Genomic DNA, 71492 nt, shown 5'->3' on the forward strand with positions numbered 1-71492 from the left:
TTTTGCTACATACAAGTAGAGTCGTGAACTAATCTGTATATCAATATTGATTTCTTCATACTTAAATTTTAAATTAATACTGTTTTCAATAAAATCTATTTTTTATCCAATCACAATAGATTAATACACATATTAATGTAATTGTACTTACAATTAAATTTTTTCCAATTTCTAACAATATTTTATTGTCGGCCAACTGATTTTTCATTAGTTTTGGCAGGTTCTGATTGGTAACGGCCTGTTCCCTACTATACATATACTAAAATATTATATTATAAGTACGGTAATACTCTAATATCGTATAACCATAAATAACAACACACTTTAGTATGTAAGGCTTGTCTCATGCCCTTCTCTCCAAAAGGGTTATTTACATTGAATGCAGTGATCGTTGTTTGAGTTTTACATTTTGGCTTCCCTCATAATAAAGAAAAAAATAATTTATATAAGTCTTGTACTTTCAAAAAAAAAAATTCATATAAAGAAATAATTTTTTTAAAAGGTGGACCACTTCATTCATGAATCATGACGATTGAGAGGACAGAAATGGGCCGATTGCATGTCTGAGGTTTGGTTGCCTCAGGCCCTCAACCCAGCTTGAAGAATTAATGGCCCTTGGGGAATCGGTGAGTTAGGTTTGGGGCCGCATTTATCTTCGGCCCTTTTTGTGGCATTTACAAACATTGAGAAATAATAAGCCGATGGGAACTTGCTCACGTTGTGGGATTTGGATAGACATAGAATTCACGTTCTAGAAGTAGTTAGTACTTTTCGTAGGAGACCCGCAGTGAATCAGTGATCCTGCCGCGCGGTTTTTTCAATTGAGAAGGCGAGCTCAAATCTTCGTTGTTGTCGGTATGGTCTTCTATTTTAAAATCTAATTTGGTTCTGGATATTTGAGTGTTCGTCACAAATTCAATTGTTGTTTGATGAAATGCCTCTTGCGATTCTTGTATCTGTCTCTTTTCTATCCTCATGCTTATCTGAGCGTTACCGGGTTTTCCTCAGAATATCTGTAGTTCGTGGTAAGTCTTGTAGGAGGACCTAATCCTTCTCTTCTCTTTTACCTGTTTATTCCAAAGAACCAAATTCTGATACCTTTTGGAATGTTAACTTTAATGTTGGATACTGGAGGTACATGAAGATTTCTATGAAATAATCCTAATAGTGCCATTTATGCTTCCTATGTAGGTTTCAATTTTGCCTAAACATCTACGGATGTTTGTTTGCTTTTACTATTGTTTTTTAAATATATTATGTTGAAATATAAAAGATAATTATTGAGACATTTCAATGTCTATTTTTTATTTATTTATTTATCAGTAAAGATATTTCAATGACTATTCATAAGCATCTGTGCTCATTGATCGTGTTGTAGTCAGAGAACTTTTATTATAAACGACTTGAAATTGCTTGCTTAAGATACAAGTTATTTAGGCAGTTGATGCGATGCTAGCAGTGAGGAGTTTGGATAAGTTTTCGCAGAGGAGCACGTTCTTTTTCCATAAACTCGTTCCGGTAATGGCAAATTTGGAGGAACCACAAGGTGTTACCAAACCCTCAAGCATTGGAGCTGATGCACTCGAGAGGTATTCCTCTAGTGATTGCATATCCACAGCTAGAACAAGGTTATATGAACTAGTTTTTTTTTTAGGCGCGAGGACACAGGAGAAGCATCCTTATGGAGAAAACAAAAAAGGTTCACATCTCAAGGAGATACCGTAAATGGGGCACTTGCAAGCCGGAGTTGGAATTATCAGTCACTTGGTAATGCTCGCAATGCTTGGTGTTTGGTAAATCGTCATTATAGCTCCCATTGCAATGATAGGTGCACAGGGGAGCTTTCTAATAAGGTGCATCAAATTTTATATTAACTGTTTCTGTTACCTCTACTTATGGTAGCTGAAAATTTTATCAGGGGAAAGATGTGAGTTCAAAAGTTCTCTACTTGTAGAGTTATTTTCTTCTAGTTCCTCCAAGACGAATAAGATACTTGGGCAAGTTTATCTCAAATGTATACTTGTTCTTGCCATAAACTCTGGTGTGATTTGATGTTTTCCAAGAATCAAGTCATTTACAATTTTCGTTGTGGTTATTTTTTTCTTCTTATAGAGGATTGGAGGTTTTATTCTCTAATACTATTTATGATACTGCAGTTTCTTAGAAGTATTCCAGAATATATAAAGATAGTGGAGGTTGGTCCTAGGGATGGACTGCAAAATGAAAAGCAAATCGTGCCTACTTCTGTAAAGGTCGAGTTGATAAAAATGCTAGTTTCCTCAGGGTTGCCCATTATTGAGGCTACGAGTTTTGTTTCACCGAAATGGGTACCACAGGTAAACATGATTTCACTTTCTTATAAGAGATAATCTGCCTTGTAGTGAACTTCTTTGTGCTAGGTGTATATTACTCGTTAGTCTATCTCTTAACTTTTATAAATATTGATTGGCTTCTTTATTCTGGTACAATCTATTAAGAGTTGCTTTTCCTTTTCCCCTTGGTATTCCTTTTGAATTTGAATTTTCTCCTTTAGAAGAAAAGAAAAGAGCTTCCGTCTTTCCGCACTTGTTGATATGTTGGAATCTTCTGCATTTGGATCTGCTTGAGGTTTATTTAAAATCTAAAGTGCAATCATTGGATGTGTATGCCTCTAGAAGTATATTTAGATAAAGTGGCATTGAAGGTGTCGAAATTGTTCTCTAGGGTAATGCCATAATTGCCATAATTGATGGCTGAGTCATCACATTTCTTGACTGGCTAGGAGACTTCTAGTGAGGGAGGGAGGAGGCTGTGCAGGTAACTCTGATTGAATTATGTAATCCAAATGGACCTTCTGGCTTCTGCCCAGTCCTTCGATGCGGATATTTATTCAAAATTGGGGTATATTATGATATGCTAATTTTGAAAGGGGTTATACTTATCCTCCAGTAGAAACTAAAATGCTGCCCTTTTGTAATATTTTATGTTTGGCTTAGCTAGCAGATGCCAAGGATGTAATGGAAGCAATTCAGAATGTTGAAGGGGCTAGATTTCCTGTCTTAACTCCTAATGTTAAAGTAAGCACTCTTTAGAACAGAACCATGCAGTTATACATATAAGAAGTTTATGTGGAGGGAATTGTTCATTGTATTGCTTCTTTCTAGGGTTTTGAAGCAGCTGTTGCAGCAGGAGCCAAGGAAGTGGCCATCTTTGCTGCAGCATCTGAATCTTTTTCAAAATCCAATATCAACTGTAGCATTGAAGAGAGTCTTACTCGTTACCGCGATGTTGCCCTCGCTGCTGGCAAGCTCTCATTTCCTGTTCGTGGGTAAATTTTCCGACCCTCTCTCTGACTTGTTTCTCATATATTGTATTTTTCTGGACCATAGGCCCACTAGATTTCCTAGATTTTCCTGTCTTCGAGGTGGATAGTCTCAAAACCCACCAAGGTTTGATACTCCACTTTTTTCAGTTATTTGAGTTATTTCCAGGGTTGACTTAAGACGTGAGCATGTCAAACTTTCTGTGGTTCTCTTTACCAATTTCAAACAAACTTTCTGTTAGCTAAGTCCTTTGTTTTCTTTAAAGTTTCTTACTTCGGCAATTTAATGGTAGAAATGTTTGATGCCTTGATTTCCTCTCAATGCCTTTGTTTTTCTAAATAAAGATATTCAAGTAATATCAAAACAAATCTTTGATTAATAATGTGACAAATGGCATACCTTCTTATGTTTTTAGATATATATCATGTGTTGTGGGGTGTCCAATGGAAGGAATGGTAGCTCCATCTAAAGTAGCATATGTGGCTAGAGAACTTTATGATATGGGTTGCTCTGAAATATCACTTGGCGATACAATCGGTGTTGGTACCCCAGGTAATCTCTAAAACTGCCTTCCATTTTATAGTTTTTTTGTGTTTGTGTTCATATTCCATATTAGATTTGGGTGTTACGACTTGTATGCACAATGCACTTGTTTTGTTTTATTAAAGGTTCATACATGAGAGTTGGGTGCAAATCAATAAATCTGACCTCAATGTCTTGGTGGATGAATGGAGCTGAAGATCCAAGGAAGAAGACGTAGGGTGGAGGTTTGGAGTGCGAGGGGAGAAATTGGCTGAAGCAGCTCTGAAAATTATTAGGTTGGAGGGAAAGGAGGGAAGGTGGGAGGAGAGGTAAGAATATTAGGGAAAACAGCTAGAGAACCTGATCAGGAAAATCTAGCTATTTTAACACCTACCTTGCTTGAAAGGATTTAGTAGAGACCAAAGACCATTGAAATTTGAGTGGTTTATCAAGGAATTGGAGAACATTGAAATTTAATATACGAGGGAAGGAGGCGGAGCAAAGAATGGAAACATTAAAATGTTGAGAATGTGAGCATCAATATGAATTGTGAGACCTTGTGCACCTCTCATGCTTGAAGCAATTGGTTGGTGATTGAAATTGGCAACCATTAGGCTGGAGGAAAGTCATCAAATTAAACCTTTCCTTACAAGAATGTTGATGATGTACCTAGCTTGCAGATAAAATTCATGAGCCATCATGTTGAATCCTTACAATTTTGATATGCTCTTACAATGTAACAATGGTATCAAAGCTGTGGAATTCACTAATTCAAGCAGACTCATTCCATAGTGCTTATCAGTCAAATGCAGTTATCATGAAGTAAATTTAGTCCTGTCTGAAGCAAGCAACTGACATGTCAGGTGTCTTGATATGAATTTGAAAATAGTGGACGTTTTGAATTGAGCATATATTGCTACGCCTTATTCATTTTGGAGTTATGTTAACTTGCATTTTATGAGTTCTTTCGTATTTTTATTAAAAGGGACTTTATGTGGTTTTGCCTTGTGTGTTTTATCTTTCCAGGTACTGTCATTCCAATGCTTGAAGCTGTTATGAGTTTTGTCCCAGTTGATAAGCTTGCTGTCCACTTTCATGACACTTATGGCCAAGCTCTGTCAAATATACTCGTATCCCTCCAGGTAAGCAATTTTTTCATCTTGATTTCTTCATTAAAGCAAAACCATGTGTGCGGATGCTCATCATATTCTGGTGTTTTGACTGACACTTGAAACAACTGGATTAAGCTCATGAAATCCCTATGAAGTTGATTGTGGTACTTTTTTTTTAAAATTTTTTTGTCTTTACTGCTAGTTTGTGCTAGTTTGCTACGAAGACCTTAGAAAAATGCCTGTCCATTAAGGTGGTATCATTTACAATGCTGTGCTCATAAGAGTAGGATGCAATATGTAGACAGTCCCATTTATTAACATAACAGTTAGATACGTGGGAAACTGTGTGAGTTTTCATGTGGAATGTCTAAAGGCGGCCTTATGGGCCTAGAAAGTGGGTGATATATGGCCAAGAGCATCATGCTGGAATAATCTCCATAAATTCAAGGAACCGTTTTTTATCTATTCATATTCTTGGTTATCTGGCCGACTGCGTTTTATTTATTACTGAATAAAGTTATATGATAATCAAAAGCTATGTTAGAAAATATTTTGAACTTAAATCTCAGGTTGTTGATCTCCTTCACAGATGGGGATCAGCACAGTCGATTCATCAGTTTCTGGTCTTGGGGGCTGCCCATATGCCAAGGGTGCATCTGGAAATGTTGCAACTGAGGATGTTGTGTACATGCTAGATGGGCTCGGTGTGAAGACAAATGTGAATCTCGGTAAGCTCATGTTGGCTGGGGAATTTATCTCTAAGCATCTGGGACGCCCATCTGGCTCAAAGACCGCAATTGCCTTGAGTAAAGTCACAGCTCGCGCCTCCAAGCTATGAGGTACTAGCTCTAGACCAATTTACACTTGCATCTTCCCATTCCTTAGACAAGTCTCTGAGCAAGCATCCTACCATGGGGATTCCAATAAATAAATTGTATTGCCACGTCACCATGTTTGGCACTACGGTTTCCTAGTACACGTGCTGTTACATGTCTAGCAGACAACCCAAAGAAAGAAAGAAAAATGATGTATAATGTCATATAATGATATAATATTCTTTCGTAATCTTTTTGAAAAATATGAATAAATATTAGATCAATAAAAAAAATTAATTTTTTAATAATAAACTTTACTGTTTTTAAATGGAGTGTGCAGTACCTTAACAGCTTACACAGTCCATGGTGCGCATTACTGAAAAGGAAATACACCTAGAAGAAAAGAAAGGTGGACGGTGCGCATTCCTGAAAAGCAAAAACACCTAGAAGAGAAGAAAAAGAAAAAGAAAAGTAAATCAGTGCATATGAAGCAAGAATGGAGAAGTGCATATTGAAGCGTGAAAAGCTTGTAATAATCACGTCAATCCAAAGGTGTTCAAAATTTCAAGCACGAAATAAGGGTACTAACTGCCAAATGCCATGGAAAAGAGTGCATTTTGGCATTCGGTACCCTCGGACCATTTGCAATAACACAATGACCTCAAACATGTGCCCCACGCATGGCTAGCTTGATCTGATGATTCCCACGAGGAAAGATAGACAAGCCTTTTGAATAAGAAAAATGCTAGTATATTTCATAAATTTGTCCTTTTTGTTTTGATCGTTTATATATTTAATTTTTAAAGATTTTTTTTTATCTAATTGTTAAAAAAATGATTTTTAACGTATTAGTATATTTTTATATTTTTTAAAAATATTTAAAAAATGTAAAAAAATAAAAATAAAAATAAAGTAAAATAAAACTTATATTAGTGGACACGTTGATAAAAACTGGGTGGCACATTAGTAATATCCTTTGAATAATTTAAGGCACCGCTTGGACATTTCAAATGCCAGAATAGGGTTTGCGTAGACGAGAGGTTATTTAAGGTCTTGTCAAGTTTGGTCTTTACGGAGTCATGCTAGAAATACTATCAAAATTTTAATTTTTAAATTTTCGAAAAATACATTCCCACGAATCCCACCACACACAGCAGGGGCAAAGTTTGAGCTAAGCAAGCATTAAAATCAGAAGAAATATTGTGTAAGAAGCTTTAAACGTCTCCAAAGATGGTCACACGCTTTGAAACAGTCGGTCACTTTCTAGTTGAAAGAAGGGTCGGTGGTGGGATAAAATAAAGTGTAGCGGAGGTGGTCATGCCTTCCCATGGACTTCTAACAAATTGTGTGCATTTAAAAGCCACCTTAAATGCACCGAGTGGCTGGTCGGCCCTCAGGGTTTTTCCTCAGGCTTTTTGAGGAAAAATAATTTGGCCAGGGATAATAAAACCCAATTGGGAAGGACCAACTCAGCAAAGAAGAAAAGAAAAACCACAAAAATCATTGATTGGGTGATATGTTTGATTACAGTTGGAGTACCCTGTCCCTATTAGACCAGACGGTCTATTTTTTTTTTCTAAATAAGTGATATTATATATATATAATTATGTGGTTACAAGATATAAGATTTTATAAGAATGAGAGTTCTCAACAATCATTCTAAAATAAATAAAAGTAATTCTAAATAAAATAAAATAAAATAGGTTTTAGAATAAAAAATTTGGTTCCCACTCAATCTTATTAAGGGGATGCCGTCTAAAATGATTTTAAAATAATATGATAAATAGACTATTAAACTATTATTTAAAATCGTAGTTGAGAAATGTGTGCTGATACGATCCAACTAAAAGAAATCTTGATCTTTGATTACTTCTCTGAGCTTTTTCCTCTGGGTTTATTGCATGGGTTGGAAATTGGTTTTTGAGCTGTACAGCAGTTAGGCAATTGTGGCTCTTTATTGGTGAAGGACGGTGCCCCGTTGGTTTTGCTCAACTGTTGAAGAAAGAAGATAATAAATAATTCTATTCAGGATCTCATACATCACATTTCAAAAAAAAAAAAATCCCCGAGCTGAATATGGAACGGCATGTGATTCCGTACGTTGTGTTTTGTCCCACGTTCGATGGATAGATCATAGATCGAGAAGAGGGGCACGCGCCTATACAACCTAGAAAAATGATTTATTGAATAATCATACACATATCATATTTCATAACATATTTTACAACATTATTTTAAAATAAAAATATTTTTTTTAATATTGATATTATTTTTATAAATTATTTTATAAAAATATTATTTATTTAAAATATAATAATGCCAAATGTAATGACAAAATATTATTGTAAATCATTTTTCTTATTTTAAATTGTTAGCATGTCAACACATCATTTATTATTATAAAACTTATTTTAATTGTGAAAAAAAATCTGATTTTTTTTCACTAGTTGTCTGTGAGAAGTGTTATCAATTAAATGGGTTTACAAACACTTTTTAAGAAGTGTGTCCACAAAATGATGCCAGTTTTATTTTCTAAAAATAAATGATCACAAAATAATCGTATAAAAATAGATTTATAAATTTACGTTATTTATTTATATTATATTTATTAATTTACGAGGAATCAAATAAAGTTAAATAAATATTTATTATGTATAATTTAGCTATCTAAGTGGATCACTTCTAGCTTCTCGATTATTTATTAAAAAAAGAAAAAGAAAAAGAAAAATGCGAACTGTTTCCTAACCTTTTTTCTATTTAGGTCGAGAAACCATCTAGTTTCCACGTAAGCATTTACAAATAGTAAGAATGGTGGGGATACTTAAAATTGAAAATGCAATATTCGATCTACTTAAAACACAAATCCATGACACCCTGAAAGTCAATTCTTAAATCTAACTTCTTATGTTTTCTTGATGCATTGGTATCAGGGAAACGGACAAAAAGTCTTTGCGTTGCAAACAATGTTGTAAGCGAATGCTAATGCCATGCCGTGTAGACAAAGCATCCTTTCCTTTTATAACGTGTATGGATAATGGATATGGACCCGGCCAGCTACCCTTAATTAAGTTACCCGTCATGTATGTCTCTCTCTCTCTCTCTCTCTCTCTCTCTCTCTCTCTCTCTCTCTCTCTCTCTCTGCTTAGTGCTGTCCCTCTGAATGCAAAAATCTGCTTTCCTTCTAGCTAGACATGCATAAGATTAACGCAGGAGATTACTCGTAAAACCATGCATGTATACTTACTAAAAGCAAGTGATCATAGATACAAGTTTGATATCAAAGCAGTTGAAGTTAGTGCGTTCTTATGAATTATGTATAATTTCCAAAGCAAACAATTAATGTTTTCATCAGTGTACATGCTGAGTATGACTTTTGTCATGCATGGGAAAATGACGTTGTTTTTTTCCCTCGGGGGGTGGGAGGGGTTTCGCTATATTACAAATGAGAGACATAAAAAACGTGTTATTTGCAAAGTCTTGCTTCTTCTTCTTCTTCTTCTTCTTCTTCATTTTTTTTTTCTTTTTAAATTCATAGGTAAATTGGAAAGCAAACCTTCTTTTATCTTTAAATCCTATTTTTCTGTGTTATGTAACATTCGATTTTGAAGTTACTTAGCTAAAACCCAAAGAGAGTTTTCTTCGATATTATTGATGTTTTATTTTTATTTTTTAATTATTTACACGGCCACATAGTGACTGATTGAAGATATTAATAACTAAATTAGTAACAGTACTAATCTGCTGGCCAGATCATGATCATATTAAAGCAAGAAGTCAAGTTTGAGAAACCTATACTGTAGCTGGGTATAAAAGAAAGAGAGATGATATTTATAGTCATAAAATGTACAATCATCGTATACTTCTTTTGAAAATAGTAAATAGATATATATGAGATCCACAAAAAAATAAATAAATAATAATAGACCTCACTTTTTTTTTTTCAATTTGTATAATTACTTTGTGGATATAGCAGTACTTGAAGAAATATGTGATGCTTACATAATCCATTACTATATCTAACATTATTTAACTAAAGAAATTAAGACATGGGTTGAGTCACAGAAATTTGAGGAAACATATATATATATATATAAAAGAAGGAATCACATGAATAAATGGTTGAAAGTTTTTATTTTCACATTAAAATCATGTACTTTCAAAACATCATGCAATCAATAAATCGAAGAAGATAGACAAAAGTTCTAAAATGTTGGGAAAATCCTTAAGATTAAGCTATCTTTTTGTTACTCAAACGTGTTCGAAAGGAAAACTGGGAAAAAAAAGAACAAGAAAAAGAGCCAGTTCCATAAACATAGTTTTTTTTTTTTGGGTAGAAAACCCATTATGCAATAGTAGTGGACATGTGGGGCTGGCAAAGTATCAATCAAACTTACAGTGGGACCGCTTCATAATCATTCAAGACAGAAAAATTAAAATTGCTGTCTATTGACAGTTCAAATGTTACTCAAGCTTACTTCATGGCTGTTATTTTTTAAAAAATAAAAAATAAACTGTCGAAAAATATGCAATCTATGGCCGAAAGTCATCCTATCTTGATGTAGAAGTGATGAGATCTCATGTGTATCCAAAAATGGCCGTCTGGTGCATAGATCAGCAAATGCATGTTTGATGGGCATTTAAATCTGTGATAGCAGCTTAGCCAAAGAAAAGGAAATGAAATCCGCCTTCTTATATGAGGCTGCAGACATAAAGCATCTTATACATACATGCATCCGTGCATGCTTGCTTACATACATACATAAATACAAAATGTATATAGATGCATGATCATAATGAACATGCTTATAGGCCATATAGAAATTCTTCTCTAAGCATTGCTAGATTTGGAAAACCTAACGATCTGAGATTACAAGAACAAGAAAAGAGTTTACTGAGAAAGATCCCTTTGTTTATACAAGAGTGGGAGAGCAGCAGCAGAGAACAAGTCACCAACCAGCTAGAGCAAAACCATAACAATATTCATTCACACCAACAACCCTATTAATGGCATTAATGTTCACGAAATATTATATAAGAAATAGTACTTCTTCCCTTATACTATTAACAAATAGGTATATTTCCTCACCAAAAATCTCAAACCTAAACTTTCATATACATCTGTAAGACTGCTTGAAATATTCAAAGGTCTCAAGCATGAAAATGCTCTTAAAAATCAAAAGAGAAATGAAGAAAGAAAGAAAGAAAGATAAGGAAGGAGAAGAATATGGAGAGTAATCGCGAAAAAGTTTTCATAGCTTGAAAATATGAAGATGGCAGGTAATTTCTCTACTAAATTACTCATCTATTGTGCAGAGGATTCGGGCCTGTGTAGACTTTTCTCTTATCAGCACCAAAAATCTCATCAGCATCTTTGTCTGCATTTCCTCTAAAGCCAGTGCCATGGGGTTTAACAGAATTGTGCTCAGAACCAGACCCACCTTTGAATGATCTGTAGAATCTTCCGGCCCCATCGGCAAAACATGGAGCCTCAAACTGTAATAGCATCAGCAGAAGCAGAGACAAGCATGCTAACTTCGTTCTCAGACCCATCCGTTTCTTGCACAGAACCCAAATCATGGCATGGAGTAGTGCGCTCTTTGTCTTGCTCTTCCTTCTCTTAGAAGACTGGCCGAAGATGGCTGATTTTTTGAGGTGGGGCTGTACTTTCAGATGGCCGAGGATTATATACTGAAAGAACCTTTTTGGTTTTTTGTTTTGTTTAGGGACCTTGGAGTTTGAAGAGAAGAGCCAAGTCAAAATGAGAGGGTGAGAGTCAAAATGCATAGGGCTTGCTGCCTTGTTTCTATAAACAAAAATATGGTGCAGAGGGTGTTATTGGAAACAACTTTTGCTACTGATTTCAGAGCCTAATTTCTGTTGGGAAAGCCCTTCCACCTGAGTCGGACAGAAAGAGAGGTGGAGAGAAAAAGGGAGTGGTTTCTCAGTTTCCCTAAGAAAAGCTCTGCTTGATCACTAGCTAAGCTAATTAAGTTATCACGATTTTGGGTCATCCGAGATATATAGAATCATTTTAGTTGTTTTTACTTGGGTTTTGCCATGTGCATATCTTGCCTATTCCTAATGACAATATTGTCTTCTCTGTTCTATACACAAAGGCAGGCACTTACCTTTCCCTCAAAAGTTGTCTAGGGGCATATAAAAGGACTTTTGAATCCTGAAAAAAGTGGTGTTTGGCTGTGCATCTATGTGGGAATTAATGCTTTATTCGTGTGGACTTTTAGGCTGTGTTTGATAAGTATAGATTATTTCACTATTATTTATAAATTGTTTATTATTTTTTTACTATTATTCACAAGTTATTTGAAATCAGTACTTTAGCATCCAAATATAACCTTAAGCGAGGAATTTACGGAAATAGTTCTATTTCAAAATCATGGGAATAGGGTAGTTAATTTCAAGTTATGAGACTATATTAGATCATGTAAGTGGGATATAGCAGTACGTTGAATCAAAAGATTTTGGAATTCTGATTAAAAGAAAAAAGAAAAGTTTAGTTGCAATCACACATTTGTATTAATATGTATACTAATTTGTTATGATTGGTCAAAAAGTAGATTTTATTAAAAATAATGCTAATTTAACTTTTAAGTATGAAAGAATCAGTATTGGTACGCAGATTAGTACGCGACTTTTCTTGTATGTAGCAAAACTAAAAAAAAAATTGGAATTCAAAAATGGAAATTATTTGTCAAAAGCAAACTCGTCCTAAATCTGAACAAAAAAAAAAAAAAAAAGCTATAATCTATCAGGAAAAATCCTCAATCACAATGTACATTGATTACAAGCTTTCATCACTGATCGATCCTCAATAACATTTACTGAACAATAGGAAAAGGAAATGGTATCAATACTGTATATGGGATCATTCAAAAACTGGATCACAAAAAGCCAAAGCCTTACAAATTAAGAAACAAAAAAGTCTTACGAAAGAAAGAATATTCCATGCTCGAGAAATATTTACAAGTTAATTGGAAGGAATTATGATTTTATTGAGTAATTAATAATATAATGTCATGAATTTCAGAAGTAAACATGGGGAATTGATACAATATTTCATAGATCTACGGACGTACTACTTTGTAATAAGAGGGAAATATAATGTCATTTGTTTAGAGATAAGCGTGCATGCGGGATGGAGCTAGCTAGGGTTGAAAAACTTGTGAAGAATATATATATATATATATATAGTCTTTATATCAAAAGTATCATGATTAGACCATTGGCGGCCATCGATCTAATTAATTCTTATTTCTGGTGTCCAAGAACAGATGATATCGACGTAGACTCATTGTAAAGTGAGAAAGCAGGTTGGAGATGATGATCAATATATATATATATATATAGATTTTCACACCATGCATGCAACTTCTCATCAAACAAACGGAATAAAAGAAAGCTATCGACAAAATGTTTAATCGATGGAAAATAATTGAGAGAGCTAGCTTTGTAATGGAAATTAGAAAACTGGAGGCAGAAGAGGGTGGGCCGTAAAGAGGTTGGGGGGTGGTGAATATCAGTACGTATGTATGTAGTGGTCTCTTTCTTTCTTAGAAGAAATGATGATGTTTTTTGTCGCTTTTAATTTTTTTTCCCTTTATTTATTAATTATATTAGAAGAAAGATGAGCATGATCAGGTCATGAAAGTCATGGTCACTTGATGAATTTAGTACCCAAAAAATAAGAAAAACATAAAGCAACCCAAAATCCTCATACCTAGCTAGTTAGCTAGCTTAATTTATATATAATTTCATCATACATATATATATATATATATATTGTATGATCACATTAATTAATATTATATAGGTGAGGTTTAAATAGTGAGATGAGATAAGATAATTTTAGATGAAAGTTAAAAGTTGAATAAAATATTATTAGAATATTATTTTTTAATATTATTATTATTTTAAAATTTTAAAAAGTTCAATTGGAATTATTTATTATATTTTGTATAAAAATTTTAAAAAGTTATAATGATAAGATGAGATGATATGAAATATTTTTACTATTCAAACAGGATCCTAAACTTTAGCCTTCCCACCCTGCGCCTGTTTAATGCTTGGTTTCTATATTTCCCCTTAGAGACATATATGACCAATTGGATCTAGTGATTAGATATCTTCTAATCCTAGATTTGTATGCAATCAGTCTTATAACAGCACTAAACCATCCTATATTTAGGCATTAGATTGGCATATGTGTGTGTGTGAGATAATACGTAACGGAGATTTCCCATAAAAAAGATTAAAAAATAAAAATAAAAATGGGAAATAACACGATAAGGAAGGGAGAGGGACTTACATGAGGGGATACAAAATACTTAAGTATGGTAAGACTAGATCTTGCCTTTTAGTTTTCACTATCATTTTATATATAGAATGTCAATATGTGACACGACCCATGAATCTAATACAAACATAATTTACAATTAATTAATTTAGATTTGATGTTAATGAGTTCGGGTCACAACGGGTTGACTCGTTAAAACAGGTCTATAAATGAGTCAACCTGCTTAACATGAAACTAACATATTATGACCCGTTTAGATTTTTACTCACAATTATAATTTTATTATTGTTGAATTATAATATTAGTACTTTTCAATCTACTTATATTTTTATTATTAGGATTGTAATTGTGAACCTATACTTATATTTGTCAATATTAGGATTCTAATATTGATTCTCTTATAAGTTAAAATATGAAAAATATTGATGTTTTTTGTTAGTACATAGTCTAATTATTATTTTTATATTGTGTTACTAATAAATATAGATTTTAACTTTTATGTGAAATATGTTAATTATGTCAAATGAATTAAACATATTATAGTTCAACTCATTTATATAAAGCTGATTGAAATGAGTTATGTCGTATTAATCACTTTTTAATTAATTATTAAATGGGTCAAAATGGGTAATACGACAAGACTCGTTATTTAAATAGGTTATACGTGTTAGAATTTAAAGATTTGAACTTAACAGATTGAGTTCTGATTGGATCATATAGTCAAATATTTATAACTTAACACGACACAAATTTGATCCGAGAACACGAATTACCACCCTTGCCTATATATACACCCGTGCACACACACATATGAATTGTACTCAATGAAAAACTCGAGATCATGAGTATTCCATTTGGGTTTGATTTGATTTAATTTTTGTTTCCAGTAAGTAATGTCTTCATATACAAGTTGCTAGATCTTATGGTTTTCCTTTAAAAAACCTAGACAAAGCTTGCATGCAGGGTTCCGTATGATCCGCACTACTTGGAGAAAGAGAAAAGGTAAATGTGTGAAATTCTCAAGTATACTTGCCAATTAGTCCTCAAACAACGCTTAGCTGTAGCTCCAAAGATGAAACCCTCCTAGATGTGCAATAATGCGGCTTTATTAGTACAGGCGGCATGATTATGGCAAAGAATTCTTTGGTCTTCAAGCAATTAGGGTTTTACTTTTTATTACATGTTCCCCTTTCTCTCACTTGCTTTTTCTATTTTCTCAGTCAAAGTCCCTGGTCCTATCATCATTTGGACATAACGACTCCACGAAACCTTTCATTATTGTGGGCTTCAAATTTGTTAGGACTTAATCATCTTGTGAGTACCCATCTGTCGTCTTTCTTCACCCCTCTGCTTGTTTCAAACCCTAATTTCTCATCTGTTATCATTATTATTTTTTTGTTTGGTCTTTAGCTCCTGACAATTCGTGTGTTTGTACGTGTTTGTGTTTTGAGAGATAGAGATCAGCAGGAAAAATTTTAATGGCTAATAGCTTATGAAAAATAATATTTATAGTCATAATTATATAAATACTATACAATTTTTTTAAAAAAAATAAATTAATACGAGACTTATATGAAAAAAAAATTAATTTTTTAATTATAGATCTTACTTTTTTTAAAGCGATTGTACGACATTTACACGCTTCACGACTATATATAACATTACTTTAATTTACTTATAACCTATATATCATCTTCAGCACAAAAACCTGCTTGAACCGATCGTAAGAATTGTAAATTTAGAGGTCATTTGAATTGATCTCATCTTATCTTATTATTATAATTTTTAAAAAATTTTAAATAAAATATAATAAATAATTTAATTTTTTTAAATATTTAAATAATAATATTATTTTAATAATATTTTATTCAACTTTCAACTAAAATCATTCAACTTATCTCATTATCCAAACAATCTCTTGATCGTTCGCAATATTGGTAGTTAATTTGGCGTAATTAACAACTTAATTGGTTCCGGCTAGCTTGATTATTTTGACATCGAACAGCTAGCTAGGCACATTTGTTCCCACGTGACGGATATGCATTAATTAAATACAATATTAGTCTTATCTCAAGATGTAAGGAAAATGATACCATATAATTATTTTTATAATCTTTTATATAACTATATTTTAAATAAGTGACATTTTTATTAACCAATTGATAAAAATAACATATCTTTATATATAAATATCCTCGTTTGAAAACATATATAACTGCATGAAAGTTTGTAAAAATAGTTGCACATATATCATAACTCATTCCTTAATATCATTAATACTAACATTAATACTATCTATTAACAGTTTTATTTATATTTTTATGAACACCCAACAACTGCTACTAGCAGTTTATTTGTATGTAATGAAAATAGATAGTTATATAGTAAGAGGTCACGGATTATATATATATATGCGTTCTGTTATATATAGTCATTTTTATATATTTTTTATACAAAAAATTCTATACATCATACTATCATCTTATTTATATCTTATTAAGTAAAATATAATATATTTATTATTATTAAATAATTATTTATTATATATTTTTTATTATTAAGTAATAATAAATATACTATATTATATATAATAAGATATAAATAAGATAATAATATGATGACATTATTTGCAATTTTGCAGTGATAATCTTATTATAAATATAATATGTGAAAGTAGGATTTAGGTACGTAGTTAGGTTAGGTTTGGTTAATTAAGGTGGTCAAATGTGCCATAATTACATGCAGGCTAGCTGTCTATGACTAATTTTTAGCAACGTACAGTTTCTCACTCTCGATCGATCGGCAGTACTCCCACATAAAAAGGACACGAGGACTTCATCATCACCACCTTCGACATGATTTACATACTTTTATCATAAAACTAGTCCTATTCACGTTTTCTACGTCTTAATTGCGTCATGATGACAAAAATCCACCGACACCAACCCAAGATTATATCCGTCAACCTATTCTCTAATTATGGGCGAGAGAACAAGACATATTATTAACATATTTATGTGAAACTTATGTTATGTTTTAAGTTATATATATGAGATCACTGTGAGCACTCTTAATATTAAAAAATCTACGCAATGTAATTTTTATCTTATTTAAAAATTATATTATCTAATTTATTCAAAATATTAAATAGACAATACGATATATACAAACTCATAATGCAGATATGAGGAATGGTCCTCAACTTTGTCCCTATGCCAAATTTATAGTAGAGTCCATGTGGTTAAGCTGATCTATTATGAAAACTTTTATTTGCAATCTCAAACGGGTGCTTCTTCTTCGATCGTCTTTTGGTATATATGCACTCGAACATATTTCTTTTTTATGTAGTTTTCACACGATTTTTCGGTCTAGCTTAGTCAAGATAAGAGATAGCTGTAAAAGGGTACGTTGGACCAAATGTAGAGCAAAAAACTTGCCCAAAATTTGGCATTCAGATCACATTTTTTTATATATTGTTTGAGAGTATGATGATCATGTGCATGTTTTTTAAAATTCCATACTTCGTGGACATGGTGCGCGCCCCTTCCATATATCGGAAGGTGAATTGACCCCTTGGTCCATCTATCCCCTCTGTCCACCACCCATTCACGGTGGAAAACAATCAAAAAAATTTAAAATAATTGAGAACCAATATCAAATCTACACATTCATCCCTAAAATAATAGACGTATCATCAAATAAAAAATTTAACAAATTACAAACTACATACAATGACATGTGAGAAAAAAAAAATTAAAATCACTGACACGATAATGACAACACACGGCAAGACCACGGTCTAAGTAAAGGAACTCCGTCCATTTGTGGCTGTGGTTCCACATCCACGCTTCAAGACATTAAGAAGAAAAGTAAAAAACTGAAAATAGGAAGAGGAGGAAGATGAGAAGAAGAAGAAGAAATCACGAAGAGAGAGAAACTGATAAAAGAGAAAGAGAGAGAGAGAGAGGGATTTTAGGGTAAACTTGAAGTGGTAGAGGGTGTTATAATAAAATAACGTTGTTTTGGAGTATCCCTAAAACGACGCCGTTTTAGTATAAATATAGGTATTTATTATTAATATATATATATAGATATATATACTAGTAGTGGGGTTCGCCTAGTGTAGAAAATATATATTTAAATACATGGTAATTTGGGAAAAACATATATTAATGACAAAATATAAGGAAAAATAATAATAATGAATTATAAGAAACAAAAGAATAGAAACAATGGATTATTAGAAGAACCAAAAAACTTTAGAAGAAGATGAAAGAAAAAAATATGATTGAATAAAAAAAGCCCAACATGCATTATATATCCATCCCATTTGAAGAAATTTGATATAAGTTTATAAATGTAGTTTGATAGAAGTTTCGAAAATGAAATGAATTTAAATTATACAATATTACTAGTTGATGAACATGTTTCATATTTTTTTTGTAAAATTAATTGACAAGATATTAAATTTATTATGGCGTTGTTATTTTAGCTTGTCTACTTCTGTGCCAAGCTGGATTATTCACTCTTTTTGTGAGGTTTCTTTGCCCATGTTTTCGAAGAATGGTAGATGGTCCTTAAAAAAAAAAAAGTAAAATGTATAAAATGTATAAAATGTAAGAGTACTCCTAATGGGTTTTGTAAAATCCATTTTTATGTAAAATTTGAATAAAAGTAGCTTAAAATTTCTTCCAACGGATCATGTATTTGGAAATGTATTTTTCATTTTGGTATAATGTTTAGCTACATGTAGCATGAACTGTATATAAATGTAAAAATATTTTATTTATTTTTTCTCTTTTCATGTACTTTGTTTTCCACATTTGTTTCTCTCTCTTTGTACATTTTCTCAAACAAACTATTAAATAATATAACATTTAAATAATATAAAGAAAAAAATAAATAAGTTGATGTATAATACATTGTAAAAGTCAGTATATAAAATAAAATAAAAAAAGTAGATTTTAATGATATATTTTAAAAAATATGATAGATAAATCATTAGGAGTGCTCTTAGGTCCAGAAGATTTTGTATAAGAATATCTAGTTATTATAAAAATTCATGTTTTGATTTATAATTTTATCATTTGAATTGAAAGAGTTAAAAAATGTAATATTATGTCACTTCGCTAGTATGATTCATAAAATTAATTGCTTAATAACCCAATACTTCTTCTTCAATTGCTCCAAATAGCACTATAGGTAGTTGTCATGTACTATGTCAATAATTCTTTATAAAAACAGAGTTCGGTCAGTTTAATTAATTCATTTTTAAGATCTTTTATTTTGTATTTTCAATTTTTTCAGGTATTCTGGAATTTAAGAAAATAAAATATTTGAAAACAATTTTAAAAGAAGTCATAAGATTTGGACAATCCGTTCAAATGCTGATCATTGGCTTTTATTTAGTTCATTATATAGCTTGGTTTTACTAACCCATAAAGTAAATTGCCCAATCACAAGGCTGACCATTTTCTTTCTTTATTTGTATTATTTTATAGTTACTAAGTTGTAAAGTTTTATTTTAATGTGCTTTTCTTGATATTGAGTATTCTCTATTATTTAAATTTCTCTCTATTTTAAATTATTTTATTGTTGGTTTTTATCATTTTTTTATTAATATTTAGTTGTAGTATTTTTATTTACCTTTTATCTATTTTATTGTGTCTTTTTATTTTTTTATTTATGTTTTTTTTTTTACCAGATTGTTTTTGTTGTAACGTGTTTACTTCTGTTTTGGGCCCAACTCGTGGGCTTGCATTCAACCCCTTTCTTTCCCTTATACTGTATCGTTTTGGCTTGCCCTTAGGGTTTTATTCTTTTCTTCTTCTTCTACTACGTCGTACCCAAATCTGCAGTGTATCACATAGATCAACAACAAAAGAACAATAAAACAATGAAAATCAAAGGACGCAAGGCAAGAAATCAAAGGGAGAAAGGATAGGGCTTCAGTGTTGGGCTGTTACCTGAGAGAGAGAGAGAGAGAGAGAGAGAGAGGCCATGCCAAAAAGAAGCATGGTTTCACACCCAGTGCCTCAAGGTTCTCTCTAACGAGCGGAGGTGCAGCACTGGTGTCGCTACTTTCCTCATCCATAAAGCCACCGTTAAATGTCGACAAACACCACAACGTTGCCCTGCACCTCCGTGCCCAACCATCGATAAGCTTTGGACGCGGAGGGCTCTATTTTTACATGTCGAAACAGGGGAAGTATTCCCCACTGTGAGCCACATTGCCACCTGCACATAAAGTGCCGTTGGGCACCTCACGCCACCCTAAGCCACCACTCTGCATCTCGGTAAGTTCATGCGGTGGGGCTTGATGAATTCAGGAAGAGAAGGTACGGGCTAGGCTATTGTGGGAAGAGAGGGAGGTCCGTGGGAAAGGAAAAGTCTTCGATGAGATGGAGAGCCGATGGGTACGACGGTTGGGCTGCGGCAATGGTGTTCGACAGAAGGAAAAGTTAGCATGGATGAGGGGAATCAGGAGCAGAGAAGAAAAGAGAGAGGGAGAGAGAGGGAGAGTGAGGAGATGAGAGGAAAAATGAGGAATTAAAACGTAAAATAGTAAAAGCAAAGGGGCAAAATTAAAAATAAAAAAGACGAAAATACTATAGCAAACGGATTCATACTTATATATATGGTAGATATCTAGAATATGGGTAGACATGCGGGGGCAAAGGGTGGGATGGGACTGGGCTAGGTGGTGTGGGGCGGGGTGGGGCCCTCCCCTAGGTGGAGGCACATGGAAGCGACTGTAAAATCAAGAAATGTTTACTCATGATAAGTGTATCCCATTTGAATAAGGATTCATATGTATGTTGCCCTCAAAGAAATAATGAAAGGAAAATTTAGCATGCATGCAAATAACACATACTTGTTTTATAAATTTCTTCAAGTTCTGGATTTCTAGCGGTCTTCTCATACTTGTTAGTTTTGAGTTTCGCCCCCTTTTTATTTATTTATTTTTTTTTCAACTTTCCGGAGGAACGAGAGGAGGCTTTTACAAAACGACCCCTGAAGAAAAAGATGGAGAATTTCTCGCGGATAGAGTTTCCAAGTACTTTCAGGTGCTGACTGATAAACCCTTCCTAAACCCTAGTTTTAAGCAAAAGCAAAAAGACCGCAGACTTCAGTGAAGGGGCCTGGCTCTCGAGTCTCTCCGACTCTCCATCTCTATCGTTTTTTGGTTTCTTTTTCGCTTTCTCAGATGGCGAAGCGTTTGATCCCACTACTGAATCGCGTTTTGGTCGAGAAAATCGTCCCTCCGTCCAAGACCCATGCCGGCATTTTGCTTCCCGAGAAAGCCACCAAGGTCAAATCCCTTACTTACTCTACACCCACTTTTTTCTTCATTTCTCTGCTTCTCGCGGTCAATGTGTTTGTTTATTTTGGAATCTGAAGAAAACCGAACGAACCCAATACCCACAATGAAAATTAAGTGTAATAGGCTGTATTGAGTTATGAGATTCGTTGCTTTTCTTTCTTTTGCCCCATTTTCTCAGCACCCAAACGATAACTACAGGTTTCCTGTTTCTGGGTCCCGTTTGTGGATAAATTTTGAGGGAATTTTCATTATACGTAAAGCGACACAAAATTTGTAATATAGTCAACGTGTTTTTTCTATTTGATATACTTTGTTCAGTGGTTAGTCTTGTAAATCATTTTCTCTGTTTTTCCTTTTGTCCTTATATTACCGATTGGTACAAGAATTGAAATGCTTCATTAGTGATTTCTTCACATAATAAAGAATGTCTCTCGTTTGATACTTTAGCTTAACTCTGGAAAAGTTGTGGCGGTGGGTGCTGGGACTCATGATAAAGAGGGGAAATTGATACCTGTCAGTGTAAAAGAAGGAGATACTGTCCTCTTGCCTGAATATGGAGGAACTCAAGTGAAGCTTGGTGACAAAGAGTATGGGTTTTCCCTTCTTGCAGCTGTTGTGCCTCATAATTTTAGAACTCGTAGTCGATATGTTTTTTTTTTTTTTTAATGCTCCGTAGATACGGATGATCATTCTAGTTTTGTGGTTTGTTTCACTTTAGCACTTTATGGGTCGTCAAAATTTATTTTCTTTATTTTTGTTCTTTTAGTCTTCAAATGCATGATTGTGCACATCCTAAGATGAGATAACTATAAAAGAAACAATAAAAAAACATATCCTAAGAAGAAATTTTGCAAGTATTTCAATGCATATATGATGGGGAAATCTTTAATGTCTTCAGCTTGATTTCTTGTCATAAGAGTGCAACTCGATATGGTACTGCCAAGTTGGAAAAGGTGTCGTGGCTACTTTTGTGACCTGTCACATTAGTACGTGTAGGTTTTCTTCGTGTTGTCATCAGCTTTCAAGTTGGGAAGCAGATTTTAGGCTCATCTCCTCTCTCAAGTGTCCGATGCCTTTGCATCTCTAGACTTGTATATAAGATAGAATCCTCCCCTGAACCTTCCTGAGCTTCCTTTTTTGATTTTATCCTCCCTAAGGTTTAGTCATTGGTTGGCTGCAATTCAACCCATTCCCTTAACATGACACAAAGTATTGAGAATGTATGCACACTTAAAGCTACCTAAGTTTTTTTTTTTTAAAGCATCTAAGCACTTATTTATTATTCTGTCCGTGCTAAAAAAGTTCAAATCGGCTTGACTTGCATGTTGATCTTAATATAAAAGTTGGAAGAATGAATGCTGCCCTTAACATTCCTGATAGGAATACCTTTTCTTAGTGGAACATTTTCAAGAGAAAAACGTAATCTCCAACCAATGCTTGGCAAGAAGCCTTGGCTGATGACTCTGCTGTTTATGCTTTGTTTCAAATGTCATCCATTTTGAAATATCTAATGATGACACGCAGGGTTTCTGTGGTTAAATACCTTTTTTGAATGGATTTCAGGTATCATCTGTATCGGGATGATGATATATTGGGAACGCTGCATGATTGAGGGGTAACATGGCCTGTGATACTTTGAAATAGTTCATGAGACATCGTGGTAGATCCCAGTCATTTGCTGGCAAGTGGTAGTTCTACCAACCACCCAAAAAAAAAAAAGAAAATGTAGTTCTACGGTTTTACCTTGTGCTGCAATTGAGCAGGTCCATTCTGTTTTGGGTTTTTTCATCGGATGAAAGTAATATGTACTTTTCTGTTATCTTAGAAATGATATCCATGAAAATAAATCAATATCTCTTGCTTCAAGTTTCTGTTACAAAATATTGCCATTTGGTGGCATTATCTTAATTGTGCCATTACGAGGATGCTTTGAATTGCATGAACAGTATCACTGTTCATGCCTCCTTTTTTCTCCCCGTGTATTTTTCACCATGCGGGAATCGGTGCTCTTTGTCCAGATCCTCGGAACAATTTTTGGGTCAATGAGAAGATGGTGAAATGAATTCAATCAAAACTGGGAGCACATCGTCTTCTACATCGCCTGGGAGGGGCCATCCTTCCCTCTCTATTACTATTTCTTTCTCTCTCCTTGCCTACAACTCAATTTTTTTTCCACCCATCTCCATGACCTCATTGATTATATTCAAGTTTTGCTAGATCTATCACCATTCACACATCACCAAATCACAGGAGGTGGTGTGGGCTCCATTTGCCACCACCTGTGCCAAATTAGAGCCACTTCTGCTCCACCGCTACCTCTGCTCGCTGTTTTTATTTCTATCAACTACATTATTTTTTTGGCTCTTTTGTTCTTGTTGATTTTTTTACTTTTTATCATAAAATTTTGGAGCTTAGATCTACACCAGAAAGTTGCCTAGCACAGCCTAGGTGCCCTCTGGAGACTATTGTCGCCACGCTTCACCACCCATCGAGCTCCGTCGTAGCTCTGCTGTATTTTGTGTCTTGTTTTTCGAGAAGCTTCACAACCTGGTCTGGTATTCTACAGCATTTGTTTCAACCGATATCTTACAAAGCGCAATTAATAGCAATACATCGTTGGATTGTGTTAAAAACCACGAGTTGTGACACTTTATTCACTTCATGTGAATAATTATGGGACTGATTTTTTGTAACTATTTCTCAATCGTTATTTTATTTTTTATTTCTTGTTTTACGTGAATGAAAAAAATTTATTTATCATTTATTTTCGTATTATCTTTTTATTATTCTATAAAATAATATTAAATAATAAATTTATAAGTGAAATATAATAAAAATTTTTTAATTATTTAATATTATATAATGAGACGATGAGAGGGTAACGAGAATTAGTATGATAAAAAAAAAAAAAAAAAATCATTCGAAAAGAGACTGTCAACGGGCATAAAACTAACTGTGGATCTCATTAAGTGGCAGTGGGATTTGCATACGGTTAACAATCCGTTACATTTTCCCTCCACATAGAAGTCTATTTATGTTTTGCACACTGAAAGATTATTATAGCAACATCGACTCTTCATCTTGTTCTTCGTACATTTCTCTGATATATCCTCTTTGCAAAAAAATGGAGTAAGACGAAGACCCAGTAGCGCTCGACTTGAGCCTTGGCAACTGGCAAGAACCCGAAGGTTGCAACGAAGAATTCTCATAGAACCTCCAAGACTCGGCGTCCGAGTCCCTATGCCCCGACTCTGTCGCTGTTATAATGGCCAATATAATGGAAAACGAGGTCTGCTTCGACACCGTCAGTGATCACGAAATGCTGGGCCTTGTCTGAGAGGCAGAGCCCTTCAACGACCTGGCCGTCGGGATCCTCAACATCCGCTCCCAACTAGTCGGTTACCTCGAGTGCGGCGAGTAACATTCTCCACATTCCTTGTCAGATTGAGGTATTCTCGAATTTAGAGGATAAATCTTCCGTTAAAATGGCGATTGCACGAGGTGGGTTGAACTTGATTAGAGATGGGAACCAAGTCAACACATAAGATTATGTTTTCGACTATGAGCATGAAGGGTCCGCTGGAAGCGTTGGGTTTGCCTGAAGATGCGATCAAATCGGAGCTCTTTGTGCAACAGAAGTAGGGGTTGGAACTTGGGGTGGTTGGTTCATACGGAGAATTCGGACGAATTACCATCCTTTAGGGATCAGGAGAAAGAAGGGTTTCGTGTAAAGCTTTTGACCAACACCATACGAATGTGCGGCCAGAACCTCTGCGCGGTGGGGTGTTTGGGGACGATATTGAATTGGGCAAGACTAACTTTGCTCCCTTTGAATGCTCTTGATAAATGTGGTAGTGCTCTTGCTTCCGCCGATGCTAGTGTAGATGTGGAAACTTCAGATGAAATGGGTGAGGAGGAAGGTGGAGGTGGTAGTGAAAGAGTAAGAGGGGAAGAACCAGCAAGATGAATTGTTCAGGGCCGCAGAAAAAAGGTAAAAATAGTGGTATCGATACAAATTTGGAGAGGACAAGTTTGGTCGTTTGCCCATCTTCTGGGCTTTCGACCAGGGAAAGACAACTCAGGGAACCCGTTAATCCCAGAAATCTAAAAGCATACCTGTAAGAAGGCAATCGGACAAGAGATGTTGGGCTGCTCCGAAGATACAACATTGTATTAACATCCCATAGCACACTAGTTTCCGAACATTATTGGGCGGAGGAGTACCCTATGAAGAAGAAGATTGGGTGTTGGCAAGTCGTTGTGGATGAGGCACAAAATATACTGAACGTGGATGCTCAACAAAGTGAAGCCATCGCTAGTTTAATGGCCAAGCGGAAGTGGGTTGTTATAGGAATGCCCATTCTTAATGGCTCATTTGATTTGTTTTCTTTTATGGCATTCCTGCGCTCTGAGCCATTTTCAGTTTAGACTTATTGGCAAAGCTTGGTGCACCGTCCACTTAATCAGAGAAACCCAAAGGGTCTTTCACGTCTGCAGATAATATCATGTTGCAGGTCTTGTTCTTATAGTACTAATGGGTGAAAGGGACGTTAACGTTACAACGTTATTGAATTAGGCATGCTATTAGACTTGAAAATTTGTGGTTCTTTATGGCTAAATGCTTTTAATTATTCCTGAACATATTTGTCGCCTGATTCTTTGTTTCTTTGCATTGCTAATTGATTGATTATGGATCCTCTTCCCCACCGCAGTTGCTCGTTGGATGCAGTTGCATAGATTAGAAAGAGTTTCGTTGGCTAAATGCTTTTCTCTTGGATTAAAGGGGGAAATGTTGGGAGTCTTTTCATTCTCTGTTTGAAGATTGTGAATTCTTGGGTTGTTTCAGCTTTTCTAATTAGTTACGCTATTGGAGCCCACTATTAAACTTGGTTTGCTCCAAACATCTCTCTCTTTCTCCCTTTACCCAACATTCTTTCTTTTCAGCTCTGACCATTTCTTTCATTTGGTTATTTTCATCTCCAAATTCTCGACACTGCCGAAAGATATGATTTCAATAAATATTGATTGCTGACTTTTTTTTCTTTTTCTTTTTTTAAAGGAGGACGACCGATGGAGCCTCAATTTATTACTAGCCCTTACTTAATAGCAGAGAAATACCATGACAAAGCCCCAACTAACAATCCTCATCATTTACAACGTAAATATGGAAGGCCGAATTTATCAAGTCGCAACATCCCCCCTTTCATTCGCAAGGAAACTGGAAAGTCATGAATCTCCAAGATATCAATTGATTGCCCCTGATCTCCAATTTTTGCTAATCCACCTGCCATGTGACTGATTTCATGGTATGCATGATGTACCTGAATAACCACGTGGTTGGCAAAGGCCTTTGCTTGATCCCACGCGTCCCTCACTGTCCAGATAACCTCAGAATCGTATTGCCACCATGAACAAATCAACTTGGAGTCGGATTCCACTTCCACATCATAAAGATTTAGCTGCCTGCAAAGTTTCAGACCATCTACTAGATCGAAGGCTTTTGCTTCTGAGTTGGACCGAGTCCCCTAGTGCCTATAGAAAGCAGCCACAAACTTTCCATTCCCCTCTCTGATAATCCCTCCTCCTCCACTCGGGTATGGATTCCCACAACTGCTCCCATCCATGTTCAGCTTAACATAGCCTCTGGTGGGTCTTAGCCCCTTCAGAATAAGATACTTCGGTCTTTTAGTAGGCAGCGAAGTTATTCCTAATTGCTGCTATACTTATGGATCAGATCGTTTTATGAAAGACAGATCGTGCTTTTCCATCAATTGCACAGCCAGGAAGCTCTTAATCTTGAAGACAATGGCCGACCCTGATTCCACCATACCCTCCATGCGTGCATTGCAATGCCTAATACACAAGAACCAGTTAATAAGGGAAGGGAGAAGCCCAATCATTAAGTTGAATTGGGATTGCTGACTAATGATTTTCCAGCTCATGGGAGAGGGGAACATGCTATAGTCTCATGATGCATGAACAATAAACAATATTAGGAAACAAAAAAATCTTTGGACTGAGATTGAAGGAACAAGATACATATCCAGCCATGGTAACTATCACATAACCATGGCATGGGCAGAATGTGAATATGATTTCTGATTCATCTTTATATAGGTTTCCATTTAAAATCGGGTTTCAATGGCAACCATTTTGTTGCCGAGAACAAGAGAGATGGGACTGAAAAGGTTGAAGAGAGAGCTAAGATTGTTTTCCAGTCATATTGCTGCGGGTAGGCGAAGCTACAATAACTCAGCTGTGCTTAGTCTACTTCTACAAGTTCGACAGATTTGTATTTGCCCTTCAGATATGAAATTATTTCTCTCTTTCCAAGTTTTTTAGGTACCGGAAAAAATATATTTACTTCATTTTTTTCCTTCCCTGTTTATTTTCAACTTACACAATTACCAGTTGCGTCTCTCCATCCTAGATTTCATATTCCCTTCAGGACGTGGTTTTCTGTTGTCTACTTCTTGCAATAGAGGCGGTGTTTTTCCTGTTGATATGTTAAAGTTCTGGGACTAGAGGGAACTCTTTAGAGTTGACATCAGCCAGAAATGAGAAAACCCCAACTTTTGGGTGCCTCTTCGCAGAACCTGGGCTATTCTAGTTGAGTTCTTGGAGATGGGATATGCCAGGCTTTTTGAATGGGCTTGAAGAATTGAAGGGAGATTGGTTTTATATGATCTCAGTTTCCTCGTGTTGCCGTGAGCATGCATATGTACATACAATGTATGTGCAGTAAGGAATATATTAATTACATTTTGGCTTTTATACAGAGCCAAATCTAGTTTGGATTTTCTCAAAAAACAAAAATGTAGTTTGGATTACTCATATTTAATATATGGGATAGATTTTTTACGGAGTTGCCATTGGTAATGACAAGCACTCTCGGTGATGATTGAAAACACGCATGCAAATGAAAAAGGTAAATAAACTTGAAAATGTAGGACTTATGAGAGAAAAAATGTGAGACCCAAAGAGAGGCTTGCCAAATTTTGCATATTCGAATAGAAAACAGATTAGTCCTAATATATTTGTTGAACCAAAAAAAAAAAGGATTAGTCTAATATATAAAGATTAAGTGGATGTTTGGAAAAAGTTTCGACCTGTCTGGATATTGAATTGAGTTGAAATGAGTTGAGTCCTTTATGAATATTAGTGAGTTGAGATGATGTAGTAAATTTTATGATACCCACCTATGATGAGTTTATATGTGTTTAGATATTAAGATGAATTTAGATGTATATATAGAAAGTTAAAAATGGTTGTGGGTCCCACGTATAAAGAGGTGTTGAGTTGAAAAAATTTGTGGGTCCCACATGCAAATAGATTTTGAGTTAAGTAATGTTTAGTGATTTAAAAATTGTATGTTTGGATGTTGGAATAGGTCTAAAATATAATCTAACTAGGATGAGTTGAGCTCATTCAAGGATCCAATGAAGTCTAATCAATCTTATTTCATTTCATCTCATTTTTTTTTCAAACATCATTAAAATACAAACACCTTCAAACAATCATTATAATTTTTTCAAACTTTCCGATAAAAAATAAAAAATAATTCAACTTTTTCAAATTTTAAAACAAAAATTATATTATAACAATATTATAACTTTAAAATATATTTTTTTCAACTTTTTCTCTTTTTTTTTTTTTTTAAATCTAATAAATACTTAACTCAAACTATCTCATTACTATTTACAAAATCATCATCTAATTTTATTCTCCAAGCATCCCCTAAGGAGTGGTAGTTTTTGAAGAAATTTTACAAAAATAAAGATTAAAAACTAATGTGGCTAAATTTGATTCGTTAAATCTATTTTATACTAAAAAAAATTTTATAGTATAATGTTCCACAATAAATTATATCACACTAAAAAATTTTTATGATTTTATTTTTATAAGATGTCCGGAAAAAATCTTTGTTGAGGTAATAATTTTTTACAAAAAATATAAGCCTATTAAAAATTAAAAATATCTAGAAAAAATCTTTCGTTTATGGAGACAAAATTTTTTTGGTTTATAAGGAAGACATATGTTACTATGCGGTCCCAATTATACATTGGTCACTTTTTTCATTAACATGGCACGTTACTACGAAACTTATTAAAAAATAAATAAATAAATATTTAATATAAAATTACGTTCGAAAATATAAAAGAAAAGATTGAATCTCACGTTACCTCTATTTTTGTTTTTTTTTGTTTTTTTTGTGTTTTTTAATAATTTTATTTTTTTAATAAAATCTATTTTTTTATTATCATTTTTTAAATTACCCGAATATACAGTATAGTAACGTAAACATCTATCAATTCTCTCAATAAATTAATTAGTAGTCAATCATGCAATTATACAATAACAAAGCATTAACATAAAATAAATCAATTAAATAACATTAAAATTAGTAACGAAAGTAAAACTCTATAGGTTAGCTAAATCTAGATAAATCAATTTCATTATTTGAAAATAAATTATAAGTTAGTTTCAATTACAAAATCTTTGTCAATTGGTATTCTTACTTGACCAAACAAATGATCCGTTTGTCATCTACTTCAGTAACAGTCAAAACCTCTAACGATGTTTAAATATTAACTTTTCTTTTGAAAATCGAGTAGCCGAATCACGATTACTTAATCTCAATCTTGGATCAATAATCACATTATTTGAAATAAACAATTTGATCTCACCAAAATATGCATTGAAAAGTGTTTTAAAAATATTTAGAATTAAATCTCTACATATCATAACCAGTAAAATCCTTTAAATAAACAATTTGAATTGATATAAGATTCTGCTGACGAAGCGACTCTGTCTCGAGGACTCTTTTGACAGGTTGCTGATACCTGACCAATAATTAAAAAATCCTTATAACTCAATTTTTACACTGTTAACTTATCTAAAACACTTCCTAATAATTTCTAGATAAAATCAAAATAACTATAAATAAAATTAAAATATTTTATATTCATTCAAATTATAAAATTATAAATAAGATAAAATCTATTATCTTAATTACTTAATTATATCCAAACTTTATCAACTTAATCATATGGTTCTAGCCACTCTTGTAACTAAAATTTTCATGATGATATTACGTGCGCAAAATGAACATATAACTGAAACATCTCATTTTTAAAAAATAAAACGATATTAACATCGTCTCTACAGTGAAACCTAAACCAGAATTTTTCTCAACTTGATCCCAAAATCGATCGGTTTGTAGCGTAAGACTTGAAGTTCTTCGGCAACGAGACTCTGTTCCCTTCGAAGTTTCCTCTGTGGAAGAGAACGACATTGTTGATTACTTGAGGGTTGGATTACTTGCTGACTGCTGTTGCAGGCGAAATAATCGTCGTCGCGTGGGTTAAACGTACTTGCGGTTTTCCTAATTGATGGAGCTTGAATTATATAACTTCCCGCCCAAATTCAACGACATGGCGTTTACGACGCTGTTCGCAGGTCGTTGAACCAATACCTCCTCTCGGCTAGTTCTCGTATTTTGCCAAGGAGATTGAGTGCCCGATCTTGTTGGAGTATTTTAAACCTGTCGTTTAACTGTATGAGAACGTTGCCGGACTTGGTAACCGGCATCGTTACTGTGGTGTGATTTGGAGAAGGGAAGTGTGAAAGAATGTTTGAGAAATGGCAATCTGGAGTAGAAAGGTGCATCAGACATTGTTGTGGATGGTGACGATGATGATGATGATGTCGATAAAGACATTCCTTCTGGCGAAGGGGAAAGTGTTAATTTGCTTTGAAGTGGTGGCGAAGAGGATAAATAATTCATTTTTGAAATTTGCATACCCTTGAATCCAATGCAACCAGTAAAGGGAATGCTCTGATCATGAAGCTGGCGAGCAAGATGAAGGTTCCTCTTCAAAATTAATGAAAAGTGCCTCACTGCATTTTGCTAGTGATCTCGATGACCCCAAACATGCAAAGTCTTGGAAACCAATCGCCAATTCCTCATATTTATTACGTTTTGTAGCGCTGAGGACTCTACAGGATGGTTTCCCTTCATGTTATTGAGCATGCATCTTGACTCAAGCGAAGTCGTTCTCGTGGACAGCGGAAGGGATCATGAGTTTTTAGAATATGCCGTTGATGGCTGTGAGGCTGCTGTTCATGGCCTGGAGATTCCATCACTGCTTTCTCTTTTCCTACCAGATCATTTTGGGGTAGTAGTAAATGCTCTTTGGTGGGAAAATTTGTGAAAAGCTGAATAGGGTTCAAAGCCCTCTGTCTTTACTTTAACTGGAAATAATGGCAATATTACTTCATTAACGAATCCAATTGCAGGAAATGTAGAAGAACTTACTAGCTTTTCTGATCTCTGTGAGAAATCCATCCATTCTATCAAAGCAAGGCGAAATTCCATTACAGTTTCTATAGCTGCTCTGCAGTTTGGTATGTGTAGACATGGAGCAGCGCTCATGAAGTATCTATCTCACGGCATGCAAGCCTCGAATACCTTGTGAACTTGTCGTCATGGGTTACCTGGATCTTATGCCCCATCCCTGGAAAATCATTCTCATCAAGAGGGCTGATTCATACTTACAAATATATATATATATATATATGTTTATATATCAAGAGGGCTGATGCATGGGTTCTCATGGTAGTCGATGGCAACCTCATCTATTAATCGAAGAATGTCTATTTCTTTTTCCTTTTCTGGTAAGAATGTGTAATTTTTTTGGCTAGTCCTAACCTCGGGTCGTGCACTTCTTGGGGCAAACGGTAAACGGAAGTAGGGAAGCATTCCAAGTTTAATTTGGATTTCATATTTTAGCAAACATTATTTCACAACATTTCAATACTAAGTATATCATGGGCTTCTTTCAATTAGCGTACTTTGTACGTCACCGTTTTTTCTAAGTTTCTGTACATACACCAATGGTCTTTAATCCATATATTGAATAGTGTATACAATACAAAATCGAATCTACCTCTATATATTTGAAGAGATTCATCTTTTACCACATTAAATTAGTTCCCCTGTTACTAACTATTGGGCAGAAGACAGTATTTCTTTCCATGAAATTGGCTCCTGCTACATTTATAATTGCAGGCAACGGAGAGGTCAAAATGTTTCACTCAGAGAAGACTTTTAAAGAAACAAAGGCATGTAATAGGAACTGCAAGGAGAAGAGAACTGTAGTCAGTCCCTCTCTGGCCAGGCCCCTACATTTATGGATGGTATTGTCAAATACCTGGAGTTCTCAGCTATTTATGGATAGTGTTGTCAAATACCTGCAGTTCTCAGCTGTACTGTCTTACACAAAATTGGGCCAACGTCATCTTTGATGCTAGTACTAAAAGTAAGTCCATATATGGCCTTAGCATTTAATGGAAATGCATTTACTAGGTGGGGAATTGAGGTCCAAAATGGAGACGTTTCCCTGCAATATCCCTTTTACCAACTTTAATTGCCTTGTATTTTCTCCATATCTAGGCAAGTAAGAGATTATCTGTGGAAGGCAAGTAAGAGATTATATGTGGAAGTACGTAAAAGGATAACAGCAAAGAAACATTGCTTGCATTCCTCTAGAGGCTTTTTTTTTTTTTTTCAAAACTGCTTAAAGTTCTGACATCTCTCTGGATTCTTCTTTAACTTCTTCGGCAGTTGTTTTATTCATTTGCACCAAACCTTCGTCTTTTTCCTGAGTCACTCCCGAAACTGAAGAGATATTTCCATCGTTTCCTTCACCCTCTTTTTCTCCATCTGTTAAGTGTAACACATTTTTGGTCACGTCTGGTTTCTCATGTTGATCTGAGAATTGCCACGTCTTCTGTGCCCCAAGTGCATGTAAAAAATGAAAAAGAGAAAACAATGTACATTCAATGTACCTTGTCCTATATAGCTACTTCAAGTTTCAATCCTTGAAACCACCGTTTCCAGTCTTGATTTTCATGTGACGGGCTTTGGTATGAAAATTCACACTACCCTCTTTCATTTTTGGTTTAAACCGTGAGATTTTGATGAAAGAAACAATATCAACTGATGCTGTGTTTGAAAAGTTAATTATTTACAAGAACAGCGAGATGTTTGAGTTTTGATTGAAACTATTCTGCTAGAATTCGCCATTTGATGATAGATTTTGTTTCAGGTTATCACCATGAAAGATAACAATCTGGAATACTGGAAAAACTACTTTCAAGGAGTGGATTCTGGTATCTTTGAGATTATTGACCATGCAATCATGGTGGCAGCTACAGATCACCCAAAGGAGTTCATGCTTCAAAGGGGGCAGATCGCCGAGAAACTCTACTCATGCCAGTGGACTCAATGTTGCAGCCATGAACAGAGTGTGGTAGCAGTGCCCAAAAAGACCAACAATGAAAATCTCAATTATGAATGTGCATGTGGGAGGGCTAAGAGCAGGTTGACCAGCATTGCTGGTGATCTGAACATTGCTGGAGATAAGCAGGCTAAGATAGATAGCCCTGCAGAGATGAAAATGAAACTAGTGAGAAAAAATACTTACAGCGAAGCTGAGGCCTTAACAGATGAGATTGATGAAGAGAATGAGATTATTGGCGAGGTTAAAAGAATCAAGGAGGTTCTTGATAATAGTCAAGAGGAGGTTTGTTTGATTTGTTGCTTTAAAGGCATAATTCAGTTCTAGGGTATACTTAGATAAGACATTTGAGATGTGCCTCTATTAGTTTGTTTCATTGTTTTGTTACAATTGCTTTTACGGTGCAGTCTGAAACAGTGCTATTTGAGTCCTTAAGAAGGCTGCAATTGATGGTTCTTTCTGTTGAGGTTCTGCAGGTAAAAATGGACTCCACTTCGAGTTATCAATGTTGATTTTTCTCCACCTACAAGGAGTATCATTCATCGTCTAGATCTTTCATTGTTAACTTAGCTTGCTGTTTTCAAACAACTCAAACCTCTAATGGCGTGCTTATTCTTTGTATTGAAACAAACCAAACACCATTACTCTCAATATAGTCTTTATTTAAGTCACTTTTTTTTTTTCTGTTCATTTCTTCTATAGAACTTAAAAGTAGTCAATTCTGAAATTGCTGTTTACAACTCTGGACATGAGTAATTTTAGTGGTGTCCGGTTAGCTTTCAAGTTTCTTGAAAACTCAGTGTCTCAATGTCTTACCATCCTCTATAACAATGTACACATTGATATTAAACATAGTTATCTCTCCTTTAGTTCGGCTTGGACAAAGAATTCTGTGGGTTTCTCAAGGAGTTAATCCATTCTTGAAACTGAATTTATAACAACTAAACATATTCTATGTATAGATGAACTTAAGCCATTAAGCTTCTTTTGTCATGAATCCTGTTTGTTATCACTTCAACAGGAAACATTCCTTATATGTTGCATTCTTTTCTGATCAACTGTTTTGTCTCTTATAGCACTTAAATCGGTTAATGCTTCACGTGCATGACGATTTACAAATATAGTGAAATGACATAAAAGATGACGTCAACTCAGAGTTATGAGACCATACGTTAGAATACATATGATCTTTCCTGTAATGAATCACTGGGAAACTATCCCATTTCCATGGAGCATTTGATCCCCCACCTTGGTACTTTCAACTTAATTTTCTATGATGCCATGTGTGTTTGAGTTTGAAGATTACTGATTGAGTTTTTTTCCCTTCAGGCCACAATGATAGGTAGGGCAGTTAATGCTCTTCGAGCTCACAGGTCAAAGCAGATTAGTCAGCTTGCACAGATACTTGTTAGGTATGTATCTTCTGGTGCCTTTAGCTATTTACTCTGTACATCAAAATTATCCTCCCATACATGGACTTGAACTGATTATAATTTAATGCTCTTGTTTTATTTCTTTCAGAAAATACCAATAATTAAGGTTCTGTTTTTATCGTTTTTATCTTTTCGTATCTGATAGTGATATTTTCTGTATCAATTGCCTACTGAGGTTAATCATGACTCAACTTCTTTGTTTGATGTTAATACACATCTCAATTTGGTTTTGTAATTTATGAATGGATTTCGAGTTATCTCTCCCATCTCTTTGGTAATTTACTGATCTGAAATTAGCGACAGACATCATCAGGTGCCCCATTTTGTCTTTGAGCTCTTAATGGCCTACCGATCTTTATGGCGTGTCCAGAGAGTTATTGATATTAGGTGCATAACATTCATTAGTTGTATCCTTCCAGGGGACTCAAGAAGCGTTTAAGCACCGGAGCCTTTGCTCCTGGCCTATTGGCTGATGATAGTGTTCCTGCTCCTTCAATAGATACAACATTTATGATATACTCTTGAAGTGCATTGCATCGATTTTAAATCTTGAATCGGAAATCAAAGAATTTATCAGGTTTGTGCCATAGCCAAATAACTCTGCAAACTCAACACTGTGCTTAAGCCAATGCTAGACAATTTGAGGCATAATATATAAGGTCAATCAAGACACACATTATGGATTACAAAATTCAGCTACTTTACACAGGTTACCTTTGATTTAAATACTTAAATCTTTTCAACATGATGGCGATTTTTTTACACTTCTCGACATCAGCATATGACTGTATTTTATTGTTAGATGATTAAAAGATAAGGAAAAGGAACCCATTTTCCTAGTCTGGCAGTAATTAGAAGACTCGAGCTTTCGGAATGCATTCTACCATCTCATTATCCACTCTTATTAGAAGCAAGATCTTCTCCTAATCAATGACAGCTTTCATTAGTGTGGTTTCCTGAATGGATATCTAGTTTCAGTTACCAATGCACAAACACCAACGTAGTTAGAAAAAGATTGTAAGGGCAGTCTAAACTGGTTAAACACATGCCAAAAATTATGTCCCTTGTAGAAAAAGGAAAGAAGGTAAGAATACAATCTTCCTTCTGTGAAGTTTTATTCTGATACATTTGTCTTAGAGGGATGGTGAAATGCCAAGTCAGATTGTAAAGCTTCACATATACATTTATCATAAAGATATGAGGCACCTAATCATGTCATTATTTCCTAAGATTTAAGGTCTAAATTCTAGACATCCACTCTACCTGACTTTTATACTGAATTTTCCCCCGTTACCTGGAGATGGGTGGATATTGGGCGCAAGTGATGAATTAAATTCATTTTGGAAATTTTAGTCAAGAAATTCGAAACTTCACAGTAAACTGTGTTTCGACTCTGGGACGATAATGCCTCTACTACTAGAACTCCATTGAACAAATCTTTTCTTATGATATGCACTAACCAGTCAATAATAGTAATGATTTTACATTAAAGAAAGCACTAATGAGCTTCCAATACAGGGCTATTTAGTTGCAAAGATTGTATAAATTTTAGAATGGGAATGGATGAAATGATATGGATAAAACTTAAAAGAAAAATAAAAAGAAAGCTTCCCTCACCTTCAGTCACGAGTTACATTAACATGAATTTGTTAGACACTTTCCAGCTTCTACGTCGGATGGTGGTGCTTAATTATTGAGGGTAAAATGTGTTCAAACCCTAGAGAAGTGTACTACAGAAACATCTCTTAAAATTTAACTGTTTTTGTTTCTTGCAGTGGTTGGAAAATAATGGTGAAGGATTGGCTTGATGCTGCAGCAGCAACTGTTGCGGGTAATAAATCTAGGACCTTGTAAAAGCTTTTCATTTTCATTTAGCCATCCTTTGATTTAGACTGAAATACGATACCTTTGCTTGCTCATTGTTTTTGTGCAGAAGGTTCTACAGACCCTAACCCTTCCACTGTTGTTCTCAAAGGTCTCCCTTCTCCTCCATTGGATGTAGGGGTTTTCTTGGCCACTCAAACTCCAACAGAGCTATCACAGGTATAGATTTGCTAGGTTTTTGAGGTTGGCGTAATGGCTGTGGTACTTACCAAACAAGGGTAGTATAGTTGTGGATTTTTTTTGTTATGTTCTTATTGTAAGCTGCTTCTTTGTGTTCTTTGATTGGCCTGGTGCGAAGTTCCTTGACGGCATTGATGATGATGGAAGTAAGTAAATTATTAGATATTTGTTTTATCATTTATATATTAGTTCTGTTATTCTCTTAGAGACTAAAATCTTCAGTCATGAAAATTGTAAAGATCCTAAAAATAGCATGGAGTATGGTAAGAATCAAGAAAGTGGAAGCAAGCCCCAGCCAGGAAGTAAAAACTATACCAAGCAGAAGCCACTGCTTCCCAATAAGACCACAGCACCTTGCAATGAGAAGAAGTACCGGCTGATACTGCGAGAATCAATCAATAATTTAACTGAACCAAGTAAAACTGAATCACCAGCCAGTCAACAAGATGTAAGTATCATATGATTATTAAGTTTTTACAGATTTCAACTTCACGTGTTAATCTCTATATTATCCGTTTTACTTTTTCGTCAAGCAGCATAAGCCTTTAGATGATGTTGAAATCCAAGCAAAATTCAAAGCTACAAAGAGGAAAATTCAAGACGGGGTACCAACAAGCGGAGAAGGGTTTGTTTGCATTTATATCGTTTCATTTCCTTTTTTGTTACAGCCTTTCTGGATAAAAGTTTGATTTCTGAACTTGACTATAAGCTTCTATTTTTCTTTTATTTTTTCCTCTTCTTCAACAGCTAGAAACCAACGGACAATGAAATTCATAGATTTCAATGAACTTCCTAAACAGGAGCCTGGTCCTAGAAACCGCCTTCTGAAACACAAGAATAATTTCCGGAATGTCTCTAATGGAAGGCACTAACTTCTTGGTCTCGTCATATTGGGTTTCTATATGTTTATTTTCATCATCTTGTGTAAGTCAATAAGAGCAAACACTTGACTTGTACCTTTTACCGAGAAAGCTGTAACTTTACTGGTCGATAGCTCAGTTAAGAGGTAGCCGAGAAGCTACCCTGTTGGAACCTGATTGCATTGCTTGATTATTTCTAGTAGATAAGAAATCTTTGTCAGGCTTCACTTCATGCAGACATATAAGACTCGTGTAATGACCCCTGTTAAAAGAGCAGATATTCATACCATTGCTACTCATCTTTGTTACAACATTTTCATAGTTTTTTTTTTTTCAGTTGAATCAGCATTGCGGTATAAATGTTTTGCAGTTTTGCTGTTCATCATGCAGGCTGACCTGCTGTCAGTGTCCGGTCTCTATGGGATGGGAGGAGTTCTTTGAATGACCCTATTATCTATATCTCTGGTTGTAAACTAGTTTTAAGGCCTCTCTTTCTGTTCCAACATTGGTACACAACATAAACTTGATAATTTCTGTGACCTAAAATTTTGAGTTTTCCCGAGAAAAAATAACTTGGTTGTTGGAACTTCTACAGAGGAACCAGCTACTAAATCTGGATTACGTAGAAGCATTGTTTTCACCAACTTCAGGTCATGATCAGTAGAAATCCTCTTAATCCAAATGAACCTTCATTTGCACGAAAGTAGTTTTCAGAAGGAAGTAACATTCTTCATGAAAAATGAAGCTGAACCCTTGCACATTTTAACCAGACCTCTTACCCTTTACTGAAATTTTTTACAAGCCATTGAGTATAAAATGTGGCATCTCATGATTAGAGTTTCAATGCTAGAAATGCTTTCAGACAGTGCTTTTTGTGTTCTTTTTTCCCTGATGGGAGAAAAAAGAAAACTCCATTGCTAGAAATTCTTTCAGCTATTCTCAAACTCAGCATTGTATTTCACATTTGATCTATATACCAGTCAGCAATTCTCAAACTCACAGCATCTATAAATAATATATCAAAAGACTTGGGGTGACGACAATCATGAATTGACTGATCAAAATGCATGGGGATCATTTTTGGGAGATAAAGGCGACTACAATGCACGACTATCTGCCTTCAATGATCATTGTTGACTTGGAAAATTTCTTTCTACTTGCTTCAAACTTTGATTTTTTTGGAAGAACCCCCATGTGATATAATAGAAAATAATAGTAATTTAGCTTGTATTAAAAACCCCAAAATCATAGTTGACTTCAACCGCCAACCTCTTTTTTATTATTATTAAAAGAAATTATATTCGGTACGTTGACGCTGGAAAAAATAATAATAAAAAAATTAGAGTTTTATATATATATATATATATATATGACTCTCATGATTGTAGATTCCGTTTATGGTATCTTTCATTTTCTTTCACATTGATCGCTTGCAATATATATAACAAAGGGTGATGCTAGGGCCACGAAGAGCCCTACCGAATTTTTTTACCAAGAAGTACAGATTTTTTTTTTCCTTTTTTTCCAAATATTTAAAAAGAAAAGAAAAAATTTACAAACTTATTTAAAAACACTTTAACAATTAATTAAAAAAATAAGGGCGGTCGATTTTTTTTTGGATAGCCAATATAAGAGCGAGTGGTATTTTTTTTTACAAAAATAACAATAAATTAATAGATAGAATTCACGAAAAAAGAAAAATGCTTGGAATTCTAATAATGGGTTCTGAGTATTTCTCTCGAAACCTTTTTTTTATTTAATAATTAAATAAGTATTTTTTTTATTAATATTGTGAATTTTTTTAAAAATATTATTTAAGGGTATTTGAAAAATACATGGAAAAAAAAATTAAAAATTAGAGTTCACATTTGAGTTACTGTTCATTGCAATAAACAGCAACTCAAATCAGATGTGAGTAGACACGTGGGTTGGCGCCTTGAGTATTTATTGATATTTAATACGTACACATCAATAATTAATATAATAAGACTTACTTATTCTATCGACATGATACATGCATGAATGTATTTTAAGTGATTTTCATTCAGAATAAACAGTACATGATGCACTCAAACGTTGCATGTACATTTTGTTTTTCATGTAAAACCTACCTTCGTGTATGAATATCTTACAAATAATCTCAATTCAATATTTTTGTTTATTAAACTTTTTTATATTATTTGAAATAAATAACAATTATTTTCATATTATTTTTCATAGTAATTCATAAAAATAAATCATAGTCATTGTACTAATAATATTTTCATTTTACAAAATGCAATTATTATTTTTAGATTCTTATTTATTAATCAGTTTATAAGTGGTCTTTAATTTATCATATTCACTATTTTATTTTTTGCGATAACACATTTCGTATTAATATATTTGGAATGCATTTTTAAAATTATTATTAAAAGTAGAATTAATAACACTTTTTATCCTTTAAAAAGTTATTTTGGTAAGAACGTACATGTTTTTATTTTCTAAGATCGATATTGCAATTCTAAATTTAAAAATAATAATAATTATATTTAAGTTCAAAAATGAAAATATTTTCTTTAAAAATATTTTGACTCAGACTCAAGACTTTGATTTGTTATGAAAAATTGTTGCAACTTGCATAGTTTTATGATTAATAGATTATCTTTAGTAAAGATTCTTTACATTTATCATACTTCTTGTGCTAATTCATATGCTTCTTAAAAGTCACATATATCATATAAAAAAATTAATGCAGTAACACTTTCAACAAGAAATGCGTGTCTTGCACATAAACTCTTATATTAGAGAGAGAGAGTATTTTTACGAAGGATTTGGCGGCCCCTGGGAACGCGTTTAAGACTCCATAAACAAAGTCCAACAAAGCTGCCAACTGTCTTGCATGCAAAACAACCTTGTCAAGGACAGAAGAGGACCTTTCTAATTAATGGCAACATCGGTGTTTGTCTCTTAGCAGCGCTGGGGAGTTCAACATGCGTAGCCCATCACAATTTCAGCCACTACAAATCTTAAGTTTCACCGACAAAATAAATTTCAACATTACTGAAATCAGAAACGCTTTTAACCTGTGTTTCCTACGAGACTTAATTATCATAGATCAATAAAGACATAACACGTAAGAGTTACTTGAAAAAATACTATTTCAAGACCGGCAACTTTACTTGTCAAAAGACTTCAAGACCAGCATCCAGCTGGCTTTTCCATACACGGTATTGAATTTGAACCCAACATTTTAAGCATTATTTCAAGAGGAACTCAACTTCACACACGGTTTTGTTTTGAATTTTCGTTTGGGGGTGTCTGTGATTAGGGTCCGATAATTTGAGTTTTAGATAGTAAAAAGTTAGAATCAAATCTTTATATGTTCTGTTTAGTCGCTAAAAAATCGTAAGAAATTGTGATTTTAAATCTTATGTATTAGATGAAGTTTTATTGAATTTTTTTGTATTCTATGTACGAACATATATATGCAAACAAATTTTAGATATGCTCGCTGCCAAACAAAAAAAAATTCTCAAAATTCAAGCTGAGCCGTATCGCACCATAGCAATAACTAAGTTAAAATTCTTTCACAAAAAATTCCTTATAACTTCAACAGAAAATTTCTTTGACAAAATCAAAACCAAACGCATCATTGCACTGTAAGACCTCCGGTCCAGGTGGAGGAGCTCCAGATGGCGAACGATAAAATCATTTGTATCATTCATATTTTTCTTCTATTTCTCGCATATCCTCTCTTTCTCCAAATAGATTTTTTTATTCCGTTTCTAATGTACAAATTTCACAAACTTCAGCAATCTCTCTTTGTCTCTCAATCCCTATTTTCATTCCCAAGCACCCTCTTCTTTTTTCTCCGGCCTCTCTCTTGTTTCTCGCAAAATCTAATTCTCCAGATATTGTAAAAATAATTTCAAAATCCCAATTTCTTGCATTTTTGATATAGAGAGGGTTAGGGATTGAATTGTGTGTTTCAGTTTGAGGGAGAGAGAGAGAGAGAGAGAGAGAGAGAGAGAGAGAGAGAGAGAGAGAGAGAGAGAGAGAGAGAGAGAAGGGTGAAAATCTGATTGTTCTACTACAATGCAGCGCATAAGGTGGGAAGTGGTTCTCTTATGTGGCTGTCATCTGTTGGCTTCCGATGAAATTGGATTATATGAGGCATCCGTCAGAAGTTATTCTCTACTAAAATTTACGTTACTACTCATTTTAGATTTCGTATGTGGTCCCGTTGGATTCTCTTTTTTTTTTCATTGTTTTAATTGTATGAGTGATACTATATATATTTATAGGTTATGCAAGTATCACGTATTCATTTTGAAAAAAAAATGATTTACTATTAAAAAAAATAGTTTTTTATATGTATCTCATATTTACACACTTTTTTTTAAATGAGTACGCAGCGTTTACACACTTTATGACTGTAAATATATCATTTTTCTATAAATAATCTAACAAACTAACATGGTTAAACCATGCAGTATATCAAGTTTTAAGATTACTTTTATGAGTAATGTTAGATACATTCATAAATTATACAAGCGTCGCAAAGTCATTTTAAAAAATATTAAGGTCCCACCATTAAAAAATTAGTTGTTGAGAAATAATACTTGCAATCATAAGTGTGCAAATACCGCGTAATTATTTGGAAAAAATGAATAAATACGAGATTCACATGAAAAGAAAATTAAATTTTTAATAATGGACTCTACTCTTTTTCAAAGTGACTGTACGATACTTGCACACTTCACGACTGTATTTAGCATTACTCATTTGTATAAAATCTCTTTATGGTCATAGCACTTTTCTCTAGTTTATAACATTACTCATATTTATAAAATTAATTACACGTGTTTTTATATTTGAAAAAAATCAATATTTTTAAGTATATGAAATCTTATGATTAGCTTTTCACCTCAATAGTTTTACCATTTAAAATATGAGTAGTGATACACTTATAATTTTTTACAACTTACTTTAAATCAATTAATGTAATTGTGTCACTTCATTAAAAATTAATTTTACTTTTACATAACTACTCTTATTTTTAAGTAGAGTTGTAAAACAATTATACACTAATTGTAAATGTCACATTAGGCTACATTAACTTATACATAATATATACTGACAAATTTAAAAGTTACATTATTAGTTTTTAAATTGTGTTCATATTTACAAATTTAAATTTATAATTTGAGTCTAAATATTTATTTTTGATAATTTTTTAACTCAAGAATAGTTTTTGAATCCAAATTAACCAGTACACTATTGAAATAAGCGAGAAGCGGGATGAATGAGGGGTTCGCCCCCACCCCTCCCTCAACATCGGGGTTGGAAACCTTACATTCCACATCCCGGGGCGGGGTTAAAAACCCCACCCTCTACCTATGTGGGGTACGGAGTGCAGGAAAGGGTCGACCCCACCCTTGCATGGGCAGGCAACACCGTAGCATCCTATCTCTATATATGCATCTCTCATCGTACTTGTGACTCTCACTATATACGTGCAAAGACTGCTAAATCCATCCCAAGCCTTACAGCTAATTCTTTGATTTTAATTATTTTAATTGTTTGATATTATACAAAAACGATAATGATTAAAAAATATAAACAATATATTCTTAAAAATTATATTATGAGAGGGATTCCTCTACTCCTCTCATCCTATTATATATACCATCATCTATTTAACAGGAATTTGAATTCTTTAAAATTAATATTCATGGTTTAAAACGTAGAAGAGAAATTGATATATGATGTTTGGGTCAAAACATTTATAATATTACGAATAAGTTTTTTGAAAATATTGAATTTTAATAAATATTTAAAAAAAAAGGAAAATGATATACTTATAATTACTTTATAACTTTATATGAAATTGATGATAGTTTTATAATATTAAAATTTATTTTGAATAGGATAATATAATTGTATTATTCAATTAAAAATAAATCATAAAATAATTATAAAAACATTTATGTGTATAATATTTGAGAACTCAATTACCATAATCTGTTTGCTAAAGGTACCCAACGAAGCCTAAAATGAAAACAAAAGAAATAAAATTATTTTTGTATGCTTCTACGTTATGTTTCTTATCCAACACCACCATAAGTGCTTTGGAACAGCTGTCATTCCCAAGACAAAATGGCAACCCACCTCGTCCTTTCATGTGTTGATTAAACGAAGTAAAGAGTACACGTGGCCAGATTAAACCTGAAATTTTCGGAAAGGATTTCCGTCACGTCATCAAGCGGTGACAGAAACAGAAGTCACCCAAGTTCAGGCTCGATAAAGACAGGATTCCTACGTACAATACGAGCCACCCACCACCGAATCCTGAAGAGTAGCGTTAATGTTCAATGACGTGTCGTTTTGACAACTGAGTTTGGACCACGTGTCGAATTGGGATCTATACTGACGGAGTACGTTTGACATTATGACGGCAGATAAAAACAAATCTTCACAACTCGTTGGTGGCAGCCTGGCGACGATCGAAACCATAATTCTTGTACAGTGAGACACCGAGAGTGATGGGTGGCACTACAGCCACCGCTCCCAGCGGGTTACCTGGTGTTACTCCCACCGCTGGAAACTCTCGCTGGACTCTTGCTAGCTAATGTGTTTTGAGATTTTGTTTTTGTTTTTTTTACATAGATTATTTTAACACATTTAAATATTTTTAAAAAAATAAAAAAATTCACAATATTATTAAAAAATACTTATTTAATCATTAAAAAAAATCACAGCTATAAAAATCAATGGTAGAATTATTGATAAGAGTAGAATATAAATGTGTGTTTTTTATTTTATTTTTTATTATATGTATTTTTTAACACTTTAAAATATATATTTTTTAAAATCACAATATTATTAAAAAATATTTTATTAAAAAAATCAAAAAAAAAATTTTCTGACAACGACAACTAGGAGCGGTGGACTTAACTTTTTCAGAGGGATACACCAGAGCCATTTGATAAATGAATAATATAAAATATAATCATGAATTATATAAATATTGCATACTTTTTTTATAAAAAAAAGTCATATCTATTATTAATTTAATGTATGGTTTATATTTAGTCATTGTTTTAATAACATACAATGTTTATACATTTTATAACTATAAATATTATTTCTTATAATAAATCGTAGTGTGAATTATAAAAAAAATATTATATATTATCTATTAATATCTAAATTTATTATTTTAATAATATTATAACGTTACTCATATATAAATAAACTTATCTGAATTAGTGTAACATCTTAAATTTAACATCTGTATAATATTATTTGACGTGGCAAACAATCAAATTAATTATCTTTTTATGATTAATGCGATAGACACAAAGTAATGCTACTTGTAACATTGCATAAATGTACAATGTAAATGACATCAAGTGAATGTTACAATTTAATTGTTATGAATAAATTGATGACTCGTGATGTGGTGTTTTCCCTTGTAAAAAATGTTATTGCGGCCTAGTATGATAGGTAAGAGTAATGTTATATACAATACTGTCATTTTACTTTTATCATATTATATAAAATATGGTATATTTATTATTATTAAATGATAAAATATTATCTAATAGTGAAAAAAAAAGTAAGATAATAGTAGTGTATAGAATTTTCTAATAAATAATAATGAGATGATTTTAAGAGAAAAAAATAAGATAGAATGGAGAAAATACGGGCTTAAAAACTTGAGAAACCCTAATATTACTTATTAAAAATAAATTTAAAAAAAAAACTTGAGAAACCCTAATATGAGATGATAATTCTTCATTTTCTTTTTATCTTAAAATTATACCATCATTACTCATTGAAAAGGTCGAATATAATATAGATTTTAGAAAAATGATATTTATAGTCGTGAATATGTAAACGCTGTATAATTATTTAAAAATAAATAAATAATTAAATACGAGATTTATATGAAAAAAAAATTAATTTTTTAATAATAGACTCAACTTTTTTTAAAATAATTATATGATATTTGTATATTTTATAAAATATTATTTTAATTTTATGTGAATAATAACACATCATCAATATAATAATAAATATTATAAAATTTGGAGATAATGGCTTCCTAAAAAATCAATGTCGTAAATATTTATTTGATGTTTTTGTTTCATCTGTAATGGGTGACGCATAAGTGACGTACTGATAAACTACACAAGATAAAAGAAAGGAGAAAAATAAAAAATATAATTCACAAGTATTTTTTAATTATTATTTTTTTAAGTAGAATGGATAGGCATGAGTTGGAGAGTGGCAACCATCATTGCACACGTCTCGTGTACATTACAGAAATTGGCACCTATCCCATCCTCAAAGAAGAGTTGAGGGTCCCATAATCCATTTATCATATCGGGAAAAGCGTTTTTGTCAATACATTACACGCATGGGTTTACAATGTTGGCACTCGTCCTCTGCTCCTAATCCATCCAATTCAATAAGAAAAATTTTTTTTGTCATCTTCACACTTCACACATTATATTTATTTTAATTTTTTTTTATTTTTTTTATAATAAATATGTAGTATGTAGATAATAAATAAAATAATTCAATAAGTTTAATAAGAATAAAATGAAATAAAAAAATAAAAAATAATATTTTAATATATAAAATATGTGATGTGGGATGATATGTAACATTCCTCATTCAACAAAGTATCGCACCATTTTCCTTTCTTTTCCTTCTTCCTTTTCTTGAAGAAAAAGTAAAAGAGTGACTAATATAACTTGCTTTCAATTCTAAATATGGTCAACATCTATTTGGATAATTTTATTTATATTTTTATTAACAGGATTAAATAATCTTAACACGTTTTCTATAATTTAAAAAAAATTAAAGGACAATGCTACTTCAACAATCAATAATCCTTACCGATCAGTCAATATTTTTTTCCTATTTTTAAACATTTTTTATATACATTTTTAGAAATAAAGAAACACAAATTTATTTAAAAATACTTTTTTCATCATTAAGTAAAAAAAATAAAAATAAAATAAAATGCAATTCGCTAAAAAATTTCAATAAAAACTTTACGTGAGAATAATATTTTTCAAAATAATTTTTTGGTCAGTGATCACAAACACATAGCTTGAAAATATATATATATATATATATATATAAACCAAACATGCTCGCTGTAATTATTATTATTTATTTATGTTAAGAAAATTATGTCGATCGTGAAACAATTAACAAATAATAAGAAAACTTGTAGATATGGTATTCCTTAATGCAGCAATTCGATAGTTAGCCAAAATTGGCATCATCAACGCAGTAATATGTTATTTCGTTTTGTTGATGGAAAATTATAGACATACACATAATTGATATAATTATACATTTTTATAAAAGAATTTATAAAAATTAATATCACTGATATATATATAAATACGTTCATTTTTTAAATATGATTGTAAAAATTATTGCATCACTTGTGCATACGGTGTATAATCGGTCCGATCCTATCTAGTTTTAGATAAAATTTAAGATCGAACCGGTATTTATCGATTTTGTATTTTTTAAACATAATTACACATCTGTTCCTATCCTAAATAGGTACTCCAATTTTTTCTCTTTTTTAGTCATATTTGGTCTGATTTTCAGTTTTAATATACTATATTATATATTATACAAGATAGTATATTATAGTATATAATAATATAGTAATAATATATTGTAATATATTATAATTGTATTATAAACTATAGTAATATATTATAGTATATAATATAGTGATATATTATAGTATATTATAATATATAGTGATATAGTATTAGTATAACTATTAATATGTAAAAAAATAAAAATAAAATAAAATGCAGTTCGTTAGAAAATTTTGATAAAAATTTTATGTGAGAATAGTATTTTTCAAAATAATTTTTTGGTCAGTTGATCACAAACACATAACTTGAAAAAAAAATATATATAAACCAAACTTGCTCGCTGTAATAACTATTATTATTATTATTATTATTAGTTATGTTAATAAAATTATGTAGATCGCGAAACAATTAACAAATAATAAGAAAACTTGTAGATATGGTATTCCTAATAGCACTCTCGTTAGACTATCTATATGTAAATTGACATTTTTAATAAATGTAAGATAAATTTAAATAATGACTATTCTATTTACATAAATCTTCATATTGAAATAGTTATTTTTCATTATATAACAATAAAATAATATAAGATAAATTTGACTTTAAATATTCACATCAAATCTCCACATTGGATATCCATTTATTTATTATATAGTAATGAGTAATTAATAATTTAAAAAATATATAATTTTTTAATTAATAATTTATTTTATTTTATCATATTTTAATTATTAATTATTAGTTTATTTTATTTTATCACATTTTGTTATTTAGTTTATAAAAATTTGTAGAAATTTGTATATGTAAAAAGAGAGAAGAGAGAGTGTTATAAAAAAATAAAAAATAAGATTTACTATATATATAGTATAGACCAAATTTAAATTTTTCTTTACCGATATTGTAACTAAAAACTACAAATTTTGATAATAAATAATTTATTGTAGCTGTGTTTTATATATAATAATAAAAAAGTATAATAAATTTTTAAAATGACTAATACGGTGAGAATGCTCTTATTGCATCAATTCGATAGTTAGCCAAAATGTCAACGCCTGAACCCACGGCGGCGCCAAAATTGGCAAACTCAACGCAGTAATATATTATTTCGTTTTGTTGATGGAAAATTATAGACATACACATCATTGATATAATTATACATTTTTATAAAATAATTTATAAAAATTAATATCACTGATCTATATATATATACGTTCATTTTTTAAATATGATTGTAAAAATTGTTGCATCACTTGTGCATATGGTGTGTAATCAATCCAGTCTAATCTGATTTTAAATAAAATTTAAGACTAAATCGATATATATCAATTTTATATTTTTCAAACTTAATTACACATCAGTTTCTCAGGTACTCTAATTTTATCGATTTTTATCCTATTTGGTCTGGTTTTTAATTTTAATATACTATATTATAGATTATATAAGATAATATATTATAATATATAATACTATAGTAATAATATATTTATTACATTGTAATATATTATAATTATATTATAAACTATAGTAATATATTATTATATATTATAATAGTGATATAGTATTAGTATAACTATTAATACGTACTATATAATATTAGTATAACTATTAATAAAATAAATAAAATGATATAATATTTTAAAATTTAATATTATATTCATTAATAATTTATCATATAATACTAAACTATTTTATATATAATTATATATTATATATAAAAATTATAGACAATACAAAAATTAAAAAATATATATAAACCGATCTGGTCTGGTTAAAAAAAAAAAAAAAAGAACCGGACCTGTAACAGCCCGCTAAAAATTTAACGGTAAAATTTGTATTGGCTTTAGGAATCTCCTGAAGACCCGATAAGTCTTCAGGATTCTATTAATCTTATAGTTAATGTTATTACTCACTGTGGTATCAGAAGTGTGTTTTTGATTATTGGAGATAGTTAGAAAGTTTTAATTGGACACATGGAAAGATTTTAGCCACCTTACTCTTCCAAGTCTACTCTCCACTTTTGGAAAATAGCCTAAACTGATTTTGTGGATATTATTAGATAAAAAAAAGAAATATCTTGAGTTAATTTTCGTGAATATTATTAGGTAAAAATATCTTGAACTGATTTTTATAGATATTATTAGATAAAAATATCTTAAGCTGATTTTTGTAGATATTAATGGATATAAATATCTTGAGATGGTCTTTTATAGATATTTTGGGTAGGAAAAATCTACACTCAACTCTCAACTCCAGCCTTATCCTCTTCCATATCTCGTCCATAAGTATTTCCAGCCACCACCCACGAACTTATCTTTCTTTCCATTAAAAGAATATCAAACACTCTCTCTCGGACAGCTTTTAGGAGTTCTTTTGCATGCCCATTTCAAAACTTTTTTCCTCGTAATCGAGCCTAAGGTTTTATAAGAAATGCGGAGATCGAGGTAAGTTAGCTTTTAACTTACTAACAATATATTATGTATGTGTGCTAAGTAAATGAACTACAATGTATATATATGTGTTATCATATATGTCATGTCATGCCAAGTTATCACATAATTGTCTATTACATAGAATTTATTCTGTCATCAGTTTTTATCTGTTACATAATATATTCTGTCATGTATTGCTATACATTACAAGTACGCCATGTTAAGTATGCCATCTATTGCATGTATGTTAAGTCATGTAATATTCACTGTTATAAGTATGTCATATTAAGTATGTTGTCTATTATATATCATATTACGAAATGTTTCTATCTCAAGTTGGTTATGTCTTTCAATTTATGTTCAAGTCACGTTATGTTACGTCAGGGCTTCAGTCCTTCCGTATTCCAGTCATGTTTCATCTTGAGTTACATTCAGTTTCGTGGGGTCCACAACAACTGTGGCACATTAAGTATGGGGTTACAACAATTGTGACACATACACTACGTGAGACACAACAATTGTGACATGTAGAATACATGGGGCCACAACAACTGTGAAGTATGTATTTACACGTAGAATACATGGGGCCACAACAACTGTGGAGTATGTATTTTTCATGTTAAGTCAAGTTTCAGATCAAGTTCATGTCAAATCAAGTTCAGTTCACGTTTCAATTTAAGTTATGTCAATTATGTTATATTGTACATCAAGTTATGCTTCAATTATTTATGAATTTGATTATGCATTCATGATTTTACTGTCATCCATGCATCATTAGCCTGTGTGGAAGTTTGTTTTGTTAACTTACTGAGATTTGTAATCAAATCTCACTGTGGTAGTCCCAACTACCATTCTCTTGAATGGTAGATCTTGTTACAGGACCTGAAGGAGGATCAGGAACTGACCAACTAGACGCAGTCGACTGAACGACGGTGCGTCGTTAATATTAATATAGTAGTTAAATTACTACTTGTACGATGGAGTTGCATTTCCAGTACTTTTTGGATCATAACTATTTTGGACTAGTGCTGTGATCTTAGTTATTCAATGGATCTTTATATATGAAGTATGTTTTAAGTATTTAGAATATTTTCAGTTTGGTGCATAGTATTGCTAAAAAAAAAAATTATTCGCTGTGAATATTGCATAATGTTAGATACATGTTAGAAATATTGCATCTTATATGTCATGAACGAGGACAGGTAACCTTGTGTTGCATGTCTTGACGCTTCAAATGTCCGTCCGATCCCAAACGGAATTTGGGGGCGTCACAGGACCTATTTTGATTGATTTTAAGAAAAATAAACTGATAACGAACTGATCAGATCTCATCGATTTGGTCCAATCCAATTTACAGATTCACCAATTTTTTTTGACACCCCTACTTGTGCATGTCTTATTGTTCTTATTCGTTCATTCAGTTTATTTAAGTTGTGTTTGGATTTTAAGATGATTTGAATAGTGAATAGTAATATTTTATGAATCTCATTGAGATGAATTTAATTTTTTAGATCAAAATATATGAAATAAATTGAGCTTAGTTTAACTTTTTTTATGAAAGATTAAAAAAGTAGTGAGTTTAATCAATAATTAATTTGAAAGGAGACAACCAAACAAATAATTGTTCTGCTTGACCACTGAGAATTCTCAAATGAGAATTTTGAGTTTTAAGATTAAATATTAAAATATAATATTTTAATATTATTATTATTTTAAAATTTGAAAAAGTTAAGAAAAAGTTGAATTGTTTATTATATTTTATATAAAAATTTGAAAAAATTATAATGATAAAATAAAAATTTTGTATTTGAAATGAAAAATTCAAATGGTCAAACAGGACCTTAATATTCTATGATCACTTGTATAACTGGACAAGTACGCAATTCAGCATTTTCTAGGACCAGTATTCTATATCATTCATAAAAAGCAGCTACAAGTGTCAAATATATGTTACAATATTTATCGAACATTTAGGCTGGTTTGGTTAACAAGAACTAAAATATCTTATTTATAAATTTTTAAAATTTTCATATAAAATCTAATATATAATTCAATTTTTTTCAAATTTTAAAACAAAATCGATATTATAATAATAATAATATTTTATTTAATGTTTAACAAAATATCTTATCTTATTTTATCTATACTGTATAATCAAACGAGACTAATATTTAAAAAAATAAATCCATACAACTCGACGAATACATTATCTTGTATTTACGTTTGTATTTATATGGACCCACAAATAACATGGAGTATATCCTTTTTTAATGGAAAAAATCCTCCACAAATAACATGGAGCATATCCGTTTTTGATGGGAAAAATCCTGTTGAGAGTAGTAAGATCATTTAATAAATTAATTAGATTGATAAGAGGAGGGAGAGTGAAAATAGGGAATGAAGATAATAAATGAATTTATTACCATTTCGTCATTCAATGATTCAAAAGGGTAATGATTCTATTGGGATATATGGAGAATCTCACGAAGCAAGTAGATAGATTTTTTCTGGATTCTCCCATTTTCACACTTTTTATCTTGCCTTACCTTCCTAACTTATGAGGTGGCAATATCACCATTCGATTATTTTGCAATTAAAAAAAAAAATTAAAGTGGATGCCACGTCATATCAACGTAAGCTAGTTTCAAATATAATTTTTACAATATACAATCACTTTTACATATTTATTAAATATTTAATTAATATGATTGGTCAAAATAATTATCTTATATTAAAAAAATCACTTTAATGAAATATATAAATAATACATAAAAGTGACTGTACATAGAATTTTTGTTCAAATATACTATTCATATATGCAAAGGATGGTGATTGAATTATTATGGCAAATTTTTACCATTCACATAAAAAAGCATCATTTTTTCTATTTATCTCATCCTTTAATGAATGCACATGGAGCCTACATAAATGTATGTACACATGAGATATCAAGTGTCTTCTATGAATTTGTTTTCCATGAATGGATTGGGTAATAGAAACAACTAATTAAATTGAAGAGCCCTAAGACATTCTTATCACTTAACTTTTGAATTTACTTTTTGTTAATAATTCTCGAATAATTATTTAAAATATTAATATTCTCTTTTAAATAATTATCCATTATAGTCATAAAATATAAACACATACTCGATTATAGAATATCGTATTATTAAAAATATTGTTTATATAAATAATTTTAGAAATAATATATTTTATTACAAATAAAAATACCACATTATCTCTATCTACTTATATTCAGCCAATAGATCCAATATTTAAAAATAAAACAATGAAAAAGAGACCGTCTATGATTCTATATGTATATAACAGAAATCATTTTGTTGTGACTTTATAACCAATAAGGTCACTCGAAAAAGAGTTAAGAATTTAAAATATATATATATATATAAATAATAATAAATAAGAAATAAGAATAAAAACTGAGCCAACCAAACAGTAAAAATTATTTGTTTTCGCTTTATTCAAGGAGAGTGATTCAAGGATAGTGGTTTTTGTTTTGTTTTTATTTTCTTCTTTCTGTGGGGGAATTGGACTTTTTATTTGCAGCACCTTGTACTTTGTTTGAAAAAGCAAAGCTGAGACGGGAATTGAGAGAGTCTGTTATTTTCCATTTCTGTGATAGCTGACCCATTTACTTTGTTGTCTTTCGCGTTTCTCTCGAGAAAATTTTGGAGATTTTCCGGGAAAGTTCGGGATAGACACTGACAATAATTCAAGAAAAACCGTGTTCTTTGTTTCTGTGGGATATTAGCTTTTTTTGTTGATTTTTTTTTTTTAATCTCTGTGTGCATGATCATCTCTCAAAACCCTTCCTTTACCCAATCCATTTACCAATCATACATGCACCATCGTAAAATTCACAAACTATAAGGTAAATTCTAAAAAAGCAATAAAAAAAAAAGTTTCTGAATCCAGGAGAGCTATCAAATCTCCATAGTAATCCTTCTTTTTGACGGAAAAAAGTCTGGATAGTTCTCAAAAACCAACCGGAAGGTACCGTCCGATATCTAGGTGATTTCTAAAAATCGAGTTTCTTTTCTGGATAGATTAGAACCACATGAGTATCTGATCTGGTTTGTGAGTCTTCGCCGAAATCCGGTTTTCTGATCTTGAATTCCCGGAGCTAAATCATGGCGAAGAAATCAGGGTCATTGGAATACTGGAGGAATTACTTCAGGACTGCGAATTCGGACATTTTCGACATAATCGACCATGCGATCATGGTGGCGGCTTCGGACTGCCCCAAGGAGTTCAGGTTGCGGAGGGATCGAATCGCCGAGAGGCTCTTCTCGTGCAGACTGACCCGATGTTTGGGTTGCGACCGGGTCGAGTTGGCGGTGCCTGGTGGTGAAGAAGAAGAGGAAGATGATGATGGTGGAGGTTGTAAGAGCAGTGGGTTTGATAGAGGTAGGTGTGAGTTTGAGGCAGGGGGTAGCAAGGAGAGCAAGGTGAATAGCAGTAGAGATGATCAGGGAGAGATGAACATGAAACGGGTTAGCACTTACAGCTATGGAGATGCTGAGGCATTGACTGATGAAATCGAGGAAGAGTCTCAGATTGTTGAAGAGGTCTTGAGGATCAAAGAGATTCTTTATAACAGTGAAGAAGAGGTATGTGTCTTCGGCAATTCAATTGAAATTGTCTGTTTATCTGCTTTAGGTTAGCATTCATGTTTTCTGGTTCAGTTCTTTGATACTTGCATGGCAAAGAGGCTGGAGGTCTTGTAAATGCTCTTGATGACGAATTAGAGTACTTTATCCTGCAGTCCTGAGGGTTTTTGAGATTGATTCTGAATATTTTTGAAGAATTATTGTTTGTTTGACTGGTCCCCTGAGAATCCTTTACTTGGTTGAGTTTCTGGTTTCTTATTTGTGGTACTTTGGTTGATGTTGGGCAGCCTGATTCAGTATTGTTTGACTCGTTGAGGAGGCTTCAGTTGATGGCTCTGACTGTGGATATTCTGAAGGTTTGATTTGAATATTTCCTGTGGCCATTGGATTAGTTTGCTATTTGTCTCGGCAGCAGCTGTTGTCTGGTTGCTTTTGTTTTTACAAAAGATTTTGATCAGTATCGGGTTGACACAATTTTTCTTTGCCAGGCAACTGAGATTGGAAAGGCTGTCAATAGCCTTAGGAAGTATGCATCAAAGCAGATTCGTCACCTTGCACGGACTCTTATCGAGTATGAAACTATTTTCTCTGGCCAAGTGCACTTCATCAGCCCTTTATGCTTATTTGGCATGATTGAGTTTAATCATTGATTTTCGGCATTGAACCTGCATTTGGCATTACTATGGTTTTTATGCGTACTTCCTCTTAATTGCCATATCTGCTTTTGCACTTTCTAGCATTAAGCAGTGTTTGTCGTCAAATTTTCTTCAGGGTGCATTAAAGGCCAGGTATTGATTTGGTAATGAAATCACATCGTATCCTTAATTAAGCTAACCGACACCGATTTGTGCAAGCCTTTTACCATTCGAATATTCATCATTTATCAAGTATGAAAAATGAGATCCATGCCCAGTTGCTGGTTGCCGTCATCCGCTTTTGTCGTGTTTATGCATTCTGTCTTTCATTCTCACAAGCACGTGAATACCCGCCCGGTGGCAAAAATCCTTTTTTGTTGGAATGAATTACCGACAATTGTCTCCTTTTGTTTGTCCGCACATCTATGGGACAGTTCTTAACCCACTATTACATTCGTTTGGTTCTTTAATTGTCTTGGTTTATTTATAATGAATCTTAACAATATATCGAATCTTGATTTTGTCACTTTCAGCGGTTGGAAAGACATGGTTGATGAGTGGGTCAGTGCAACGACGACTATTGCGGGTAAGAACTTGTTTACCAATATTCTACTATACCTTGAGATGGACCTGCTGTTATTATCTTATTTATAAAATTAGTTTCAGGGACTTATTTTATCCATGATTTTGTAGGTGCAGAAGGTACCTCAGATTCTGTAAATCCGTCTGTAGTTGATGAAGAAGAGGGGCTTCCATCTCCTCCACTGGATGAAGGAGTTTTCTTTGCTACTCAGCCCACATCAATGGAGCTCTCTCAGGTACATAACCTTTTTCCGCATTTGTTTAAGTTCATTGGGAAACATGTCTTCTTCTGGTTGTAGTGTTTATGGAACTGACTGGAGTTTGCTTCTTTGGGTGTCTGATAACTGCGCTACTCAAAAGTTCTTTGATGGCATGGATGATGATGGAAGTGAGTTTAATCTGCAATCTCTTATGCTTATCTTAAATAGCTTTCGCCACTCGGTTCTTAAATTGGATTCCCCACTTCTTAAATTCATGATTATGAACGGGGAATGTTGTTTCAGATCCTCGAGACAGTGGGGAATTCAGCAAGAACCGTGATAATGGAAGAAAACCAGCACAAGAGTTTCAAAATAGTACAAAGCAGAAACTGCAGATGCCCAATGTGGGGAATGTGCTGGCAAAGGACAACAAGAGTCATCAAGCGAAGAAACAGGAAGTCTTCCTGAAGCCAAGTAAGCCATCAAACACTGATTATGGGCCTGGAAGACCTCTCAAACCAAGTGCAGAACAAATGGTCAATAATGAGACAAAATACAAGCAAAAATCTGATAAGGTTGCTATACAGAAGAGGCCAGCGGGTGATCAGCAAGATGTACGTAGGAATCTCTTGTGGTACTAAATTTGTAGCTTTTAAGCTATTCCTGATCAGTTTTTTCTTGTTAAACTAGAAATTCAAGCGTTCAGATGAGGTTGCAGTCCAAGTGAAACTTGAAGCTACCAAGAGAAAACTTCAAGAGCGTTACCAACAAGCTGAGAATGGTATGTCTCTTCCCCTAGAGTTTCGAGAATTCAGTATTTAATACCTAACAATCTCTGTCATTTTAGTTGGAGCCAGATGTCTTTCCTGAAATTAGTGAAATCATAAAAAAATGTGTAAAGTGGGAGTTTTGGAAACTTTGAATAGCTTAGGAAACAATATAATTTGACGATGGAGTCCTCCCTTCCTATTCGTCAGCTTTGAGTTTAGATTCTTGGAAAACCTGTTAAGGCTGTAATTCAATTTTTTTTTCCTCTACAGCTAAGAGGCAGCGGACGATACAGGTTATGGAGTTGCAAGATCTCCCGAAGCAGGGGCTTGGCCATAGAAATCCACATGTAAAACCCGGGAACCATAATCGGCATTGGGCACATGGACGGCGCTAGGTTGTTTTATCGTAAGTGAAACTCAGCTGTTCAAGTTCTTCCATGATGAAGTTGGTGGAAGAACAGAAACAACTCCCTCTACTCTGGTTTGACATATCTGAGCATCGACAATAACAAATTCTTTCCCCATTTCTGCTGGAGAAGACAATTCTGATTGAGAGGGAAACCAACATTTGTTTACTTTTTTGCTAAATTGAATACATTAAGGTATAGGGACTTTTCTGTCCAACGAGGAGGGTCATAGCTTATGAAGTCTGAACTGAGTCCTGAGATAAATGTTTGTAGACAACCTTTATCTGCATCTGCTTATTTGATTGACATACCTGTCAAAAAAATTTTCCTCCAATCAAGACTTTAGCACCATGGGATCATAGTAGTTAGTTTGCACAGAATAAGTGCATTTTCGCAAACTCTTTCCCGTATGTAAACTTGTGGGAATTGATTAGGGTGTATGTTCATGCAGATTGCACTAACTTTTATAATAAATGCACATTTGGTAAATTCCCTTTTCAGTCTTTGGATCAAGTGGTTTTCTTGAGCAAGCTTATTTTTTATTTTTTTCTTATGCTGTTAATGAGAGGAAATAAAGCTCTGTTCATATATATACATATATATATGTATATGTATATATACAGAAAATGTGGACAGTGGACGACAGAGAACATTTATTTCAGGAAAAAAAGGTCTGCTACAGGATAATCATAACCCTAGAAGTCAACGTTTAGATGTTATAGCACATGCATTCATTTGACACAAAAAAAAAAAAAAATATATAAGATTTGGGACGTTAGTAGTTGCCCTAATAATAATAATATAATGATAATGTTGGTAAAGAATGGTGTCCTTTTATTACGGGACCTACACCTACTTTTTTGTAATTTTTGTTTTTTTTTTTTCTCGTCTAATTCCGTGGGCTTTTAGGAACCTCAGCTGACCTCAGCCATGGCGTCGTTCCACACGCACCGTTTTGACCACTCTCCCATCCTAAAGTCTTAAGTCTTGAGTCTCGACTGTCTATAGCTGATGAACGAGTCTTTGTCACCTGCCCTTCTTGACTGTTCAACACACATTCAATTCTATAGTCTAAAAGCCATTTTTACTTCTTACCCTCATTATTTTAGTCAGTGCATGTGGAAGCACATGCAAGCAGCTTTGATAAACGATAAATGAAAAAAAGAAAAATTATTTATATATAATGAGAAAATGTAGATCATTTGATTTGAAAATATAAGGATTATAATCTCGTGGGTTTCACATATAAAATTGTCATAAGAAATCTATAAAGATCCTAATATTTTTATGTGTCATATAGTTAGCGCATCGACCCTTGTCTTTTACTATAGTAATTAAAAGGTTGTTGAGTGATTTATATTTTTATATTTTTTTAAAACAATAATGAGACTTAAAAGAGGGCATGAACCACCAAGAACAGCGCAAATGAGATTCATGTAAGTTCTAATCATTTTTAAATAGCTGCGTTGAATACGCTTTCAGCATCAAAGCCGGCCAACTACTTTCTATCTTGCACCAAAAGAAAAGGCTGTGAACAATGTGTGTGTGTGTGCGTGTGTTTGTTCCGTCCTTTTATTTACAGCTGCATTTATATCTACCAAGAAAGCACAAAGGAGGACACCAAAGGGAAGGGGAAAAAAAAAAAGTGGGAAAGCCATATATGTACGTGTTGTCTGTATATCTGTTGTCCATATATAGAAAAACCCTATGGGTTAAGCAAGCACGAAAGACCATAATTACAAAAATGCAAGAACTTGGAAAGAAATGACTAGTTGTTGCTTAAAAAAGTAAGTAATTAAAACACAAGTACTGGATCTTTCTGCCCTCTTCCTGCTCAACTTGCTGAGATATTGCCCTGTTGTTGTAGTTGATTTTGATTTTGTAACTGTGATGAAAGTTCTGTGGGCGAGTCTTTAGTTTTCCAAGAATTTAGTGTGGGGACTGAAGAGATGAGGAAACTCAGCTTGAGCAATGAATGATAACCCTCCTCATCAAATTGCTTTTAAGATTGGAATCTTTAGAAAAGTGACAAAATCCAAAAGATTTCTCTCCTCTTTGTCTGTGCGCAAGCCACATAACACATATAGTATTCCTACTTTTAAAACAGTCAAAAGATTGGGCTATTCATAAATATATACCATTCCTCATCTTTCTCTCAAAGGAAAAAAGCGAATATAGTCTCTTTGAAAACTTGTTTGGTAGTGGGGGGTGGCGGCAAAGAGATCAGGTGCTTTGCATTGTTTGCTTTGATCTTAAAACTAAAATTGGGTAGGCCAAAGGCATTGATATGTTCTTATCCTATGCCTCCTCACCCATAATGTCCACATATATTTGTAGTTTGAGTAGGGCAAGTAATGCCACCTTCCCACTCATCTCATAAATTAGGCAAAGGAATAAGGAATAAGGAACCAGGAAATACGCCGAGTTAATAAAGAAAGCCAAAAAAAGAAAAAGAGGTCTTGTTCATGCCCTTTGGACACCTAATTGGGATGGGAAATAGGGAATCATCATGCTTTTTCATTGCTTTTTATTGAGGCAAAATGTCACCTAAACTGCACAACCAACCAACATTTTAGTGCAAATGACCTAAACAATCAAGCTCAAGACTTGAGGCTAGCTTGGAGAATAAATCATTTTGTTGGTCCATCACAGGTCTAGGTGTGAAAATTGTGGAAAACAAATCATTTTTCATTAATTATAGATAACATTTTCCATTTAGCATGGTAGAAAAAGTTCCAATATTATGTGTTTATCCATTTCTTTTTTAAAGTTCAAAAATACAGAGAGATAGGTTTCTGTCTTGGTTGGTTTTCTCCTTCTCTCTCACTTTTTTTTTTTCTTTTTTTTTTTTTTAACCTCTTGAATTTGTTGGCTGTCAAAGTCAAGGTAATCTTTCCCCCTGTATTTAGTGGAAAGGCAAAAGGTCCTGACTCCTTCCTTTCCAATCCATCTTTTGCTCTAGTGGACAACAGTATATTTGACTCTTAACTTCTTCCTTCCCATTTGTCTCGGTGGATGTAAAAGGATTCTAAAGCTATAAAAGGTGCTCATGTTCTTTCCCTATAGCCTCATTTTTTTAAAATAAAATAAAAATAAAAATAAAAAGATATTATAATAAGAAAATTTAAGGTAAAAATGTTGCTGAAACCAAAAGCAAAAATGTTTTGTATCTTAGTCTTTGACTCTTTTGAGTTATTGTATCTTTTTCTAGGCATTGTATACCGATTTCAATAAAGTAGGTACTCCTGATCACTTTATTATCGATTGGTTTTTTATGAATTGTAAATAAATAATTATAAGGAAAAAAATCATAAATAAATAAATACTAAATCACATTAATTTTGGAATTTTATAGAATAATCTTTTAAAAATTAATACAATATAATATTAGGTGCCGACTTTTGTGAAGTGGGTGGGCCTTGACCACCACCGAAATTTAAGTTCTGCCGACACAAATGGGTCCCTCAATTGGAGGGGCCCAAGCCCACAGAATTTTAGTCGGGTTTGTTCGTACATCACACTCGTTTGTCCGCTTCGCCAAATTTTCAGCAACTTTAATACTCGTTTTTTTTTTTTTTTTTTTTTCTTTACAAAATAGACCTAGGAAAATCACTGAAAAAAAGTCTCCAACTGGGATCAAATTCATTATTTCCTCTCTCTCTCTCTCCCTCCCTCCTTCTTCTTCCTTTTTTTTTTTTTGGGCGCACATACGTATATGTATTTACATTGTTACGATATGCTTATGGGCACGACATAAGAATTGTCACGACACAGAGTATGTAACAAGATTAATGTTCTATGAGAATAACTGGCCTCTACGAGGAGTTTTCCTAATGTTTGGAATTAAAAACGACAAAGGAAAAGGTTAGTTATAAATTTATAATCGAACGACTCGACCTTTACTTGTACATCAGTTGCCTTTAAAAAAAAAACAGTAAAAACCAATTTTGACGTAAATTTTCGTGTAAAATTACAACGATAGAGTGTCTATACTTTTGGCAGCTCTAACGGAACAACTACGGACACATGGAACACTCACACTATATTTGATTTACAGATACGAATCCCTAGGACAGGCTATAATTAAAGTATCATTTGGATGTTAATCTTAATTGAGATGTATTAAGTTATTTATAAATAGTAATGAGTTGAGATGTTGGAATAAATTTTATAAGGTTCACTTAAGATGAATTTAAATGTGTTTGAATGTTAAGATGAGTTTATATATATTTATTAGAAGTTAAAAAAAGTTATAGAGTCAGCGTATAAAGAAGTGTTGAGTTAAAAAATATTACGAGTCTCATATGTAAAGAAATTTTGAGTTGAGATGAATTTAATAATTTAAAAATTGAGTATTTTGATATTAGACTCAACTTTAAATTAGACTGAATTAAATCGATCTCAATTGAGTTTAAGTTCTAAACTAGGGCAAACAATCTTATTTAAGAGTCTTGGGTTATATAGAAAGAACGAACGAGCTGGAGCAAGTTTGCAGGATCCTACTTCGAAGAAGAGAGTGGAGCAAAGTCATGCGTTTATTAGTCACGGTTTATTCTAAAAGAATAGATAACCCGAAACGAACTTTCAAGAGAACAAATCAGCTCTGAACATGACAATCAGTAAAGAGAATATAAACGAGAACCCGCAAAGCTACATGATATCATAAAAACCAACTAATATGGCAAAAACAATACTGGTATGGAACAAACAGATTGGTAAAGTGCGACTGCTGGCGAAGATCAGGCAGACCTTTTCTGCTTCATATACCACCATTCAGACTATGTAACCTTGGAGAGATAAGATTAGACATTTTACACTCTCCATGTGATGTTCATTGACCCATCTTTCTCCACACAAAACTAAGTAACAACATCCCCCATAAAAAACAATTTAATGAAGATTCTTCATAGAGAAATGGAGTAAAACATAGCGATGCTTCATATACCATAGTGCGGTGGCAAGGGAAATTGACCTCATATATACCATTCAACTTCAAATCTGCTCTACTCCTTCTTCCTCCTCCTCCTCCTCATACTCCCCTTCTTCATCAGCAGTGGCATCCTGGTACTGCTGATACTCTGACACGAGATCATTCATATTGCTCTCGGCTTCCGTGAATTCCATTTCATCCATTCCTTCACCAGTATACCAGTGCAAAAAAGCCTTCCTCCTGAACATGGCAGTAAACTGTTCGCTGACTCTCCTAAACATTTCTTGGATAGAGGTTGAATTGCCAATGAAGGTGGATGCCATGGAAAGTCCCCTGGGTGGAATGTCACACACGCTTGATTTCACATTGTTTGGAATCCACTCCACAAAGTAGGAAGAGTTCTTATTCTGAACATTAATCATTTGTTCATCCACTTCCTTGGTGCTCATCTTGCCCCTAAACATGGCAGAGGCAGTGAGGTAGCGCCCATGCCTCGGGTCAGCAGCGCACATCATATTCTTGGCATCCCACATTTGTTGGGTCAGTTCTGGTACAGTTAGGGCACGATACTGCTGGGACCCACGGGAGGTCAAAGGAGCAAACCCAACCATAAAAAAGTGGAGACGAGGAAAGGGAATCAGATTTACAGCAAGTTTTCGGAGGTCAGAGTTGAGTTGACCAGGGAACCTGAGGCAGCAAGTAACCCCACTCATGGTTGCAGAGATCAAGTGGTTCAGGTCACCAACTGCAACCGAGAAGTACAACAACTAAGTTATATATTTAAAACAATAATTGACTGGATAAACATTACTTAGGATATTGATATCAAAATTAGCATTCGTCTCCAACGTGCAGATATCTTTATAATGTAACATCTAATCAACCGAAAGAAAAACAGTTTTGCGCTTGGATGATTAAACTGCCAAAATTAAATATTGAAGTAACCAAGACAATGATCAAAGAAGAAACAGAGGGTCTCTAAAAGGTGAAAAAAAAACCTGTGTTCAGAAAAGCAAAATATTCAACTAGTGGTGTCCCTAAACAACATTAGAGTAACCAAAACACAAAGCAACGCAACATAAATGATATAAGAACTACACATTGCTTCCAAACTCAGATGTTTCTTTCTCTACTTAATCAAGTCCAATAAGAACCTTCACAACCTAGTAAGTCAAATAATTTTCCATCTCGATAAAGCAAACCATTCACATAATACATCATAGCAAGAGCGTTCATTGTTTACTTACAGCTAGGAGTAGTCAATTTAAGAGTCCGGAAGCAGATATCATATAAAGCTTCATTATCCAGCACCATACATTCATCTGCATTCTCAACAAGCTGATGAACAGAAAGTGTAGCATTGTATGGCTCAACCACCGTATCTGAAACCTTTGGTGATGGGAACACAGAGAATGTAAGCATCATCCTGTCAGGGTACTCCTCTCGAACTTTTGAGATAAGCAAGGTACCCATTCCAGAACCAGTTCCTCCTCCCAAGGAATGGCACACTTGAAAACCTGCCAAAAAGATATCATCAGCAACCTAACAGAATCTACACTATCAGTAAAAATTTGGAGCTCTTAAATAACCTCTAAGAGAGGTTATTCAAGAACACCACATTGCAGTCCCTATGATCAGAACCATACATCATATTCAGATGAGGCAATTACCTTGTGTACTACCTGAACTTCTTTTATGAATTGATCAGCTTAGCAGCTAAAGTAATTCAATTTTCCATAACAAAGAAGCATAAATTAAATCCTATATTCCCTAATTTATTGCACTACTCAATTACTTAAAACATTGTGTAATTCCCTTTTACAGTGCATTTTGGGCATTTTGAAGCTTTTTGCAGCAAAGGAATTAGAGCATCCTTCTGCGAGCACCTTTTCCAGGAAGTCAAATCGCTCAACTTGCAACCGTTAAGAGCAAGAATAGCACAAGTATTGTAGCATCAACGTACTAAATCTGGTATAGATACATTGACACAAATAATAAGAAGATAAGATGAAGCTGTACCTTGAAGACAGTCACAGTTCTCAGCTTCCTTTCTCACAACATCAAGAACAGCATCAATAAGCTCCGCACCCTCAGTGTAGTGCCCCTTGGCCCAATTGTTTCCAGCACCAGATTGTCCAAAAACAAAGTTATCAGGACGGAAGATCTGGCCATATGGACCAGTGCGAACACTGTCCATAGTGCCAGGCTCCAAATCCATGAGCACAGCTCGGGGAACAAATCGGCCACAAGAAGCTTCATTATAGTAGACATTGACACGCTCCAGCTGCAGATCTGAGGTCCCAACGTACCTTCCAGTTGGATCAATGCCATGCTCGTCACAAACAACTTCCCAGAACTTGGAACCAATCTGGTTCCCGCACTGTCCACCCTGAACATGAAGGATCTCTCTCATTTTTCCTGAATTCAAAGGTGAAAATCAAATCCAAGGATTTACTTGACTTAACAGAAATCCCGAGATCACAATCAGAGAAATACATTTAATTCTATACACAAATTAAAACTCCTCAAGGACCCTCAATTTTCCGGGATTCAAATGCAACAAGTAATTCATACTCATCACAACCCAACGATTTATCAACTTAGTAGCCATTTATCAGTTCAGAAATCAAATCATAGAATACTACTAAATGTGACTCCAAATCCAATGAATCTTTGAGCGATCTAGGCATCTAGCAATGGCATAAGTTTGATCGTGCTGTAACATAATGATGGAACAACGTTTGCTAAAATAAAATCGAAAAATCAAGCAAAATGTAAAGTAAAGTAATCAAACTTGCAACGCAGCAAATACGATGAGAATTCAGCAATTTCAAAGAAATCTCTAGCAAGAAAATTAATTGATTATCTTACAAACGTTATGAATTAAAAAAAAAGAAATTTAACTGAAAGCGAATAGAGTTCAGCATTATCGGCAATCAGTAGATCCGTAAAAGTTTTCCATGTGCTAAGACAGTTTTCCTTTAAAAATACTATACGAATAAGGATCTTTTCAAAAGCATAATAAATAAGATAAATGACAAAGTTCCAACATAGACGATCAAAATCCGTGTATTTCAAGCAATCGCAGCATTAAAAAAAAAAAAAAAAAAAAGATACAAGTAATGCAGTGAAATCTCGGACACTTGAAGATAAAGCTAAAAAAAATGGAATGGAAGATAACCGAAAAAACATAGAATTAAAAAATAAATACTGAACATTGGAGTAAAAAGCTCTAAAAATGAACTAAATTAGTTCCCAAACTTGCAACACGGAAATCTAATGCGAATCGAAAACCAGAATATCTTCAAGCAAATAAAACAGCAATACGCACTGACAGAATAAGAAATTCGTACAGCATGAGGAGAATGAAAACAATGCGATAGAAAAATCCAGATCTGGCAAGAGAAATTTACCTGTGGTAGACGAGAAATCTGAAATCAGGAAAAATCAGAGTAAGAAATGAAAAATGAAAGAAGATAGGAGTAAGAGATTAGATATTTGGGTGGCAATGAGTGCTCCGGAGGTATATATAAGCGAGAGAGAGAGAGAGATCCAACTGCTTATTGTGCTTCCCTCCATTATTTGTAAGTACATTGGATCCCGTTGGATGATGGTTATGGACAGTGAGGATGAAGTTTATTGGGAGCGATCAAGCAGGGGTTGCGGTTTTTAAAAAATTTGATTACGGTTGAAACAGTAGGACAAATATGCCCTTAACTGAAATGACTAGAACGTCCTTTCATTTACATTTTATTTTTATCATATTATATAAAAAGTAATATATTTATCATTATTAAATAATAAAAATTACTTAATAATAATAAAAATTTTATATTTTATATAATTAATATGATATATAAAATTTTTCATGTTATATGAATTGTGTGTAGTTCTAAATTAATAAGTATGAAAAAAATACTTTATCACATATTTATCAACTTTAAATATTTAAGTTGCCGTTTAAATAATGAGATTAGATAAAATAATTTTTTATAAAATTTAAAATTAGATAAAATGTTGTTTTTTAATATTAATATTATTTTAATATTAAAAAAAATAATTATATGATGATATAAAACACTTTTATTAGCAAACGTAGCCTTAAAACTAAAAAGTCGTGTTTGCATTTCGCTGACCAACGTGGAAATTTAAGGTTTTATTCAGAGTGAGAAGGGTATATAGGTCAATCCAAGAAATATTAGAGGGCAAAAATCGGGTCCCATATTTTATTGCAGGTAGTCCGAAAGACATATGTCAGCGTATTCAATTATTTTTCAATTTTTTCTAAAAAAAAATATGGAAAATGCTGGGATCCCGCCGTTCCTTTTTTTTTTATTTTTTTATTTAATGATTAAGAATTTTTTTTAATATTATTATTAATTTTTTTATATTTTTTTAAAATATTTAAAAATATTAAAAAATAATTTAAAAATACAAAATTTTTTTTTCTAACTCTTAACCGGAGCCACCGTTGGTGGCTGTAGCACCGTCCAAAAAACATATCTATATTTTTTAATTTTCTTTTCCGGTCACTAAAGGGGGGACAAATAACAAATCGTACAGCGCGTGAAGGAACTGATAATTTTGTTCTTTTTTTAAGGAAAGGAACTGATAACTTGATAACCCAATCGGACCTAGAATTCGTAAACGTGGCAAAGTATTACTGATCAGGGAACTACACAAGTAATGTTGTTTTGTAGGGGCGCGTGAGGGGTAACGTATCTGGGACCGAGAAAAGGGACAAAACAGGTATAAGAAGTTTACGGTAGACCACATGAGATAAGGTTCGTTGACATGTGAGCTGCCGCTCTGCCAGCCAATATCTAGGAAGGAAGACTGGAAGAGCTCTTGCTTTTAAAATATAAATATATATATATATATAATCCCTGGTTAGGATTGAACCAGAGTGAGTGGTTAATGTTGCTGATCAGATCTACAACGGGAACTTATGCTTGCTTGTCTTTGGGTTTAAGCATCTTCATTTGCTTCAACCACTCCGCCAAAATAAAAATAAAAAACTAATCTTTATTAATGAGATTGGACCATGATATTCATTTACAAGGTTTTGACCAATGGACCGCAAAAAAAATTTATTGATCACAAAATTGATGTGTGCATCAACTTGTATAATGAACAGTTTCTGAGTAAATTTTTGAAAGCATATCCCTAAACTAGATCCTTTCAATAAAAAAGACCATTCCTTTAATATTATTTAATTATTGTAATATTAACCCGCTACTCTTTTGTATTAGTTTTTTTTAATGAATGCATATATTGCTTGGAAAAAAAAAAGACATTTTTTTACAAAAAATTTAAATTCAATTTGTCTATTTTGAAACTTGTAATTAGTATTATTTATGTATTTAAGAAAAATTTATAAAACCTCAATTAACTAGTTGATATGTCGAAAATTATAAAATTTATAATTCAAAATTTGAATTTAATAAAAAAATTAATAGAATGAATTTTGTAAATAAGATTACAAATAAAAAATATAAATACACGTGGCATTACTAGCGTTAGTAATTATCAAAGTTATTTTGACACGTGCATGCTCGAGTTGGGTAATGAAATGAAACTGGGCTGATGGGGGGTGGGGGGAAGGAGACTAGGTTGTGTTAGTGGCCCGCTTTGGAAGTACTTGGGCTGGGTTAAATGCAAGCCATAGCTGGATCTCAATAAATATTGTCGAATGACGTTCTTTATTTCCTAGGCCCAAGTCACATGGAAAACTTATGGGCCTTGAAATGGGAACATTGGTAAGGTAATAATTACAATAGCAAAAGGAGAGAAACATGGTAATGTAACATTTACCATGTCAATTGCAGTAAAACTACAGCGTTCCGAAACTTCAGAGGCATTCCAACCGCCCTCGGATATAAATTACAGAAGATTGCGTTCTTCTTAACCCAAATCAGAAGCAATTTAATAATAATAATAATAATAATAATAATAATTAATAATAATGAAGATTAGCTTGAAGGCAACTACTTATCCAAATCATTTTAGTCAATCATATGGGCTGAATTCGTTCCTCAATCAACGGAGAATTGGGTCTCGCTACTGATAAAATGTCATTGAAAACCAATTTCATGAACATTTTTTTTTTTACTCAATACCATGCATGCATGCTTTTGATACTGTTAATTTCACCATTGCAAATCATTGTCACTAGCTCGCGGCTAGCACCTTGCTCTTTACTCAATACTTGATTAACAAATATCTAGTCCCACCTTGCTCACGGGATTGATGGATGAGTAATTGTTATATAAATGTGTAAGTATTGTATAGTCATTTTGAAAAAAATTGATGAATTATTAAAAAATTAAATTTTTTTTATATGGAAGATTTCATATTTATTTATTTTTTTCAAAATAATCATGTCGCGCAACAAAAAAATGCAACTATGGTTTCACTTCATCTATTATCAAATAACATTTGTTTGTCACAACTTTCCATGCAGATAATTTGAAAATAGAAAAATAATTTATAATATGTATTATTATGTTAATTTTTCGAATAATATTAAATATTAAATGACTTGTCTCGTGTGTTTATTTTTGAAAAAATGCTTTTATGTCTCAATTGTGTGTCTCGATAATTTTGTTTATTTAGTGATTAATGAAGTATTTTCTTAGTTATATTGTGAATTTTTTTTAAAAAAAATTAAGAATATCAAAAAATAAATGAAAAAAATCACAAAAAATAAATAAAATTTTTATTATTTCTCAGAATGGAGCTGGTGCTACACTGCTCTTAATTTTGTATTAGCTTTAAATTCTGGAGAAAATCTTAATCCATCAAAAAAGTACTATGAGAAAGTATTTAAATGACTTTGGTTTTTTTTTCAAAGTCATTAAAAGCTTAACACATAGGGTTCTCGATCGAGCATTTAATTGCTTCGATTAAAATTGGTCCACTTCGATGCATTGTGGGTTAAGATTCGGTGAGGCTGTAAACGTCAAGTATTTAAAGAGTCTGTAACCATATAGATACGTGAATGTGACATGACACGTTCCTTGAAAAAGGTTACGGCAGCTTTTGCTTAATGAAATTGCCCCCATCAGAGAGAGAGAGAGTAATAGAGTACAACCAGGAATTTCACTGTTTTTCAGACCGAGAGGCACCACGGGAACAAGTGGGGCCTGCGTTACAACATTACAATTTACATGCATTACGATGGGGACCTCAAACAATGCAAGCTTTGGGGTTAGTCCCATGGGCCCTACCATGTGCCTCTGCCTCTGTTTGAACCTTACAAACATCCTAATGCCTAGCTTTATCATAAGATAGATAAAGCATTCCCCGTTAAGGCAGAAAAAAAATAAAAGGGTTACAACCCAACTGACTTCTAACCCCCATCATTGTTTTTAGGACGTTATAAAAAGGGGAAAAAAACAACAAAGAAGATTAGGACTTGCAGATTGCCGTGGACTTGAGCTGGCAAATGGATTTTGCGTCGTTTCTTAAAACCGATGTCCTTAATGCATTCCCAATTTGTCAAATCCATACCCATAATTGTAGACCAAGAAAATGCGAGCAATATGGGACCCTTTCAAGTAACGTGTTCAGCTCCAATATACCAAATCCACTCCAAGATATATATATATATATATAGTATTATATGACTTGAAATTCAAAGGATACTTCAAACAATGACATGTTCATACATTGGCAACAGTTAACAAGGTGGCTGCACTTGCACACAGGTTGATTTAACGTTAGAAACCCCCCCACCCGTGCAGCTAGCGTGCCGCCGTGAGAAGAATTGGCGGGTTTTGGCCTTAGGTGGCATCTCAATCTTATTTTCAGGCCATGGGACTCCTGGGCCAGATGTAGGTGGGAGGCGTTAATTATGGCTACAAAGCACTACTAGTGTTAAACAATCATTATGAACAGTAATAGTCACCTAACAAATGTTCCCCCATGCCACCACAACTACTTATATATATATATATATATATATATATAATGTATGTTAAGGACATTATTTATTAAACTATCTTAGCTCTAAAGCATCTCATTTCATTTTTCGCTTCTTTACTTTAATGGGAACCATCATTTCGTTAAGATGCCTTATTTCCCAACTCCCACGCGCTTCCTAATCTCCAGTAGTTTATGTTTTGGACATGAGTGGAATTAATAAGTTCTATATGTTTGTATGTGTATTAAAACTACTAGGATCACATGTTTGGTAGAAGACTATCATCCAAGCTGGTTTCATGTCTTGTTCGATAATCAATCAAAGCTCATATATTGAGTGGTTAATGTTGTTTAGCGGCTATTTGGTTACGAGGTGGTTGTGAAGTGCTCCAACCAAATGATGATATAGATGATGATTATTACTATTATTCTACTTAATTTGTTTATCGAAATTACTGAAACACCACTTCTGCTATCTAAATTATGCTTCAAAATCAGGTATTTGTAGATCTGGGTCAGTAGTGATCTGTTGATCTGCATGCCTGTTGAAATCTGCAATGGATTTTAGGGGGAAAAAAACAAAAATATGAAGGAAAAAAATGGAAGAGCTACCAGAGTACTTAAGGTCCTCTGTTAAGTTAGTGATTATGAAATATACCGATTTTTTATTATAAATGATATTTATAGTCATGAGTATGCAAGTACCGCATAATCATTTAAAAAAAATGAATAAACACGAAATATATAAAAAAATTAATTTTTTAATAATAAATTGTTCTTTTTTTCAAATCGACTACAGTATTATATTTACATACTTTACGACTGTATGTAATTTTACTATTCTTTTATTGCATGCATGCATGGACAATTACTTTCAAGCCTAGTTACGATATTTAATTAAAAAAATAGAAAGAAAATCAACCTCCTTACGATATTTCCCCTTCTAGAATTAAGTAGTACATTAATAGCATGAAAGGAAAAGCGAAAGATCGTAGAAATCTCTCTTTCTTTGATTTTTTTCGTAGCCTTGTTTTATTTTTATCAGCTTTGCATAAATCATAATCTGGATAGTACTACATGAATTTAAGCCTATCCGGAGACCGTGCTTAGGCAATTTCTCTTGTTTGTTCTATCATGTCAGTCCTTTAGCTCGGCTTCTACTTTTTGGTATTATTAATATGTTTTAGGAGATCATGAGCTACGTTCAATAACAAGTAAGGGTGTCAAATCGTTTTAATGGGTCGTGTTTGTGTCGTGTCAAATCGTGTTAACGGGTCATATAGGTTAACCCTAACCCGACCCGTTAAGCTTATCGTG

The 71492-nt window shown here is 33.1% G+C and overlaps 5 protein-coding genes and 1 long non-coding RNA gene across 9 annotated transcripts; 5 read left to right on the plus strand and 1 right to left on the minus strand.

Moving 5' to 3' along the window:
* The first annotated feature begins 698 nt into the window (after positions 1-698).
* Positions 699-6001, plus strand: LOC122277345 (hydroxymethylglutaryl-CoA lyase, mitochondrial-like). Of its 2 annotated transcripts, none has more exons than XM_043087307.1 (9): positions 699-855; positions 1438-1589; positions 1655-1853; positions 2157-2336; positions 2976-3056; positions 3144-3307; positions 3718-3854; positions 4851-4966; positions 5526-6001. In XM_043087307.1, exons 2-9 carry the CDS (start codon positions 1450-1452, stop codon positions 5772-5774), a joined length of 1266 nt encoding a protein of 421 aa, XP_042943241.1. In that variant the 5' UTR covers positions 699-855; positions 1438-1449; the 3' UTR covers positions 5775-6001. The 2 variants fall into 2 exon arrangements, with proteins under 2 accessions (XP_042943241.1, XP_042943242.1); XM_043087308.1 differs by having other exon boundaries at positions 5506-5768.
* Positions 6002-20038: 14037 nt separating this feature from the next.
* LOC122275267 (10 kDa chaperonin-like) lies at positions 20039-23252 on the plus strand. 2 transcript variants are annotated; one of them, XM_043084253.1, is made up of 4 exons: positions 20039-20358; positions 21047-21374; positions 21834-21973; positions 22950-23252. In XM_043084253.1, the coding sequence occupies exons 2-4, from the start codon at positions 21270-21272 to the stop codon at positions 22996-22998; spliced, it is 294 nt and encodes a 97-aa protein (XP_042940187.1). In that variant the 5' UTR covers positions 20039-20358; positions 21047-21269; the 3' UTR covers positions 22999-23252. The 2 variants fall into 2 exon arrangements, with proteins under 2 accessions (XP_042940187.1, XP_042940186.1); XM_043084252.1 differs by lacking the exon at positions 20039-20358 and having other exon boundaries at positions 20926-21374.
* A 1000-nt stretch (positions 23253-24252) lies between these two features.
* Positions 24253-28247, plus strand: LOC122275338. Its single transcript, XR_006228526.1, has 2 exons — positions 24253-26275; positions 26446-28247. It is a non-coding gene; the product is annotated as an uncharacterized LOC122275338 (long non-coding RNA).
* Positions 28248-33154: 4907 nt separating this feature from the next.
* Positions 33155-38285, plus strand: LOC122275599 (probable mediator of RNA polymerase II transcription subunit 26b). Its single transcript, XM_043084721.1, has 10 exons — positions 33155-33314; positions 33497-33973; positions 34096-34164; positions 35018-35100; positions 36897-36952; positions 37055-37164; positions 37304-37331; positions 37425-37633; positions 37722-37810; positions 37933-38285. Exons 2-10 carry the CDS (start codon positions 33506-33508, stop codon positions 37934-37936), a joined length of 1116 nt encoding a protein of 371 aa, XP_042940655.1. The 5' UTR covers positions 33155-33314; positions 33497-33505; the 3' UTR covers positions 37937-38285.
* A 15298-nt stretch (positions 38286-53583) lies between these two features.
* Positions 53584-57822, plus strand: LOC122276488 (probable mediator of RNA polymerase II transcription subunit 26b). Of its 2 annotated transcripts, none has more exons than XM_043086257.1 (9): positions 53584-54728; positions 55016-55084; positions 55217-55299; positions 55897-55949; positions 56063-56181; positions 56306-56333; positions 56449-56759; positions 56836-56926; positions 57186-57822. In XM_043086257.1, exons 1-9 carry the CDS (start codon positions 54249-54251, stop codon positions 57308-57310), a joined length of 1359 nt encoding a protein of 452 aa, XP_042942191.1. In that variant the 5' UTR covers positions 53584-54248; the 3' UTR covers positions 57311-57822. The 2 variants fall into 2 exon arrangements, with proteins under 2 accessions (XP_042942191.1, XP_042942190.1); XM_043086256.1 differs by having other exon boundaries at positions 53586-54728; positions 56057-56181.
* Positions 57823-61839: 4017 nt separating this feature from the next.
* On the minus strand, positions 61840-65876 carry LOC122276538 (tubulin beta-5 chain). Its single transcript, XM_043086348.1, has 4 exons — positions 65666-65876; positions 64272-64670; positions 63500-63769; positions 61840-62997 (listed from the first exon to the last, which is right to left on the minus strand). The coding sequence occupies exons 2-4, from the start codon at positions 64663-64665 to the stop codon at positions 62315-62317; spliced, it is 1347 nt and encodes a 448-aa protein (XP_042942282.1). The 5' UTR covers positions 64666-64670; positions 65666-65876; the 3' UTR covers positions 61840-62314.
* Positions 65877-71492: the final 5616 nt, after the last annotated feature.

The sequence above is a fragment of the Carya illinoinensis genome, chromosome 9 (assembly GCF_018687715.1).
Source record: "Carya illinoinensis cultivar Pawnee chromosome 9, C.illinoinensisPawnee_v1, whole genome shotgun sequence".
Taxonomy (NCBI): domain Eukaryota; kingdom Viridiplantae; phylum Streptophyta; class Magnoliopsida; order Fagales; family Juglandaceae; genus Carya; species Carya illinoinensis.

What these genes read in the sequence shown, in the direction of transcription:
- LOC122277345 (XM_043087307.1), top strand. Translation starts at nt 1,450, where the DNA reads ATGCTAGCAGTGAGGAGTTTGGATAAGTTTTCGCAGAGGAGCACGTTC. An exon ending in GGAGCTGATGCACTCGAGAG is followed by an intron (nt 1,590 to 1,654) that starts GTATTCCTCTAG and finishes TTTTTTTTTTAG; the next exon opens with GCGCGAGGACACAGGAGAAG. An exon ending in TCTTAACTCCTAATGTTAAA is followed by an intron (nt 3,057 to 3,143) that starts GTAAGCACTCTT and finishes GCTTCTTTCTAG; the next exon opens with GGTTTTGAAGCAGCTGTTGC.
- LOC122275267 (XM_043084253.1), top strand. Translation starts at nt 21,270, where the DNA reads ATGGCGAAGCGTTTGATCCCACTACTGAATCGCGTTTTGGTCGAGAAA. An exon ending in TTCCCGAGAAAGCCACCAAG is followed by an intron (nt 21,375 to 21,833) that starts GTCAAATCCCTT and finishes TTGATACTTTAG; the next exon opens with CTTAACTCTGGAAAAGTTGT. An exon ending in GTGAAGCTTGGTGACAAAGA is followed by an intron (nt 21,974 to 22,949) that starts GTATGGGTTTTC and finishes AATGGATTTCAG; the next exon opens with GTATCATCTGTATCGGGATG.
- LOC122275599 (XM_043084721.1), top strand. Translation starts at nt 33,506, where the DNA reads ATGAAAGATAACAATCTGGAATACTGGAAAAACTACTTTCAAGGAGTG. An exon ending in CTCCAACAGAGCTATCACAG is followed by an intron (nt 37,165 to 37,303) that starts GTATAGATTTGC and finishes CCTGGTGCGAAG; the next exon opens with TTCCTTGACGGCATTGATGA. An exon ending in CACCAGCCAGTCAACAAGAT is followed by an intron (nt 37,634 to 37,721) that starts GTAAGTATCATA and finishes TTCGTCAAGCAG; the next exon opens with CATAAGCCTTTAGATGATGT.
- LOC122276488 (XM_043086256.1), top strand. Translation starts at nt 54,249, where the DNA reads ATGGCGAAGAAATCAGGGTCATTGGAATACTGGAGGAATTACTTCAGG. An exon ending in CTTGCACGGACTCTTATCGA is followed by an intron (nt 55,300 to 55,896) that starts GTATGAAACTAT and finishes TGTCACTTTCAG; the next exon opens with CGGTTGGAAAGACATGGTTG. An exon ending in CATCAATGGAGCTCTCTCAG is followed by an intron (nt 56,182 to 56,305) that starts GTACATAACCTT and finishes GCTACTCAAAAG; the next exon opens with TTCTTTGATGGCATGGATGA.
- LOC122276538 (XM_043086348.1), bottom strand. Translation starts at nt 64,665, where the DNA reads ATGAGAGAGATCCTTCATGTTCAGGGTGGACAGTGCGGGAACCAGATT. An exon ending in GAACTGTGACTGTCTTCAAG is followed by an intron (nt 63,770 to 64,271) that starts GTACAGCTTCAT and finishes TCTTTTTGGCAG; the next exon opens with GTTTTCAAGTGTGCCATTCC. An exon ending in TAAATTGACTACTCCTAGCT is followed by an intron (nt 62,998 to 63,499) that starts GTAAGTAAACAA and finishes TCTCGGTTGCAG; the next exon opens with TTGGTGACCTGAACCACTTG.